This window comes from Platalea leucorodia (assembly GCF_965183815.1).
Source record: "Platalea leucorodia genome assembly, chromosome: 6".
NCBI lineage: Eukaryota > Metazoa > Chordata > Aves > Pelecaniformes > Threskiornithidae > Platalea > Platalea leucorodia.
The window spans coordinates 31720805-31792686 of NC_138828.1; the positions used below are offsets into that span (position 1 = coordinate 31720805).

A 71882-nucleotide genomic window follows, 5' to 3' on the forward strand; every position below is an offset into this window, starting at 1 on the left:
ATAAAACAAAGCACAAGTTGGCACTGAAGCTAAGTTTCTTGGTTTGAGGAAAGAAAGAAAAACATTTAGTCAATAAAGGAAAACTTATTTACCCGTAGGGAGAAAAAGAGAAGATTTCTGTTCAGTGAATACACAGAGGAATAATCTTTTGCTACAAAGATCGCTGGAAGTTTTTAAAACCTTAAATGATTTCTTTTTAAAGGAAAAAAAAAATGTTTCCATTGACAAGAGCTGTGAGAATCTCTCTTCTGCAGCTCAGATACTGCAAGCCAGAAGCTACAACTCAGCTTTGGCTGGAGTTTTTCTTTCAGTGACTTATTTGAGCTGCTCCTCTTCTACTCCTATTAGTCCTTACTGTTACTTAGCTGCTGCTATCCATATCAAATTTGATCTACCAAAAGTTAGCTGCCTTTGATGTTGATGTTAGTGAGTATCTCAGAGGGGCACAGTTCTCTTGATGCTTCAGGGAGGCAGTAAGTTGCCTCTCTGAGGTACAACTCGAGTTGCATGACATGGTGTGAGGCAAAGACACTTGCCCCTTTCTCTTTCTTTCCCTCCCAACCCCTTGCGTGAGGCTGGGGAGCCTTTTCCACACTTGTACCTGCGACGTGGGTGGCTACTGCAGGGCTGCAACACTTTGTGCCCTTTCTGCCTTCAGTGAGTTGCAGGTAACCACCACCCTCGTCATCTTCAGCAGCAGCAGTGCACTGAAGAATTCTTCAGAATTAACATTTCAGGTGGTGGTTTGGCAATGCAGTAAATAAAAGGTTTAGAGTCCCTCTTATCGCATCAGAAACAGCGCTAACTAACCTGGGATTAATTCACTCTCCATGTTCAGATTTCTCTTGGAGCTTGAAGGCTTTCTGCTGCAGTAGTTACTGTTTTTCTAGCCCATTCTAACTTTAGGTCCTATGTCGGCACAAAACTAGCATAGGAAGAGAGCACTGGCGCTAACTCCCTGCCATATGCTCCTGTCAACTTGACAAAAGTGTCATTGTGTGGCCCACCTCTACGCTGAGTCAAGTTTGTATTACTGTGTGATCCTTTCCAATGATGGTGAAAACAGTCTCGCTAAAGAGAACTTACATGCTTGCATCTCTCATGGGTGAAAATACCTAAGTTTGTCCAAATGAAGTGACAGAAATTCATTGTCCACCATCAGATTTCTATTGAGCAGAGCATGTGTCATAGCCTTAAGATGTAGAAATGTAATTTCTTTAACTAAAAAGAAGTTATTCCAGACATGATGCTGAGCTGCTACTGTTTTCCTCATCCCATGAATAAAACAGTACTGTTGTTGGAAGCACTGTGGCTTAGCTCCTGGGAGTTCCTGCATGTGAAGCCATTCCAAAACTTCCCCTTATAGCACGAAAGAGTCATGAGGAAAAGAAAAAAAATCTTAATTACTGCAATAAGTAGGGTTGACTGTTTAATGAATCAGGCTGTTTGCAAGGTCAGTTTTTCCGCCAAATTTTCCTGAGGATTGACAGAGAGGGAGATGAGCAAACATACTGCACCGCATTCTCATTGTGGTTGAAGTTTTGTGATTAATTGCCATCAGCTGCCTTGAATCATTAAGGCACAGAGCACAAGAGTATTACGAGATCATGTTTTGATAGCCTTTAACTCTGAAGCTCTGTTCGGGTTTCTTCCACAGAAGTTGAAGAAATATCTGTGAGAAGGAGGGATACCCAAGTTTCCCAGATCAGCGGCTCCTAAGGAGAAGAGAGCAATTCTGCGCTGGCTTATTAGACAGTCCAGGTAAGAGGCTCACTCTGGGGACTATATTCCCACCCCATAGCACAGCAAGTACTTATACAGAAGAATAAAAAAACCTTTCCATTGCTAATAGAGCAGACACAATCAAGGCTAGCTGCAACTTTTCAAATTTAAAAAAAAAAAAAAAAAAAGAAAGAAGCCAGCTTTCATTTAAAGAAAAAAACCACACCCCCTAGCCCTAACTCTGCGGAGCCCAGAGCCTCTCCCTCCTGGGGCACCTTGCTGGAGTTGCTTCCTCCCCCTGTACTGGTGGCTGCTTGCATCCTCTCTGTTGCAGGATAGCAGTTCTCTCAGGGAGGCACTCTCTCTGGCTTTAATGTGAAGCAGCTGTGATTTTCACCAAAGCCACTTTACACAACACAAAGAAGGGCCAGGTGAGGGCTCCTGTTGCTTGTTTTGCTCCTCCATTCCTGGCTGTGTTATCCCCCACTACCTGGGCTCCCTCACTACTCATAAGTGTTCCCTTCAAAAGTATCTCCAGCAACAGTATGGAAGTTGGTGATGTATAGCACATTCTAAAGAAAGATTTGCCTCTGTTTAAAAAAAACCTTCCTGACCTCGTGGCTGAAGAAGAACAAAATAATGTATTAACAAAAACACAGTTCACTGCCAAAGAAAAGGAGTTCCTGTAAGGACTGAAACAATAAATCTCCTCCGTACTGAACTCCCAGAGGGAGTATGTTGTGTTTCCTCCTGTTCTTTATCAAAGTCCCCAAAATAAGCAGGAATGGGCAGTGACTAGGCACAGTCTCTACACACCTTTTTCCATGGAGTAATTAAGGCCTGCCTCAGAGTGAGAGAGCACTCCCTGCCCAGCTGTGCAAGGGAGAGCTGACAGCAGCACCACCACCAAGCATGAAGCTCCTGGGGATTGCCTTCTTTCTCCAAGCTGTACTCTGTGTTTGCACTGTGGGAGGTAAGTTCTTTGACTTTTTTGGATAGACTTGTCACATTTCTGGGGTGTTTTGCGAGCAAAAGCTTAGCTGTCAGTAGCTGGATGCTTTTTTTTTTTTTTTTTTTTTAGTGCAGTGATTGAAAGACTGTGTGTTGGAGGAGAAGAAGGTACTAACTGGTAGTTGAGTTATATGTGTTCTGTGAAAAACTTTCCTGCCATTGTATTTTTGTGACAGCTCTCCTTCTAGGTGTCATGAAGCTCCTCAATCTGAGAGGAGTTAAAATCAGAGGTATATTTACAAAGGTTTTCTGTTCTGTTTTTCTTCTTTGATTTCAAAGAGTCTTTTGTAGAGCTGGCTTTAAGGGGGGAATTGAAATGTCTGTCAGATTTTGCAAATACTGCTCTTGCAAATCAAATCTATCCTGATGGATTTCCCTGGCACTATGCCAGCAATAAGTTTGGCCAAGGATATCTCTCAGAAATTATCTTAGTTTTGCCCCCAAAGATATAGGGGCTTACAGCATTTATCAAGTGTCAAATAATGAGGGATGCAAGCCTACGTGCAATATCAGTTACTGAGTGCAATATCTTCTAGAAGTCATTCTCAAATGCACAGATTTAATCAAGTTTTGTGGTGTTCATATGGTCACTGAACTGCTGTTTTCATTATTCTTTAGCTTGAAAGATCATGCTTTTACAGTGGAATTAACTAGTAAAACCTGAAAGGGTGAGAAAAACTGTAACAAGGGCCAGAGTCTATCATCACCTTTGTCAAAAGATACATTTGAAGTCAAATCTGCTTTTTATCTCTGCTTTCATTGCTGGCCTTCTGGTGTGAATACTCATTAAAAAAACTTACACAAATGCCTATAGATTGCCTGTAAGGGATATTATGAATCAGAAGTTAAAAAATTGATAATACTAGATTAACTGATCTAAAAAAAGTTAATCAACTTTTGCTCACATTGCGTGCTAAAATCTAGAAATGTCTTTTGTGGTGTAGCTTATGGTATTGCTTGGGCTCACTGCTGTTAGAAAAAAAAAAAAATAAAGGAGATTAAAAATCAGATTGTGCCACGGAAAGAACTGCTTTTAAAACTGTGTTAAGTAAGTACAAGCCCCAAAAGTCTGTGTTGAGGTATATTTATTCTCTGTCTGCTACTCCCAGCAAAAATAGCCTTCCTGTCATTGTTAAACCTTTAATTTCACAACTTCTGTAAAGCAAAGTGGAGTTGGATCAAAAGGACCATATTTAACACAACAGTCCATAAAGCTTATCAGAAAGCAACATGCAAAGGTAGGAGGAATTCTGTCAATTTTATACAATCCTTTCTTTAAAAAGGATTTTCCCTCCTCTGCGTGATATGAACAGGACAGAACTGATGACAATGAATAAGCAAATTTCATATAGGATATATTTGCTCTGAACAATTTTAGTTCTCTAAAAGTATTTTTTTTAAATGCTGTATTGCAAGGTAGACATGGTAGTGAAATTCTGTTGGTAAATTCACATTAGAAAATGAAGAATGTGTGTGGGGAAATTTGGAGTATGTCTCTATCTACCTTGTGAAAGTAGAAGAACATAATCTGGTCAAGCTTCCTTCAGGCAACCCCATGCATCACCTGTTAAGACAGAAGCAGTTGTATTGTCTGTTATATGAGACTAAACGGAAATCTTTGGATTTCCACTGTTTGTGATTGCTAAGGTGTCCTGCACATCTGGGCTGTAACGGCAGGGTCTTATAATCTGAAGAGAGGAATGGATGGTAAGGAGGCTGACACCAGTCTCCCTCATGCTCAGTCTTCCTTTTTTGAGCATTGGAGACAGCAGTAAGACATTTATCCAGTTGCTTAGAAACACTGTTGGTATTTTAAAATTATGCTCAGTAAAATTTAGAGAAAGTCAAATCACACCCTGGTGTTTTAATACTCCCTCCCCCAGGTTTTGGGGTAGTTTGTCTTCAGAGCTTACCAAGACAAGTAATGTGTGGGCTTGCAGCCTCTTCACATAATACGCACAATCTGCTTGTCTTTGTATCTTTTGTAAAACATGCAGAAGTGGACAAGGATCTTTCCATTGTGCTTAGTAAAGAACGTACCAAGTCTCCTGTGGGGCTTCCAAATTTCATGCCTTGTCTTCAGCCTGTATGCTGGCAGTGCTTTCTTGGTAATTTTCTAATTCATCCTGGGATCTTGCATCCTCAGAAGTCCCTAATGTTTTGGTGGGATCTACCCTCTGTCAGCTAATTACTAGAGGCTCAGTTATGTACAGATGTGGAAACCGATAGCCTCCTGACAACTTGTGCCTCCTCTCAAGGCTTTTCTCAACCCTTTGAGAGCTAAATGACGTGCTTAAAGCAGGAGTTCCTTCATGCTCATCTCAAGGCGTTCGGTCCTCCTGGCATATTGCCCTTTATTCTTAACTGCTCCAAAACATATCAAAAATAGAAATGTTTTCTTGGTTGGTTCATAGCATTTCCAGCTTTAAACAACAGACAGCACTGGAACAGGTCAAAGAATATATTGCCAAAGGATAGTAATCAAATATAAATGCTCTTGAGTCTTCATTAAGATGTAATTACTTTTAAAATGTGTAAAGGTGAAGTTTGTTCTCCTAAAATATGAGAGGAGAGGAATTGGCATGTGCTTATAACGTAAGTGCTTAGAGGTTACATCTTCCTGTGCCTTGGCCTTGTAATACAGCATGGCTATGGCTACATGGCATAGCAGATGTCCTCCACAAAGTGCTCGTAGCACACCACAGCTTCCTTCTCACTCAGGCACCCAGGGTTCTTTCCGGCAGAAATGACAGCAGAAAAGTGTGGGGTTGTGCTCCTCAGCATCAGTGTGGGTGTGTTCAGGTTATGCACTCAAATGTAGGAGCTGGAACTTACTGTCTTGCATTGTAGATGTACAGCAGGTGGGTTTATCAACGTCTGGTTAGTGACCCCTGTTGACAGCTAGCAGTACCTTTCTCCAAGAGTGCTCTTGTCAAAATTGATGGCACTACAAAAAAACAAGGGTGCTTTTCATTTTGGAAAGGTAGGAGCAAATCTTGGCATTGACAGCCTAGTCCAAAGGCCACTGAAGCAATTTGGAGCTGTTCCATTACATTGTGGATCAACCCTAAGTTACGTGCTTCCCAACCCCCTTCCCAGTTAAGGAGATGCTGTGGAGCCGGGGGTATCACCCCAACACTACAACACAGCAGATTAATCCTGGCTCCCAGGCTGATAGCTTGAGAAAAGTTCCACTGAAACAGGGCTCCTGTAGTGAGTACCTACATTTGCAGCCACCTGAACTCTGCTCTTGTCGATGTTAACTAGAGGAGATGGATAGCCTTTTCCATCTTCTGTGCTCTCAGCTCACAAGCCTTCAAGTCTTTTAAAAAATTCATTTTTAAAATTAAATACTAACTGAACCATTTTGAGCAGTTAAAGCTTCTGAGCATGGTCTTCCCTCATTCTAGGTTATTATTCATGGCTGTGCTCTGGGAGAGATTAGCAAGGCACAGACTGTCACAGTCGGATCGTTGTCTCATCTCTGAAAATTTGAGAAATGTGAATAGGCTTTAGATAACCAGCTGCTTTTTCACACCTTTAGCTTGCTTGACCCCAAACTTTGAACGTCTTGAGAGTTTTTCTGTTGTGAAAAAAAAAATGCGTTTTGGGTGTTTCCACCATTCCTAGCAGTTTGCAAGAATAGCTTTCTCAAAAATCAAATCGTAGTGCTGGCGCTTACCGTAGCCTCTAATTGAGTTTTGTTCCTGTACAGATTTTTTTCTTTTTTTTTTTTCTTGTGCCACATTGCTTTCATTCATTAGAGCTTTCTCATATTGGGCCAGTTTTGCCTAATGGATTTTAAAGGTGTATTTATTACTGGACATAAGAAAACTGCTTGTTCTAGCCCCAAACCGAAATGCAAGTTTAGTGCATTTACTGAGGATGAAAGCAGATGGCTTGATACCTGCTTGATAAGGAGATTATGATTTGCAGCCAAAATAAATAGAAACTGAATTTGAAGGGCAAGTTGCCCGCAGCATTTGGCTCCAAACCTGAGAATACATAATGCCATATGACATGCCCAACAAATGGTTGTCTCTTCTGAAAATTTACCTGCGTGGTTTCTCTTTTATTTAGCTGTCTCTTTTATCTGGATGAAAACCTAGAGTTCTTATTAATCTTTACTCCTTTATAAATTAGGAAAAAAATATCTGCTGAGGTTTATGTTTTGGTTTGGTTTTGTAGGTTTTTTCTAAATAGGAAAGGACCTTGAATTTGGTCTCCAATTGTTTATACATCTGAGTCCTATGTGAAAAAACTGCAAAAATACAAATTAAAAATAATCTTCAAGAAACTCTTAACCTAGGGAAGGGAGTATTTTTTAACTGGTACCATTAGTTAGCCAGGCTAACTTCACAGTCTAAAGATGAGTAAGGCCCCATAGTAAAATCACATGGGAAAGACATCCTTATTGCTTGTGTTCCTTATGAAGGGGGGCGAGGGGGATGTGTTTGTGTTTTTTGCTGAGACAACTCAAGGAAGACCCTTTAATGCTTTTATTTTGTAATTTTGTAAACAGAGAGACAATGTTGGATTTGTGTATGTAGCAGGTGTTATTTCCAAATACAAGTCAAGAATTAAAGACCTGGCTCCCTTAGAAGACAAACATTTACTTTTGCTTTCAGCTGATCTGATCTGAATTCTCTCAGTGCCAGGAGGCACACAAGGCGCGAACATCGTTCTTCCACTTCGATCCGTCTGCGGCTGCGTGCTCTGGAGTCCCAAGGGCCACAGCGCAGTCTTCTGTTGGTTTTTTCCTCAAGACATGACCGATCCAATTCCATCTCCTCCTCCTCACTTCATTACTGATTTTCTCCATCTCCGCCATTTTGGGTTTTTTTGAAAGTTGATGCTCGTCGTTTCTGTAACTTTTTTTTTTTTTTTTTTTTTCCCCGGGAGGAGGTAGTTGGCCTCCTGCCCAACCCCCATGACTTGGAGGGCCAGTGGTTTTTCTGTCAGGGTGGCCTTCCCTTAGGCTGCGTTGGTTCGCGGCACCTTCTTCAATTTTATCCGGTGCACCCTCCAGAGAGGGATCCCCTATCCACCACCCAGGGGACGCGCCTTCTTGCCGTGCAGCCCCAGCCGAAGGTTTGCTTTCAGCTAGCACTCTAAGTCCCAGATTTAAACAGAAGAGTCAAAACCCTGAGTCGCACCATGTCCTACCATGCAAGCCACCGTTATTGTCCCAGCACCTGAGCTATCAGGTAGCAGTACCTTGGCATTCATCTTGTGACAGTGGATCCCTGGATGCCCTAACAGCGGCACACTGTATCAACCAGACCTACCTGCAACAGGAAAAGTGGTTTAACACAACTTAATATGATGGTATCTCTATGCTGTGCCTTCTGAACCTACCTCCCCATGTGAGAAAGCTGTACTCTGATGATCACTTGCTGATATAATGGGTCTAAGGGAACAAAATTCAGCAGGAGTGATCTGCTGGGGTATTGTCCCCTTGCAGGAGAGGTAGAAAGGGGGTAGGAAGCCCTCTGATGCCACCCACACATGTACTAGAGGCTGATCTGGAGGGGTCCTAATTAGTTCCAAATCTTTTTTTTTCTTAGCAGCCAGGGTAGACAATGGCCCCTTTCAGGCCAGACTAACTAGCTAATGCTCCAGAGGTTACGTTTCAAACTAGTAACAGGGCAAGGATTTTGAGTGCTTCTATGTGGAAAGTGGACGCTTGCTTGACTGTGGTACAGGTGAAAATCCTAGCCTATTTATCAATAGAGTATTTTTACAACAATTTTTAATCTCATTTTTTCTAATGGCACTAACATGCTCCTGGGTGTTAGCTGCATGTTGTAGATAGCAACACATCTCAGGTTGCTGAAACCACGGAGCAAGCAACACATAGTTTTGCATCGTATTTATCTGCTCTAACCTTTCAGCCTTTTCTTATCACTCTAATGAAATTACGCATTTTGCTGGGATGGGAGCACTACACCAGCCTTGCTGTCTGAAGATTTCTACAAGCTATGTAAACATTCTAAAAAGCACATTCAGTTTGTCTTAATGTCATGATTTCTCAGTGTGGTACTTGATTTGACGAGTGTCAGTGTAATCAAAACTTTAGGGTTAGATCAATTAAATCCCTGATTATACTAATGAGATGTTTATGCTTCCTGCAGATTTCTTCTTTCATAATCTCTAGCAGCAGATTAATATCATATTTGGGCTTGGCAGGTTTGGCTATTCAGGCAACAACTGATCAGAATGGCAAAAGCTTTGGATTTTAGTTAGTCTGAGGAAAACAGTGCCAGGAGATTTACTTACCTTCCTGGCCAAGGATTCACATTATTTTCCTCTGTAAAATACCTTACTTATTTGTTGAGGCATGTTTTCATTGCATGATAATTACTTGAAGTGATCAGAGCCCCATATATTCCTTCATTTTTTACTAGTTTTCCCACTTCGTCACATGCTCAACATTGAGTCTAGGCTTTTACTTGAAATACAATGTTGATGATAACCTTCAAAATGTTAATGCATGTGGTGCTGTCTATCCCAGTGTAAGGGCAGTCTGAAATCATCTTTCTTTGACAGATGAATTACCTCTCCTTGTCTCAGCATGGGTTATATATCACAGAAATATAGATGATGTAAATATCGGTGTTTGCGAACTCATTCAAAGACTATGGAAGCAAAAATATCACCAAACATTGGCAGGTGAAATGGAAAAAAAGCTGAGGATTTCTCTGGCAAGAAATGAGAAATTAAAATGTTTTCACCCCCAAATTCCCCGTGTTACGTCCCGTAGAGAGGGGCGACTTTGGACATGATACATGGCTAATGCTTCCACTGCCATGCAAAGTCCCCCAAAGCCAAAATTTGGGGTTTTTTTTTGCCCAGGAATTACAGACTTTCTGAAATTCCTACCGAGTTGTCTAAACCTCATTTCCCCTTGACTCCTACAGATGGTCGTAAAGGACGAAGTCTGTGGCATGTCGAAGGAAATGTTTGGGGCCAGCATGCAATTCAATTGTAGTTACTCATTTCTGCACAAGACTGTTAAAATATCTTTCTGAAAACTACTGAATTCTTTGAATTATGGAGCTTTCTGGACATCCTATGGAATTTAACTCTGCTTTGCCACAAAACACATAGATCTTGGAAATTATAGCCAGCACCAAAAGCTGGCTGCCCAGAAAGGCTATTACAGTAGAGCAGCTTTAGGTTCTCTTTAGGAAGGTTTTTTCTTACAAGAGTAGCGTATTAATATATTTGCTGTGGTTCAGAAGGCAGCAAATGTATTCACCAAACTGTTAGGCTTCACTTGTAACAACTCGCTAGAGTAGTTTCCAGTGTGTAACAAGAGGAAGAACTTATTAAAGATCTATGCCAAATAACCCAATCCCCGAGATGTGCCAACGACAGCAAGGGAAGGACACAGCACAGGTATTAGAGGCAAAAAAATCTCCTGGTGCAGGACTGTTTTTTTGGTTCTCTGCACATTTTATCCTGTCCAGTTCAAATGGCTTCAGAGGAATCCATTATTTCCCTTTGGAAGCCATTCCCTGTGCTAATGGCGTCATGTGGCTAGTGCATCTCAATGCTGTTGAATTTAGGTGAACTAGCGCACAATTTATCTTATTGGCTTAGTGACACTTTCTTGTAATGCACTGTCTGCTTCCTCCCTAATTGCATTCACCTTGCATTTCCAAGAACTGGCAGAAAATACTGTTTTCAAGTGCAAAAACTGGAAAATGAGGATTGGTCATTTATGGAAGAAATGGCTAAGGGAGAAGAATAGCAGAAGGGTTTGAGTAGGAATGGAGCAACTCATTCACAATAGTTGTAATTGTCATGGGGAATAAAATTATGCTACTTGCCAATAAAAGTACAAGTGATGTCTATAGCTGTTCACCAACATGAGGTGATCGGCTCCCAGCTCACCGTGACTTCCCAGTGCACTGACTGGGACCCGGATTTTTGACAAGCCTGAGCATCCTGAATATGGTCTACTTTCTGCTCCCCTAGGAAGCTGGTTATCAGTGTGGTTGCTGGCGTGGCTATCGCAGCAGTCCCCACTGCTCTTTGATAGTGTAGGTCCTCAGTGCTGACCCCCTGCTTCAAGTGCTCTCTTAGTAACAACTTTGTTTTTTTAATTCCACCTTTGGAAAGTAAAGCACGTGAGAAAAGCATTTCAGTTTCGCATAGGAGCTTAGCAGCTGTATCAGATTGGTAGAAATTCAAAATGATGTGAGTATTCAATCATCTTTACAAGATACTCACAGACAAGGAGGTCTTCATCAGCTCTATGTGCCAGTTACATAAATCAGATATTTTCAAAGTATATCCTTCATCCGTGCATATAACATAACTCCACTGAGACTGTACTCCACTTTGGTCTTGCAAAGCCCATTTTGGGCTTTCCCTTTGGGATATTCTGTACCATTTAAACTTTTGTTCTAAGCAGTGTGGAAAAGATGAAGAGGGACTCACTCAATTGACCATGGAATTACATTAATTATAGAAGCAATTTACAGTGTTTCCACAGAAGTTTTCTGGTGGGAACAGGTTTTTGATGCTCCAGAGGCTTTCAGAGGTCTGTCAGGAACAGAGTGGCATGGGCGGGTGTGGCTGAAATGGGTGTCTGGGCTGATCCGGGATGTGCTAAAAATAAATACATCATAGCAGACACTGCAGTGACCCTTTCCTGAATTATACAATTAGTCATGTCGCTGGAGATGCATTTGGATCACAAACATAGAGCAGAAGAACTATGATTTTACTAATTACTGCAGCACGTTGCAAAGAGCTCCCGATTGACCTGGGCTCAGCTTCCCCTCTGGCTGTTTCATATCTGCCCTACCCAAACACACTCTTTCCTGGGAAACAAAAATAGGCTTGCAAATAGCATGGTAAGGAAAAAGCATTGTAAGCATTACCCAGAGAAGGACGTAGTTTTCTCTCTGCTTTCTGGGTGGGGGTGACTTACACCAACGCTCCTGTTCTTTCCTGTTGCAGGGGAAGGGGCTCTCCTTTCTTTCTTTTTCTTGTTCTAATCAGCAATGCACGATATGTAAAAAGCTCTTTCTATATAAAACTGCACCCATTAAAGACATTTTCAAATTGATTTAGCATGACTAACACAAGGGGGGCGGCGGTTTGTTTTTCATACTATAAAATAACTCCTACCTTTTTTCTTACACATGGACAGACAAATATATCACCATCAAAGGGTGACAATCTGGTGGTTTAAATAGCTTTAAAGGGTTTAATTAAAACCTATTAAATAGGTTTAACAGGTTTAAATAAAGAGAAGCACAGAGCTTGGAGCCCTTGTCCAAGGCAGGCTGGAGTGCTGATGAGCATGCTGAGCACATTTATTATTTTATGGAGTGCAAACAATGTGCTCATCCCTCTGTAGTACACAGTAATAAAGATATCCACCAAGCTTCATGCAGGAGCAGAAAGTGCGCACAGAAAGCTTGTGATTAAAAGACCTTGATAGGGAGTTCACATTTCTTCTGAGTCAATAAAAGAAACCGTGAAACGGGCTGGTAAGTGCCCAGATTTCTATGTCCGCACGTGCAGAGAGGCAAAGCGTGCTGTGCTTGGGTTGTTTCAGATACTCAATAAAACACGGGGGCACTCATCCAACCCTTCTCATTACTGTTTTCGTTGAGGTGGAGCCCTCAACAACCTACCACCATGTTAGCTGAGGCCAGTCCTTGGCAGCTGCTTTTTCAGTATTTCTCTGTGTGGTGGCTCCCTGCGCTCTTTGCTGGGTGCTTTGAGCAGGCTTTGTGGAAACAGCGCTGTTTGCTTGGGGAATTAGCAATTCCCCAGCAGCTCTCTGCTCGCGCTTGGTGTTGGGTCATGCTAGCCACACGCCTGGGTGAGCAGGAGGAGCACTGGGGCAGTGCTGGCACCAAAGCTGCGTTTCCTGCCTTTTCCCCATTCCCTGCCGGAGAAATTGCGGCAGCTCCCTCCCTTTCCTTCCTCTCCTCAGCGCTTGCTGCCGGGTGCCTCCAGCCCACCTGGTTTGCGTTTCCTCTGCAGAGCCCAAGTCCCATCTTGCCCCAGTTGCTGCTGTCCGTTCCCAGGCCATACAGGAGCAGCCCTGTCCCTGTCTCCGTTTCCAGCTACAGGGCTTTGGATTTATGCTCTCCCTTCCCTAACGTTTTCCTCTCTCTCCTATTTTCAGGTGCTTTTGCTTTCTGCAGGGAGGGTGCTATGCCCTTCTGGCCCAGGAGCTTCTCCTTCCTCCCTTGGTGTCTTCCCCCGTGCTCCTGCCCTTGTTTCTTCCCACTCTTTTACAGTCTCTGTCCTGTGACATCAGCCTGCAAACCAGGACCAGGAGCTACAGTGGAGAAGTAGAAAGTTGAACTTAAATGTAAAATCTCAACACGTAGGAATTGTATAGTGTGTTTTCGGTTTGCTGCTGAAGAGAGGCGTGACTGAAAGGACGGTAACAGCTTGGCAAACAGGAGGTGGTTTCCCACCTCCCTAGGCAGCGGGAGTCACAGGCTTCCAGCTGGTTGGCATCAGGCAGCAAAGAACACGGCCTCTCTCCCTGCCTTATGGTTTTTACCATTGCCTGTAGTATCTGACTACATCTCACAGGGGTTCACCTTAAACATGACTGGTGTGTCTTTGTTCACGTAGTCCTTCCAGTTGCTATTGTAAGATACTCACAACAGAGAAAATCCTGAGGAGGAAAACGACTTATATTGCAGAAGGCTGTGTTAAGAGCGTTTGCAGAAGTGCAAAAGCATTGTGAGACCAAGCTGGAGAAACACTTTGCAATTCTGACTCATGATGATATTGCAGTGGCAGTGATCCGGCATGGGACCGTTATTAGGGACTCAGCTTTCCTTTCACAAAGTGCTATCACAGCGCGAATAGTTGTGTGCAGATACCGTTACAAACACATCTGACTGTATGTGTGAGGCATGCCATGCCTTGTGTATTGCTTTAGCATACTGAAGAAATGTGAAGACATGAAGGTTGAGTTTGCTTCAAATTCATGAAGTTTGAAAATGGCTTTGTTTAATTTAACATCCTTTACTACACACTGTTATCAGCTCCAGCCATTCACTGGATTACATCAGAACCTTGATTCCCACTTAAAATCTAGCTGATATGACTACAGAGGAAAGATTTAAAGCTTGAATCCTTAAGGATTAAATGTACTAGAAAGAATATTACTTTTATCAAATTAATTCTTTTAGAACACAGTATCTGCAGGTTTTTTTTTTTTTTTTTACATTCTTGAATGTTTAATTCATAGATTTTGTATTTGTGGTCATAGAGATTTTGAATAGTAAGAAAGAAATGGGCGGTTTCGAACAATACCGTTAAAGTTGCACTTAAGCCTCTTCTAACAGTACATCCCAAATGGAATTTTTTGTGATCTGGAAGCATGTATGCTTCCTCTAGGATTTTTTGCAGTGCTTGCTGGTTTTCTAAATAATTTGCATAGTATGGATTAGTCATTTTTAGCCAACCAGCGACTAACCGGTGACCATAATTCAACACTGTAGTTTGATTTTTGGGATGTTTCATGTCATGATTTCAGTCTTAACAAAATACCCCAGATGAAATTGAAAGTACTACAGGGATGACTGTTCTTAAGATTTATTGAAACACTGTAGATAAACCCCTCTGCTCTTAGAAACATGCCTGTCTTGAACCTGCAGATTTCCTGGCAATGCATTTCTCTTGGTATTAGGTAGCTCTTAATTCTGCAATTAGAATGTGGGGAAAGAAAAGCTCTATCTAGTGGAAATAAACAGCAGCTATCTAAAATTAATCCCATTCCTTGGTCTGTCCTATGTTACAGCTTTCTGCAGTATTTTCAGAGGGTTGATTCTGCACTGAAAACATGCTCCAAACAAAGCAAAATATTGAGAAAGCTGAGATCGGTTGCAAATGCAAATGTTGCAGCTTGTATCCATATCATTATTCTGGAAGATCCAAATGATAAAAACCGCAGATGCAGTTGAGATCTTGACCTGCAAATCTCTGTTTCTTGCATAACTCCATTAATGCTAGAGTGTGGTGCCATTGTGTGTTGCAGTTTGTAGTCCTCTAGAAAATAAGAACATACTGTTATTCCCCTTTTATCGATTGGAAAATGGGATAGAGGGAGTGTCTACGTGGCAAAATACAGAGAAATACCCAAGCTGATCTGAAGGAGGCAGTTTAAGTTCCAGAAGCTCCATTTAAACTAACTAAACCGTAGTGTTCTACGTAGACATACCAGGGAGGGTGGAGTAATCTCTATTCCTCAGTCATAGCCATTTATCTTATTTGTGATGATATATCCAGGAGACCTGTAAACGGGCAAGCTCACACACTATTTATGGTAGCACAGTACTGCAGCGTGGATGCCACAGGCATGCAGGAAGTCGGGCAGATCCTTGGAGAGCTGGCCAGCACCGTATCGTTACAAACCAGCCATGAGCATCGGTGGCAGCTACTTTAAAGCTACTTTATATGGGTCCTGGCAGAATATTATCCTGAAGCTGTGCAGGAAACTGAGCCCGGGTTTCCCAGACACTGCTTATAGCACTCTGCCTTCTCCTGCTCAGCCGGAAGTGCAACCTGGGCCTCCACAAAACATTACCGAGGAGGAAAGCCCAAAAGCTTTCCACATGCTAAACCTCACCAGGTAGAAGGCGCATGTAGAAGGCCTGTTTCTACATCAGGAATTAAACCTTAAGTTTGATCCCTAAATTAATGTATTCAGGTGCGCTTGAGTTCTGTTTGGAGGGCGTAAGTAGGGTTTGAGCAGTGTCCAAAACTTGTTTTTGCTCTCCGCACATGGGAGCAATGTTTGTGCAATGACTGGTTGATGGGAGATGAACTACTTGTCTAGGCAAACCATATTTTTTTTTCTTTGGAAGATGTGGGGCCCTTTACACAAAAACGCATTATGAAAGGAGAAAGAAATTTATTTCAAAGTTTAGGGTAGAAAGTTATGAACCAGTAAAGAAAGATGGGTGCGGACTAAAAACAGAAATAAGAGAAGTGCGAGAACTACACCAGGCCTGGGGAAAGATCAGATGAGAGAATGAAGAGATGAAGCAGCAATAAATGAAAGAGAAAACATAATAGACAACAGAGCTCCAAGGTAAGAGTAAACAGGTTGTGTACATTGTCAGGCAGAAGCTATTTATTGGGAACTCTGAGAATATCAGTACCAGCTTTTCTCACAAGGACAGCTATAACTTTCTGCAGAAAGGACAAAATGTGAGATGAAGTGTACAGTCTTCCCACAGATACTGCTGAAGCAGCTGTTACAGGAGGCTCTATCATGGTTGTGGGGGCTGGCAGAATTATCATTTGCTTCCTGGAAAAAGATCACTATTTATTTCTGATAGTGTGAAAAGACAGAAAGCAAGAAAGCAACTTTGACTTCTCCATGACTTGTGTATAATTGCAAAGGCCCAGGGTCACACAAAAACCCGTAATATAATATAATATACAATAAAAAACCATAATATAACAATGCCACCTGTAGATCCTGCTTTATAGCCTTGAAGCAGGAGATTAACATGTACAGGTTTCCTCAGGACACCTCTTTGGTAATTGCTCCCAGCTACAGCCTTTTGGGTATTGGTCTGGTTTTTGAGTGGGAATATCTTACATCCTCATCAGGAAAATGGTTAAAACACTAGCTTCCAGCTGTTAGGCTATCAGCTTGACACAGGCACCTGAAAACCTGCAAAGTTTCTATTCCAAATTTCCCCTGTCCGTTACTTCTAGTTTCATCTTCAGTGGATGTAATGGGAAGTTTATTCCTTTGTTGCAGCCCCTCACCTACTTCAGTGCTGCTATCATGCCTCCTATTAATCTTCCTCTCTCTGAGCTAAACAAATGCAATTTTTGCAATCCTTCCTGAGAGGTCATATTTTTCTAGACTCTTGATGGTTTTTATGGTTCTCAATTAAGCCCTGCTCCAGGCACCCACAACCTTCTCAACACTTTTCTGAAACTCGACCAAGTACTTCAGCTGTGGCCTCACCAGTGTTCATCTGAATGGAGCGATTTTGATATGAACATATGCTCCTGTCTACCTAGTGCAGGGTCAAGTGAAAAATTGTCAAACAGGCCATTTCACACACTATCTCTGTAGTGATAGTGACTTTTCCATAAAAATAATTTCTTTTCAAAATAAGATATTGATGCCAAAACAGACAGCATTTAAATTCACAAATTCATGTAATGAATATAATCAATATATATTTTGAACAATCTATTAATCTTTAAAAATGTTGTTGTTTTGACTTTTTGGCATTTACTTTTGTATGAGCTGTTTCATGTGGTGTTTTAAACTTAGTGATTCGTGCCCTGTGGTGTCCTGTAGTGTATAAACAGAACTACTGATGTAATATCACACAGTCATTTCTGCTTTTTTTCTGTCTTGATTATAACAGTGACAGGTACCTAATTAACACAAGGTCAAAACCCGCTTATCTTAGTTTTCCCAGTGTAAAGGTAAAAATAATGAGTGAGAGAGAGGGAAGAAATGATGAGAGCTCCCAGCTCAGGCCTTGGAGAGTGAAGCCTGCATCAAAAGCTGCAGTTTGAGGACAATTGTGGCCGTTGGTCAGCCCTGGCTGAATTCAGGGACTCCTTTTGAATGTCAAAAAACAAAGTAAGTAAGTTCAGTGTTTCAGTTCGTTCATTTCAAAATCATGTCTGATGACCAGATACCAATGATTTCACTGTTGCTTTAATTTTAGAACAAACATACCATCTAATTCCAAGCCAGAAAGGACAATCAAGGGAAATTCTGTGAACCTGAAAGAAAAAAAAAACCCAACAGTTCCTCTTTTTTCATTTTGGTCTTGGGGCCATGTGTCAAATGTTTTTCAAGCTCTTCTTAATTCCTTCTTGTTTTTCCCTGCCACCCTTATTGTCTTACTGTTTATGAGCCCTCTTGCCCTTCCCCTCTCATCTTCTTCCTGTCCTATGATCTTTCTCCCAGTTCTTCTCGCCTAGTTATCTACTTTTAGACTTTTTTTTTTCTTTTTGGAAAGAAATCATCCCTTTGTTCAGCCCCGTGTCGCATCTGAGCACCTTTTAGCTCTGCGCGTGTTCTCCAGACACAAGGGTGCTACCATCACAGGTCACCTACGCTCTTTTGGCTGAGTTTATTGCAGGGAGCATGGCAAACGGGAGAGGTTTGTGTGTGGGAGCAGCTGGCGAGTAGATTTTGGCTACTCCCATGTCAGAGTACATCGAGGTGCTCTCATATCAAAGGGATCGCTGCATCTAAATTTGCTGAAAACCATACAATTGTAACTTAATTGGTTGTCCGTCATCTGAGGCTGCAGCCAACCTGACATGAGCCGGAAAATTAATCTTTCTGTCTCTCTGTCTAGCAACAGTCTCTAATTGGGCCAAAGTTCTTTTCTCAATCATTTTTGATCTCTTGCTTTTAGCCCCCATAGGATTCCCCTTAGTCACAACTTAACATTGCAAATAAGAGCATAATAAGCCACCAGTTCTATCACTTCTTTTAATCAACCAGTTCCCCCCAAAATCCTGGCTAGTTTTAAGCATTTTTGCATGTTGCTTTCAAGTTGTTTTTAAAGTGTACTTAATTATTCACTATCTTAAGACAACAATTAATTCATAAAACTCCACTTTATTCTACTCTGCTAATCAAATTTACCTTAGTTTATCTCTGGCCTGTGATAAAATCAGCAAATTGTGAATCATAACAAAACTGTGACTTAAAATCTCAATTTTTTTTAGTTTTGAGGAAATCTCAGCCTATCGTCATGGTTATTAAATGCAACACCTTTAAAGGATGAATAATCTAAGTATCACAGTGGGCTTTCGACAAAGTCATGCTGAGCAAGGGAAGAGTTAGGGGATGAGCTAGTTGGCCAGCTAGTGCATTTAGCTGGTGTTACAGCCATGGTAGCTACTGAGAGATGTTAAAACAAACCAGATGAAATGTAGGCCCTGTTGAAAAAACATTCTGTTTTAGTGCTGTGGCCTTGTGGCATGGGGAGTTACAGGAGATTTGTCAGCAGCTCCTAATGAGAATGAAGAGATGGAAAAATGTCCGTTGTTTAGGGAAACAAGATTGCTTTTTGGTCTATTTGGATAAAATTTGTTTGCAAAGTATTTCAAGTGTGGGTTATGAAGCATTATTCTGACTGGTAACTAAATGGCAGGAAAAACAGTATTTTAAATGCACTGGGCAAAGGGCTCTGCATAGCCTGACTGTATTCATGTGTCCTGGGGAGCAGGGCTGGGGCAGCAGCAGGCCCATAGGGAACAGATTTAATTTGATATGGGATATACCCATACCAAACTGGGCCAGCACATGCTGTGACGAGGCATTGCAAAGGCAGCCGCGTACCTAGAGGAGATGCCCAGGAGAGTGGGGCTCACTGGGAAGGGGCAACAACCCAGCTGAGGCCCACTAGAAATGTGCAGGTGCCAAGAGGGCCAATAACACCTTACGCTGCTTGAAGAGTAGTTGTAAGGGCTCATCTGACTAGGCCTTAATATGTGCCTGCAGAGCTCCTGCAATTGTACTCTGTATTATTTTATTTCCAGGTTAGATCTGTGACTCTGGCAGGCCTCGGGTGGTGCTCGTGAAATGTTAATCGGAGCGCAGCATGCTGAGCAAAGGGAACAAAGCTGACTGTTCTGCCCTGTAGCCAAAAAAAGAGAGAATGCCAGCAGATATTACCATGAATGGAGTCACACAAGAATAGTGACATGCTGTCCTGACTCAGTTTTGCGATGTCTATATTACAGCATGCTAATGCAGCCTGACAGGATGTCACGCTCCAAACCTGAAAGCACTGGGGGATTAGTCTGTGCCATTTTGCTCTCCCATTCAGTCACAGAGCTGATCCCTTCCTCCCCAAGTCTATCCATCCTTGTCTCACAGTGGTGTAAAATGGTTGTGAAATGCCACTGTTTCTGACTCAATGTAGTTTTTTCACCCCCTTCATCACCCTCTTCTTTTAGTTGGACACCCCAGAAATAATAATATGGACACCCCAGAAATAAGACTGAAAATCTTATTTGAAGCTGAAACTCTAGTTGAGTTATGCTGTTACTACTTCTCAGCACAGCCAGAAGATATAGAAATTGTTTTGCTTTTTGATTGGTGGGGGGTTTTTTTGGCTGGTTTGTTTGTTTTGTAATATTGGAGACTTCCACCGACTAACTTGACCTAGGATTTTTAAGAGTGGCATCATTTACTGCAGTAAACTCCCAACAGCTGAAGCACTGCGTTGAAGGCAGTGGGGAAAATCAGTCATTACTCAGTGCTTCCCAAGCCATCATGTTCTGTGAATTCTCCTCTTTCCCTCACATATCGGGATCAGGGTGATGCTGAAAACCCCTCCTGAAGTGCTTGTACTAGCCAGGGAGCTAGTACCATTTTGTTCCTCCAAGGCAGGAGAAAGGGTGCTTACTCCTGCAGCCAGTTATTTTAGTTAATCCTCCACCCTGAACATCCAGAGCAACTGTGGTTGTACTCAAGGAGAGGAGGAGCTAGCAAAAAACCTTTAATTGCTCCAGGTTTTTTTCCAAACTAGTCTTAGAGACACTAATACCTGTTGGAAAACAACCCACAGCCCAAGGGGGGAGGCTGTAGCAGATGTTCCCCGTCACACCAGTGAGGGCAAAGCTGAGAGATTTAGGATACAGCTTGAAAAGGTTGCTAGCAGAGCTGTATGATTTGGTTGCTTCTCCTAATAGGCTTCAGAACTTGATTTTCCAGGAAGGTCCTTCCTGCTTTCTGCCTTATATGCCTATGTAGTGCTAAATAGATCTGGAAGGTGGCTGAAGTAATATGATTCTTTCTGTGTTTATTTCAGAAGAAGATGGTATTCTGACCAGTACCATCAATGTGACCGTTTCTGCATCAACATCAAAATCTGGTAAGGGTTCAAATTCACTGTCATCTGGTATTTTGAATCTCCCATTGCCTTTTTAGCAATATAATAATAATACTAATAATAATAATGATAAAAGAATACGCAAAACAAGTGATGCACAATGCAATTGCCCACCACCCACTGACTGATGCCCATCCCATCCCCAAGCAGCAATCGCCGCCCCCCCAGCCAACTCCCCCAGTTTATATACTGGGCATGGTGTCACATGGTATGGAATAGCCCTTTGGCCAGTCTGGGTCAGCTGTGCTGGCTCTGCTCCCTCCCAGCTTCTTGTGCACCTGGCAGAGCATGGGAAGCTAAAAAAGTCCTTGACTAGTATAAACACTATTTGGCAACAACTAAAACATCAGTGTGTTATCAACATTATTCTCATACTAAATCCAAACCACAGCACTATACCAGCTACTAGGAAGAAAATTAACTCTATCCCAACAGAAACCGGGACAAGCTTTTCCAACTTCTGGGGAAAATTAGGTGAATTATTTCATGTAAGGTGATTGTAAAGCAATGTATTTCCCTGGGCCTCTTATAAAGTCTGTTGAGAAGAAAGGATTGAGGATCTTAGTAAGGAGAGGGTTAATTTGAACAGGCTGCATTTTTTGTTTCAGATGAAAAAGGCTGAAATTCTGTAAGTTCCTATGCTCTCAAGGAGTGGTTCAAGTGTGATCAGATATTAAAAAATTAGCTAAGACTTATAGTTCAAGAGGTCGTCAGATTGAAAAAATTTGGGAAACAGCATCAGTTAAGGGATCGGGCAGCAGGGAGTAGCTGATTTCATGGGTGTACGGTGAAGGAAGAAGACATGGACTTTAATAGTAAAGAATTACACAATATATGTCAATGTTGGGCCTCAGTCAATAGGAAAGAATACATGTGTATAAGGCTGTTATTTTCAAGAATGCTCTTGGTAACTTCTTGTAACTATTGACATCGAGATTCACTTTTGGGGGTAAGGGAGTGGCACCAGTGCCCTCAGTTTCAAAAGCTGCATTCTCTCTCTCTTTTGCTTGTTACTGTTTTTACTAGATCATACTTAAAGTCCGAAAACTATGAAGACTTAACACAGAAAATATCTGCTTCATATGGTAAAAGTCTGTGATTCTGGTTTACATCTTCAACTGACACATTCAGTTCTCTTTATTTTGTAGCTTTGTAGTTATGAAAAATCAATATTGACCATATTTCATTCATGTGAGCTAAATATCAGCTCCTCTATTAGTTTGAATATTGAAGACTGCTGCATTTAAAAAGTTATGAGAGAAGAAAACTTGGACACAGGATTATATTTTTTGATAACTAGAGATACTAATAAGTTTGTTTTGGAGCTAAAAGCACTGAGATAATGATGTATACACTTTAAGTGCTAGTAATGGAGGTGAATAAGATGCACCAGGTCAAGTATGCATATGTTATGTTTATTACAGCAGAAGAATTAGTCCCTTTCAAATTGTGTTGCAGTTCTTTTATGTTTCAAAAGCCCTGATGTTCATGTCTGTTTCAAAGACATTTAATAAAGGCCCAACACCTCACAGTGAATGAGCTCTTCAAACGTTTCACTGAAATTTCTCTTGCAGCTTTGTGTCACAGAAGGGAAAGCAGTATTGTTATTTATGCCTATGAGAAAAGCATCAGAAGCCCACTATGAGATTAAAGCACTTTGTGGGTGTGGAGCGAGCTCCCAAGTGTCCATTCTATGAGACACTGTTATTCTAGGTGAACAGCCAGCAAACTGAGAGTGGAGGAAGAGTGTGTAAGTTATATTTTTAAAGTTCTGGTGTGAACATGGCATTTAGAAATACTCAAGTCATATGAGGAAAAATGACATGTCATGTCATGATTTGTTCCTAGCCTATCATGTTTCCCATCCATGAAAAGTACTAGAAGAGGTAGTAGGACACATATTGGGTTTTTGTCAGGGATTGAAATGAGCCTCTGTAGCTGACAGTAGCACTTTCTGTTTGTATTAGATTACAGAATTGAAAACTGGGCTCTTAAAATGATTAGTTATGGTTTTTTTTAGCCCAGATCCCTGGGCAGCAATTTGGCCAGTCTGTTCCGTTGAGCATGTGCCAGGGGGACATAGGACCTGCAGTATGCCATCCATGCACAGCAAGACACGCTGATTTAAACCTTGCTATTGCCTTAGTGATGTTTGGGCAACTGTGCTCCCTCTTCCCATACCAGCAGCAGCTGGAAGTGATCCCTGCTGCCCGAGGGAGCCCTTTCCTCTCCCCTCAGCCTCCAAATCTCACCCCTCCGGAGAAGATAACTACCAGGAGCCACCTTACAAAGGGCACCAGGTTCACCCTGGGGAATATCACTTATTCATCTCATCCAAGACGTCCTGAGATTTGCTGCACACCTCAGAGAAAGGCCTGCTGGGTGCTCTTTTTTCCCCAGAAATCTGGGTGCAGAGGAGGAAGGTCTGGGAAAGCTAGCCAGAGAAGAAGACTCAACCCGGGCTCGAGGTGAACAGCAGAGAGAAGAGGAAAACATTGCAAAGACTATAGAGTCTCTTCCCCTTCAGTTCTTTACCTGTAATATATAAGCTGTGTTCCTGTGTGTCACTTGCACTTCTTTCTGGGGAGTTTACATCCCTCCTCCTATTAAACATGTATGCAGCAAAGTGCTAGTCAGCAGTCCAGTCCAGCAGCACAGTGAACCCATCCATTGATGCCAGGCTTCTTTCCCCTCACCTCTTCCCTTGGCAGCCACGCCAAGCACCTCTGTATAGCTCCCAAAGAGCATACACCTCTTCCTTAGGGGATGGCTGGAAGCTACAGCTGCTAACTTTCAGTGTAGACTGTCCACAGGCCAAACCTTCCCTCTGATACCAACCACGTGCACTTTGAATCCTCTTTAAAAATGTGTGAATAAGAAAGCTCTCTAAGGGCCAGACATTAGACAGAAATTCACTGCCTTTGTGAGAAAAGGCAGCTAGAGGTATGTGATGTTTACTTATGCATGATAAAATAAATCAATAAAGATGTCAATGCCTTTCTTGCAGTAACAGAAGCTGTGACCACATCAACCTCACAAGAAGCAACATTGAAAACGTCAGTGCTGACAACAACTGCAATCAGACCTACAAATGAATCCATCACAAGCAGTAAGTGGAAGTTTCTTTGATCTAATTGTTGATGCTGTTCTAGTGGTTGTTCAGGAAATTAAGCAGCCATGCCTCTTGGCTTGAGAATTTGTTTTACAGATACTGAACTCTGGTGAAATCTTGCAGGTGTGCGCAGGAGCTTCCTCCTGGTCAGGCTCAAAGCAGCTCCAAGCCAGGCCTTGTAACTGCATTATCACAAGCTTGTTCTCAGTGGGATGACCCACCTATAGGGCAGGGAGTGGCTTTCTCTGCAGCAAAGGGAGCCCTGTCCCTGTTGATCTTCAATCTGAATGAAATATTCTTTTGATAATGTAAAACTAGGCTGCAAGCAGGGCAATAGGTGTGTTTTGTGTGTGTGCATATGTGTGTATACAAAATTGAGGAAATAATTTGAATGTCATTCCTTCATTAGGCTCCGCGCCTTCTTCGCCTAGTACTACACAACAAATAACACAAGGTACAACAACACAACCACCAATAAAAACGACCACTGCAGCAGCAGATAATAGTGGCAGCACAACAAACAGTAAGTGATAATTTCATTGAGATATTTCTGAGTTATTGTATGCTACATTTCTGTAAAACAGTGTGGACCAATAAAAGGAGATCAGAAAGACTACTTCGGGTTATGGATTTGTCGGTTTGAGGAAGCAGAGCTATTCATCCTACCATATTACGTATCTTTAATGAATCTTGCCCTAGAATCTTACACAAAGAATTTTATACCTTTAATTTGTACTGGAGGTGATCTGAAGCCATTACATAGGATTTGAATCTCCCTGTAATTGGGAGAGGTGGTTTGGAAGAGTTTTAATTTTTTATTTTCTTCTGTGTTTTTTTTTTTTAATAAGTATTTCATCAAAAAGAAATGATTCTATGTGATCAGAGTGTTTTTTATTTGTATATAAGTTACAATGCTACAGTTAATTATGTTCTATATTATTATGAGTCACAGTACTGAAAGCAGCGAGGTGGTACTAACTACCCTGCATCAATATTAGGAAATACTTTTATTCCCCATAAATCTTCAGAGTAACATGTGTTGGCCCAGCGCATCAGATTGGATTCTAGAAAATTATTTTTTAAAAAAAAAATCCCATGTATCCAGCAAGTAGTTGGATTAATTTAAACAAGTATAATAACATCCAAAAGGAGCTCAGTAAACTTAAGATGAAATTCAGTCTCCCTTTTATGTCTATGAACTACACTGTAAATGTTTGCTCAAGTCTTTTGCTGAACTGGAGCTTTGAAATACTCAATTTTTTATACTTAATTGACGCAAAAAATTAGAAAGAAATACTCCAGATATTTAACACAGCAGTCAGTGGTACACCAATGTTCTCAGAGTTGATATTTAGAGCATACTGAACTGTGACAAATGATTAGAACTTGCCTTTTCTTCCCTTGGTTTCCTTGACTAAAAAGGGACTCCTATGAAACAGCCTGCGTGCTTTCTCTGTGTAAATTCTCCTTTAAAGCTACCCCTCACAGACCTGAGCCTGCTAAGCTGCCTGGAGAGCAATTACCCTTTCACTTAGTGGTTACAGCTTCTACTGATGCAGCTTTCCTGCTGTGCTTGGTGTGGGGAGTAGTCTGATTGTCAGCCCAAAGTCTTTTGTGTTTTGGCTTGGCTTTTAAGTGCCAGTATCAGTGAGTCACAGGATACAGTCTGGCCAATGCACAAGCTGCTGGAAGTGATACTGAAGGCCACAAAGAATCTTTTTAAGCTGCATTTGTGACCCTGTGGGCCTGTCAAAAGCCCACAACATGGTGCATCGCATCACGGATGCGATTCCCAGTCCTTTTCGGCTTGGTGGAGGTTCCTGGCTTGTGGGTACTGGAGCAGCACAGCCACCTGGAAGTAAACCTTGGTCACAGGTAGAGCTCCCAGCAGGAAAAGGAAAGCTAACAAGGAAAGGCATACCTGCCAGTGTAGCTTAGCTCTGGCCACTGCTCTACACTGATGCCCCGAAAAACTGGTGCTGGAGGTACGATGGGCTTGGGCGTGAAATTTTTGCCAATGTGCCTCCTTTCTGTTCCTTTTGTGTTCTCTTCTCACCAGCTAGAGTTTAGTCCCTAGTTGCTTGGGTTGTGATTTGTTTTTAAAAATCCTCATTTAAGCTAAAAAAAAGCCCTAAAAAGTTGTGATAAAAATGATTGATAAATGAACCTAAAATCAGGGCTTACCTGCCTCTCGCTCCCCTTTGTAAACAGGAAAATTAAAGAAGACATTGGGAACTGCCCTGCATTAAAAGACTTTATATTTTCTTTCAACACTAAGCAGTATTTGGAAAAAACTGTGTATGTGAAAACCAATTCTAGTGTTTTCTAAGACAAAATTCTGGTCTGCCTTTCAAGAAAGTCATAGCCTTGGCTTCAGCACAAAGAGGTGGGACAGGACACAAGGTAGTGGCTTTGGGACAGGGCACAGGGGCTGTGTGGATGTGTGGCCAGCCCTTGTAGAAAACCCACAGACCCGTCAAGCACCATCTGGCTGCTGGCGACAGCCATCTCTGTTTCCACCCCACACATTGGCACAGCAAGGTGCCATTGGCTTCACTGCACCCTCCCAGCCCCTGCCAGCATCCCCAGCAGCAGCGCAGGGCTGGCGGAGCCGCACTCCCTGAAGCAAGCACAGGTGTAGCAAGGCTTCTGCTCTCAAAATGGGCAGGAGATGAAAGTTGTCTACTCTCTATTTTTCTTTGTCACTAGCACTCACTTCTCCCCCTTTTTGGGATGGCTATATAAGACAGAGGCAGAAATTGGTGGTGCCTTTATGACACTTCAAAATTTACTTTTACTACGCCTGATTTTTAATAAAAATCAGGTGCCTCTTGTTTTGTAATGGAGGCCATTGCTTTCTCTGCTTCAATCCCTGCTAAAAGCTGCAGCGAATGATCGCATTCACACAGCAGAGATTTGACAGGGCTTCCTGTCTCCGCTGCAATTTCTGTGGCTGCTGTCACCTTTTATTATAAATTCAGGAAAAGCCCCCAGTGCTCCACATGCTGTGAAATCATGCAAACGACTTTGACTTTTTTTTTTTTTAAGTCTTCAGTATTCTTTTCCTCTGCAGCCCATAAGTACAATCTCTCCCTCTTTGCCCTCCTGCCCTGTTTATTATATTGGAAGCCAGCAATTAGACTTGTCTCCTTAACCTTCTTATTTATTAATATAAGGGGTCAGATCCAATAGCTCATATTTAGTCAAAAGAATGACCTCACTTGTGCAGTCCAGGCCCCAAAACAAGAATTTATATGGTGCCACACTACGGCAAGTTGTGTCTGCAATCAGGATTTCATATCCTGGGACACTTGGAGTTATCAAAGAGAATATGAAATGAAATGCAACAAAAGATTATGTTCTTCCTCCCTTGGATATGGAGCAAGCATCTTACGCAAGGTCAGTGCTCAAGGTATTAAATTACAAGTAAGAGTGGATTTTTGGCTGTTGTGTTTCTAATTTATCTCATGTCACTCTCCTGGATGATGATACATCATGGTGCAATGAAATATTAAATATTAAAAAGTGAGAGAAGGAAAGAGTGGAGGAGATACTTTTTCTCTTTGTATCAAACTACTGGTATTTAAGAAGGAAGCTTTACTTCAGTAAAACTACTGGAAGAGGGTTATGGCAACATGTATCACTCAATTGTCCTCAGGTCGTTACTGCATGCTATAGGTAAACAGTGAGTATAGTTGGCTGCTGAGACATGTTAGGCAGAGAGATGTTTTAAAACATGTATTTTGAAATACTTGGGGTTTTTTGCTTAGCAGAAAATGTAAAGCTGGCAGACAGCAGATGCAATCAGCTATGGGTGTAAACATTGAAACTGAGATCTGCTTGGTTACCTCCCTAGCCAATTCCCATTCCTCTGAACGGGTGTGAAGTTGCATTGGTTTTGTTACACTGGGATTTTTCAAAGCTTTCATGAATGCATTCATTAATGCAAATGGTCTCCCAGGCTATTGATTACAGGGGCGAGGCCTATATGTGTATTTATGCTAAAGATACGAGCTCAAGGGAGAAGGTTTAGTCTTCCATCTTACAAAGCCCTCATGCTGATGTTTTAACGTGGTTTGGGTGCAGTTCCTTCTGCCCTGTAAAGGTGTTTCCTTGATTCATTGATTGGCCAAGTAAGGTTTTAACACATGTACAGATGTCTATATTCTTTGCAGTGCATAAAATATATGCAAAGTATTTGCCGCTTACTTGAAGCATTTCATGATGTCAAAGCTAGTTAGGTAACAGCCTGCTGTAAAGAAAACTTAAAAGTACTGTTGGGAAATGCCAAAATATATGTGGATTATACGTAGGTTAAGTAGAAAATCATGCTAAGATCAAGTGAGGATATGTGTCAAATTTCAGCTGGTTAAAGAAAATGAAGGGTTTTCAGAGCACAAAGAGTGAGGAAATACCTGAGGCTCAGACAGCAGCTTTGCAGAGCAGCTTCAGGTCCCCTGTTGTTGATTTTGACAAATACGTGTTAACACACTGTCATTTATCTTATCAAAATATCAGCAGGGAGAGCTGCATCACCACCAGGGAGTTCTGCCGCTGCAGCAATCAGCCCCATTCGGACAGCTATTTTACAATCTTTACTGCTTTACCATTTTTATTCATAATCAACTGTCGGCAACAAACCCATTAACCGATGATGTGAGTGCTTTTGCAGCAGCAGCAGCCGCCCTCCTCTGCTGTGCTGCTTTTCTGCGAGCCCAGGCCTCCCCCTGCCAGGCAGGCAGAAATCTTTGCTGCAGCTGGCTGAGCCGACGCGTGATGAATTACTGCAGCGATGTGTCAGTGGGGACGGCAGAACTGAGTCACCGTGTGCCTGCGCAGAGTCCCCCGCCTGTGCCCGCGCGGAGCATGGGCACCGCAGTAAGGACTTGCGCTGTCTCCTCCTGTTGAGATCAAATTTAACCTTGCATAGATATGAGTTATGGGATTTACCAAAAAAGCAGATTTCTAGCAGGCGTGCTGTGCTGTCAGTGCTGCCGTCGCATACGTGAGCAGTGGCTGGATATGGATGCTTCTGTTCCCATACGCTTTTGGCACAGAAGCTATTCAATCTGCTAAATGTGTTGATGGTAGATCCTATGCTGTGTATTAGGCGTAAGGCTTGGATGCTGCTTAAAAGCCACTTCAAAGCCACAAGTCAGCAGAGAATTGGGTTGCTAGGATTTAATCTTACAGTAGTACAGTGGAATTAAGGGAACCTTCCCTGCCAGGTTGTGTTTTTCGTCTTGGAAGTGGTGAAAACTGGCACACAGACTATCGCAGCGTAGCATGTCTACTTCACCCCTTGACACTGGGAGCAGGGAGCCCGTTCTGCAGTCTGCCAAAATAAATGCAACAAGCTTTGCACCAAGCCCTAGGTAAAGGAGTGAGTCGTACCTGGTGCTACCCAAGTCGCAGGAAGAATCTCACCCAGGCTGAATTAAAAAAAAAAATATTAAAGGGAAACACTATCATCCCTCCCCTCCTGATCCCCCCGCCGAGGCATATCCAGTGCGCAGCCCGTGTTCCCGAGAACAATCTGTTCTCGCAGCTCCCAAACACAAGAGGAGCACCCGGGGCTGGACGGCTGCCAGGACTGATAGGACGCCTGGAACGTGTGATCCCTATGGGAAAACAGCTCTCCGTGGGGTTGCAAGGCAACTGGCTGCCTCCCTCCTCGTCTCTCCCACACACCTGATTGTTTTGCAGTGTTCACAAAGCGTATTTGTGTTCGAATGTCTCCGCACATGAAGGCTTACTGTTTTTCTGCCTTACTTTTCATTCTCCCATGCAAGCTTTTACTAACTTATGATAAGGGAGCCACAAGATGGTTGCTGTTACTGTTACAAGCCCATGCATCTTAAAGGGAGAGGGAGGTTCTTTGGTTTTTTTGCCTTTTTTTTAATTGATCTCAGATTAAAATTCAATATTTAAAATTTGAGTCTGAAGCAACCACAATAAGAACCAAAAGTGGAAAAAGTTTGCTTTTAAAGATTTGTTCAACTCTTCTATGATGAAAATGCAGGAATTATTAAAGTTCTCAGATCCTTGCATTATACCATAGTAAAAAATGAGGTAGAGGGGCTTTTTACACTCATCTCTACTGCAGATTAGCCTTGCATATTGAAGGGGTACAACGCTGAGGTTTTTGGAGGGAGCTGACAGTGAAATTATGCTTCTCATCACTAGAATCCCAGTGAAAGTTTTAGGCGTTTAAGCTTGTTTTGCATAATTTTCCGTACTGTTTCCTTCCGTGCCTCGACCTTCAAAAATACCATCCCCACCTGTCCAGTTCCTCTCAGTTCCCAAAGTTGTATGAATCCCCTGACTCCAGTGGCTTCAGCTCACTCTTTCTCAGCTCACTGATTTTGGAAGCTTACCTCTCCAAGGTATTGCACTTAATAAACAAGAGGGGAAGGGAAGGGCCAAGTTAAAGGTGTGTGGTGGTAGAGTAGGGACCTTTGAGTGTTGGGGTTTTTTTCCTGAGAAAAGGGTTCTTTGAGAGGCCAAACTGGTAATCAGAGTTTCTGAATAAAGCCTGTGATGAAGCATTCCTCAAGATTCACATTGCATGTGCATGATGTTGCACTTATTTGAGTAAAACATGTCTTCAAGTTGTTTTAGTTCCGGTGTTTGAAATTCATATGAAGAGGCACTGAAAATAGTTTACAGCTCAGTCACATCTCTGATTTATGTCAGAAAGGAAGTTTACTCTTGGGCACTCCTATGTTTTATTCAGTAGGCATTGTCTTGCCTGTTGTTATGCTGAGGTTTGAGCATAGACGTAGGAATTATCAGCTGTGCTGGAACAGCTTAAATTCTTTCTTGTTATTTGGTGACCTTCAGTTCCATGAGCTCAGGCGGTGCTCTGCACCATCGTCTTGGACTCACCTTAGGCTGCAAATCTTGTGACACAGGTGGCCTTGACCCTCTATTGACTGTGGGAGAGCAGAAATAAGACATTTTAATTTTTCATACATTAATTTTCAGGGATATATTATTTCCTAGGCCTTAACAGCACAGAATGAAATAATTAACTGTGTGCTTAATTACAGTCCCTAAAACTTTTTACAATATCACATTATGAGACAGTTGTGGCTGAGCTGGCTTTTTATTATTATTTATTTATTTTTAAATGAAAGTTAAAGATAGAGGGCAGTAAGTGAGCTTCTCTCTTCTGCTCATGTTGCTCTTGGTGCAAGACTATCTAGTTATTCTGGGCTCCCAAGTCAGAGCTCTAGGCTGTCTTCTGGCAGAGATGTGAGGCTGTTTCTGATGCTAGGATGTACTTTAAAGATGCCTCAACTATGCCGGTAGTAACAACTCCATAGTGACAGGTCATTGCTTGACAAGAAGTTACCAGAAGCTGTATTGCTTTCTGACCTTAAGTCTCTTCTATGATGGTGGGAGCGTTTGTCTGAGGGATGGTCCAGGATCTAAGACAATGCTTATACAGATGTATCTTACCTGAACATCTGTCTTATTTCCAGCTACACAAGCAAGTGGAACGCAATTGGCACAAACTGAGAGTTCGGATGCTTCATCTACTAAGGGATGGTCATCTTCTACAATCTCTCTACAAAACACCGCTTCTGCTCCTGGAAACTCAGGTAAGTCCTGAAAACATACAATCCATTTTCCAATACAAACAGTTTAAAAGGTGCAAATAGTTTTTAATCTCTTCTTCCTTTGTTGTGCATCGTCCTGGAATGAGGGCCACCTCCTTATTCAAACAGGGTACGCTGTGTCCATGTCATCTAGCTATGAAGTTATGATGAGTGATGGGTGAACTTCAAAACATTCAGTTAGGATACTCAATGTCATTACAGGAGGATATAAATTACAAAAGATAATAGCAATCTTTATATATGCTGTGTGTGGTCCTTGTGTAGCATTGACTGCCAGAGGAGGTCATCAAGATAAATTCTCTGGCTGCAAAGCAAAGGAGACAAAGGAGAAAATAGCTATAATTTTTACAATTGTTAATAAATCTGGAGGGCAAGTTAATGCATAGTACCAATTAAATGACATTGTTCAAAGTACAACATGGTCACATGCAAGGTCAAAAATATATTAATCCTTCCCAACTCCAGTCTAGTTTTATTGTTTTTCTGGGTGTGTTTTGATGTATTTATCCACTAAGCAACACTGTGGTGAATGTAGATGCCAGGTCATATGAGTGATCATTTATTATGCCTCTGGCTGGCTTAAATTTCCTAGATTTTGAAGAACCACTTATTCAGGTTTTCTTAAGGTCTCTTGAGCCTTCACTTCATTCAATACTTACTTTCAGCTACATGTGTGTAAATCCAATAAGGATACTGACTTCGTTTGCATATCCCAATTATTATTAATATTTAACATCCCCCAAGGGATACAAGAGTTTTTACAACCTCTGGATTGTGTTTGTGGGAGATAAGCATGCGCGTGTACTGTGATTTTTTTTTTTTTTTTCCTCATAGAGGACAGGATTGGATATAAAAGTGGAGTCATATCATATGCTCAGTACGGACTGAAATGCTTAGAAGGATGCAAAAAGATATTATAATAATAAGCATTTTAAGGAAGTTGAGATTTTTTCATTTTTAATCCAAGGCCACTGATTTAGAGAGGATTCATTGCAGTTATTTCAATAAGCCTATGCCCCATGATGCATATATTGTGAGCTGTAGTTACTTGATTATCCTGTTAGGTTTTGTGTCTTTTGGCAGACACATGCATGGTATGGAAAGCTTACCATTGGTACACTGCAATAAAGCAGTCAATTACAGTATTTTTAATTAAAGGTTCTCTCACACAGGTAAATTCTCCAGGTTAAAATGAAATTGTAATACATATCTGGCTATGGATCACATGTATTGAATTACCTATTACATTGTTTATACAATTACATTTTACATTTAAAATTTGCCCAGAAAATTTTACAACCTTCCTTGGGTCTGTTTGCAAAAGTCATCATCTTACTCAGCTTACTTTGCTGTAAAACCAATAAATCTTCTTGAGCGCGGGGACTACCCAAGATGCCAGGACTATAATTGCTTGGCTGAGAAGGAAAGGGCCCATCTATGCAGGGGGAGTCAGTCTAGGTACTTGGCATGGCCAATACTCCGAATTCCCATAAAACTGCCATTTCAAAATCACTTCCTCCCGCACCAGGATTTCCCCGCTTACGCCTGTCCTGTCTCCTCACAGCACCAGCTCCTCGCTTCTTTCTTGCAGCTTAAATGTGCAAGAAATCCCATTACTCACCCCAGTGAGGTAGGTAGCTTATCCCAAATGGGTGCACCTTTAGACCACCCTTGCTCCCGTATTCTCAGTATATGTCAAAGACTTTAAGAAAAAATGTTTTGGCTCCCTCTAAACAGATTTATTCTCCTATGTGCAGACACTCGGGGCCAAGGGAAGCCATATGCTGCACCCTAATAACTTCTAAAGCAATGCAAGTGTGAAGCCAGTTGTTTCATTCTGTGCTGTGATAGAAGAAATGCTGACTCTCTCACTGCCATTAGATTATTTCTTCCCAGCTCTTTGAAATTTCACATTCAGGGGCTTCTATAGAGGCTGGATATTTTTGTTCACCAGAGCAGAGGGTGGTATGCGCAATGGGGCTGGCGCTGCAGCCCATAGAGGATAGCAGAGCTTGCAAGCCGAAGGCACCCAAGCCACAGCTTCTGCGTGGGAGCTCAGGGGAAGGCAAATTAATGCGAAATTGATCCAAAACAGAACGTTTCTGTTTGGTATGCTCAACCAAAATAATTCAGCTGGCTAACCCAAATGCAAAAGAATATATTTAGTTTTGAGACCATTTTCCATTTTTAAAAAAATGCCATTTTGGTGAAAATTTCCTTTCTTGCTGCAGAAAAAGAAAACAGCACATTTTGAAGAGAAATTTCCAATCAGCCATATCAAAAGATCATGGTGTGGGAGGAGTGCCAGAGAGAGCTGGAGAGCAACTGAAATGAGTAGGGGAGCCTAGGAAAGAACTTGGAGAAACATCAGAGCACAGTATTGCTATATGAAAGAAGATTGAAACCACCAGCCATGGAGGAGGGGCTGCGTAGTGCTCACCCAGGCTAGAGAAGGCAATAGGGACTGTTTTTAGCAAAGAGCACAACCTGCATGCGTGCCATTGACACATACACTTCTTTAACTTTAACTTTGGCTGTCATGTATAATATACCTCCTACTCATTCTCCACCTCCACAGAGGATTGCTTGCTAATATTTAATTTTCTCCTTTTGTTTAATTAATGAAAAATTGGAGATTTAATGCATCAGTCAGAGTCTAAATACATCTAAGAAACTGCAAGTATTGTAGCTTTTTATTCTGTGACCTAAACAACCAAAAATCCATAAAGCAGTATCAGGTTAAGTTCACCCAGCAGGGTGGTAAGATCAAATGATCTATTATAATAAACTGTCAGATGAATCAACCTGCTGCATCTATTGATATCTTTATTGCACTCCTCCAATTATAAATCCTACTCACTTGATTCATAGGAGGCATCTCCCTAAGAAAAATTCTTACTCATAAGACAAGGAGGGTTTGACTCTTTCTGTACGCAAACTGTGTAGGAACTCTGGATAGTGATATTGGGTAAAAATTACCCACCATATTTTCAGCTTGTTCTCAAAGAGAGAGACACAAAGATCGAAGTGCCCGGGAGATGGAAAATATAGCAAAGCCTCGGTTAACACAATTACTGATCTATAGCATGGTCAGGGCAAGGAGGGTTTTTTAAAGTTCTTAATTTTACTTTGATTTATAGTGTGGTATCCCCTCTGAGTAATCAGCCAAATTTATTCATTTGTTTTGCCAGTGAACACAGTTTCATGTGGCTGCCCTCCAAAAACAGAAGCAGCAAACTGCAGGGTATCCTGGCTGCCTAGGTAGTGGTCGCTGATGAACGGAGTGGGGAGAGGTTACTTATTGGCCTCTTTCTCCATCTGTCAAGCTTCTAACCAGCGCTGAATTGACTCAGGCAGGTATTTTCAAGTCAAATCACCGTCATGTGCCAAATCTTTTATCGTTGTCCTCCTTACTGCACAACGAGGACTCAGCACAGCCAGTATTGCACACCTCACTTTTCATGATGAATCTGGAAATCTTCCCAGATTATTTATGCAGAGCATCTGCCCCCTAACTCGCAGCACCAAAGGATGTGGTAAGCTTTGAACGAGCAGCTAGAACAACTATGGTAACTATGTTAGCAAGTGAAATGCTGCCTTTCCTTCTGTCCTTCTCTTTCTGTACAACAGCAGCGTGCGACCCCACCACCAAAAAGGGCCCTGGATGGTTATTTAGAAAATGCAAACTGAAAGTACCTGCTGTACCACTCCGATAAGCACAGCTTTGTTTGTTGGCAGGGCTGAGCAATCTCTGAACAGAGGGTGAGCTGGCACCTTGCTTGCACACTGGAGATGGGGGAAGACAGAGAAGGGCACAAGATTTTTCCTATTTAATTTTTCATGCTCTAGCAGAATCTGGGTGAGATATCTTTGGGAAAGATGCTTGTAGTTTTATTGTGTGTAGATGTGTTTTTTTATTTTTTATTTTTTATTTTTTATTTTTTATTTTTTATTTTTTATTTTTTATTTTTTATTTTTTATTTTTTATTTTTTATTTTTTATTTTAAAAAAATAACAAAGGCTCAGGAGGCTCCTACAGTCCTTGGAGGAAGGGCAGGGGTCTGCTGTCATGTTTCCTACCTGGGATCATTTCTGCTGTCTGGGTTTATTGAAGCGGTGAGGTCTGGCTGGGACAGCAGTGTGGGTTTTGGTTGTGCCTGTGGGTACTGACCCACAGGTCACCCGACCCTTGCTGTTCACAGAGCCTACTGTCACCTGCATACAGCTTTGACAAACCTTAAGTATTTGGGGTGAACTTGGATATCAGTCTTCAGGCTTGACATGCTTTTTCTATTTATTTATTTGCTCTAATTTGAGCCAAGATGGTTCACTTCTTTTGTGAGGGTGAAGTTAACGTCAAATGTATAATTATGTTATGGTTTGGGGGAGGGTTCTTAGGAAAGCTCAACTCTCCTCAGGCTTGGGAGACAAGGCTTGAAGCTTCATAGAGAAGTGACCTATTTGTAAGACTTGACAAAGTCTTCTGCATTTTTCCAAGAACATGCACATACAGGGCTTTACCGTTTGCTTGTTCAACCATTGCTGTGCAATTAACATGGTATTTTTTCCATGGGATCCCACTCCTTATAGGCTGAAGGAAAGGCAGTATTCAGGTAACAAGCAAGCATATCATATTCAGATGTTTTCTTAATGCCAGGTATGTGTCTTGCTGCGTTCTGTACTGTGTGTCGTTCCAAACCTCCTTTGACAGGCGAGGTATTAACTTCCCAAAAGCTTTTCCTTGGCTCTTGTCGTTAATGTTGCCCAAACATGCTATAAACGTTGCCTAATGAATCATCACAGAGATCCTCTCTGAGCAAGGTGACACTGCTTTTTGCAGATGGATTGATGAGACGATAAAAACCTTAGGAAAAAAAGTTTCCTCTGGATCCTAGGAAGCCAGGGTGAGAAAACTGTATACCTTCACTGTACTTAGCATTACTAATATTTAGTGTGTTGAAGAAGAGCTCTTACTGCTGACTTTTAAGTACTTGGCTTTTCAACCTGAACGTGCTTTTCATGCATGTTTGTGATTAAAATGCAGTTAAATCTCTGTCACATATATCATTAGCAAAAGTGGCTATTTGCACCCCAGTGGCTCAAGTGATCCGTGTTTTTAATTGGGTGTAGAGAGGAGGAAAAGCAAGAGCAGCCATTCTGGCTTTCAAAGAGTACATTTACAGCAGTAGAGTAATGCGCTTCACTCATGTCACAGCTCCAGTGGTAAGAGCTGTCTGTGCAAAGCATCAGTCCACAGCACAGAAAGTGCACCGAGGGCATAAGAGTGGGTTTGTGTTCCCTGGGGACCCTCGTCAGAGGAGGAGTGCTGCAACCTCAGGCACTCAGGGGAGAGTCTCAATGCCTGCCTGGAGTTACGGCTGCCTGCACACCGCTCCCTCTGCAGTCTCCCAGCCTGGCACAGCTGGGACACGGAGGGCATGCTGGTGGGTCACGTCCTCCCAGGGAGCTCTTGGGACAGGGTCAGATTCACCGCGTTTCCCACAGATGCTGTGGCAGCAGTGTACCCTGAAGAGATCCAACGAGGGGGGTTTTATGGTGCCCTCCAGCCTAGAGGAAGGTGACTAAATGCTGTGATTTATACCTCAAAATAATGAGCAACTGCTGAGGATATAGTGCCTGAAGGATTTTTTTTCCATGGTACCTCGAGTAATCCAGTGTGAGAGGCCTCACCAGACGGGCAGAGTGCCAGTCACTCACCCCTGGCAGGAGACAGTCTGTCTTGTACAAACAGATAAATGTTTTACTGCCAGTTCACACAGGTGGATATTCTCAAAGATGCAGACGAGTTAGGTGCCTGGCTCCCTTTGACTTTGGAGTGATCGCAGAAGAGATTTAATGCAATGTAATAAAAATGACTGTGGGAGCGATGGTTGTCTGTGGCTAGCCTCCAAATGTGAACTATTCACAGCCACCTTAATTTCCAAGCATGCTACAGTCTAGACACACAAAAGCAGCAGCATACTAACAAAAAGCTAACGAAAAATTAGTGTTCTGCACCAAAAACTTGTGAAGTGCCTAGGGGAAGCTGACAGTAGTGGGCCAGTAAGCATTGTTCACAGCGCTCTGCAAGGTCCATTTCTTCTTCATTACCAATGCCTCTTACTCCTGCTGCTTGGCAGTCTGCTAGCCAAAAGCACCAAGATAATTAATGAAGATACATTTTTAAAGGGTTTTGTGACACTTGAAGACATGTCTCAATTAGGCATTTGAGGTTCTTTTAATAAAACACTTATTTGTCAGTTAAATGCCAGCTATTCACTCCCAGGCACTTATTTGGTTTTGGCAGGAGGAATTTTTTAGGAATGTATCAATTAATTCAGGATTTTCTTCTCTTAAGCAGAATAACAACCCAGTGTAGGTTGTGCTTTGGATTCTGCTCCCATCTATAAGGGATGTCTGCAGACTTTCACAGCTGAGACTTTCTGGGCTTGGGAACAGTGTCAGCATGTCAGTTCTGGGTCAGCATTTCTTGTGGGGTTACTGAGTGTGTTGCTAGAGTCTACCAGTTTGTGTGATGTGAAGATCCTGGACATCTAACCTTAAAAGTTACTAACAAACCTGTTCCTTCTGTTTTATTGCAGGCCTTCACATGAGCTCCCCAACAGGATCGACAAGTAAGAGCTCTGTGCATGCTGGCGAAAAGGGCTGGCGTGGGGTGGGAGGGGGCAGCCTGAGGAAAGGAAACGTTCAGGGAACAAGGAGGCTCTGGGGGAAGAATGAACCTGAAGCATAGTATAGAGAAGCAGAGGAGTGATGCTCAACTTGTAGCAATGATGAGTAACTTTGCTTTGATTTCAGCTGAATGCCATGTTGGACTAGCAGATACTGAAAAGAAAACAGGGTGAGAGCACACAAAAAATCAGGCCTGGCATATTGCGTGATGCAATGGAAAATTGATATAAATAGAGTGTTTACCAAGTAGCTTGTTCTTGTCAGTGGCTCTCATTCCCTGTCCTGTGGTTAGAAGCAGTAGGTCCCAGAGTAAGGCAAGAGTTTCCTGTGCTAGCGAACCTGTATTGTCCTATTTTCCTTTCTCTGGGCTTACCAGGAAACAGTCTCTTCTCTACTGGTCCCTGCTGCTCCTGCCAGCAAAAGTTTGTCCCTCCTGTTACCATGATGGATGTATTACTCCAATTGTTATTCTGATCCCAGATCATTCCATAGCTGGAAAATGTCTTCCAGATTCACTTTCCAGATCCAGAGAAAGTAGATGTGATGGGCTTGCTTGTGGGAAACTTCAATGAATAAAGTGGATAACTGAGTTAAAGGTTTTAATTCCTTAATCCATTTTATTCATTCAGTAGTGCTTCTTTTTAGCCACTGTATTTCTCATTGATGGTTTCAAGTAGTTAAAATGCTAACCTATGGATTTGTCTTTCCTGCATTACTCACCCCTTGGTCATTTAACAGAGAACTAGGAAAATAACCAGTGAATTTGAATCCTCAGTTTTTCTCCTGAGGAGATGCTGCACAAATGCAGGGATACGCATTCATGTTTTTCAGTGTAATTTGTTTCTGTTGGCATTTTCAGTCAGTATCCAGGATAACTCATTGCTGTGATAATTGCCCACTTGCCATGTATATAATGCGGTATATCAGGTAAGGTAGTGAAAAGGGCAGTAGTATTTCCCTGGGAAATCTAAAGCAATCACATGGAATTACGAATTCATAAGAATTATTTCAGTCACTTGATGATGGCTCACAGCTTCCATCCTTCCATCCTTACATTATCACCCTTCAGCAGACAGGCACCACGGAGAGAGAACTTCTGCTTTAAAGAAACATAGTGATTTTTCAGAGTTAAGGGTCTCAGACAATGATTGTTTCTTATACCTAGCATCAGAATGTCTCAGCTGTGGCTGTATTGTTTAAGCACCACACAAGCACATAGTAAGTGATCATTTTTCCCCAGGAGGTTTCAGTCTCTGGCCAGACAAATGAGGGGGGGTGGGAAAGCGAGAGAAAAAAAAAAAAAAAAAAAGGAAAGAAAACAGAGAAGCTAAACAATCTGCCCAAAATTCATACAGCTACACAACAGCAGAACAAAAATGAAAGCACAGCTCTCTCAAATCTTTCCCTTTGCGCTACCAGTCAATCCACATAAATTTTTAAGTAGGACCACATGGCTCCTAGTTACCTGGGAAATCCAGTATACTGGCATATCCAGCAAACTTGCGGAGAAACTGGCCGCTGGCTGTTGCCTGCTTTACTCCTCTTGCATCAGGAGACAACACACTCTTGCGTATCTGAACAGACCAGTATGTTGTGAGAATGGGAATATGGGCATAAGGAGAATAGTGGAGAAAAAACAATCACCAAAACATTTATCAATAGTGGGCCTGAGTTTTCAAAATCAGTGCAGTAAGGAACTCCTACAGGGTTGGGACAAACAAACCTTATTTGTTAGCAAACTAGAATTGTCAGCAAACTAGAATTACATGTACTGCCGACTGCCTCTACAAAAAAGTAAAAAATTCATCTGTAAAAAAGATGGACCTGTCATTCAGAGACTTAGCAGAACAAAATTGTATTCTAGCCCTCAAAATGGCCCTGGGAAATTGGTTTTAACTGGTATTAATGACCCAGCTAATTTTGTAGTTTCAAGTTGAGCCCTCTTCTGTACATCCCTACAGGTGTATGGGGTATGAATGGGTACCCGAGCAATAGATCAGAGCCTGCAACAGAGCCTCAGTGGCTGCTACCATGTTCTCGCTACTTATATACAGAGCTATACTCTCTACTGGGCCCCCTGCTTAACAGACCGCCTTTCCCAGGCACCTTTGTTTGAGAGCCATTTCTGATATTTAAATGAGCAATGGAAATGCTTGGCCTTGCATTGTGAATTCGATGCTAAGCATCCAACTATCCATTTGTCCAGCTGGTCGGCTTCTTCAGTAGCAGTAAGCACATGTCTGCTCAAGCCTCTGTCCAATACAGAATACAATCCTGTGTGCTGTATAATGTAATTAGGGAAGCACCGATGTTTGCTTTTTCTTTTTTCTCTCTCAAAGTTCGGTGATTGTTTTTCCACAGACTGTATGCAACAAGGTAATAAATATCTTGAGTTGTTGATACCTGACTCAAATTCAGATTAGCACCTCAAAGTAGAAATGCATTCCTTTAAACCCTGCCCTAAAAAATGCCCAGAGGCTCCCAACAGTCATTGCTGTCCCCAACTGTGGCAGAGAGAGCACACACATCCCTTTATAACACTCAACTCTCAAGAAAATCGCTAGCTACTAATATTGCACCTCTTTAGACATCTTCATCTATTATTAGCACTTTTTTTTAATTAGCAGTGAAAAATTTTGGTCTTTCTTCTTTTGGAGGCAGGTCTAATTTTCACTCTCTTGCTTGTTTATTTGCTTGTCAAGAGATCTCTTCTAATGTTGAACAGTACCTTAACCTCCTAAAAGTGAAAAAGTTTGTAGCTCATAACCCATAAGTGGACAAGCAGATGATCCCAGGGAAGACTGCACCCATGCAAAGTGTGTGTTTCTTCTAGGCCACACTAGATAAACTTTCCCACCCCTCTTGCCAAGCTATCCAGGTATTATTGAGAAGAACTATAGCTGTGGAGCACCAAATGGCTCCAGAACTGGGGACACAGAAGTTGTTTTGGGAGGGTAATTTTTCGGGGGGATTTGTTTGGGGAGTACTGGCAGTTACATGTTAACCTGAAAGGCAATATTTCTTTTGCAAATCTAGCTTTTGGCAGCCCTGAAAGCAGTCCTGGAAACAAGAAAGTGCCGGAGAGTGCTGTCCACTATTCTAGTGAGTGTTCCTGCTTTATTGACCAGCTTTTGAGTTTTCAGTTGATCAGTCTGGCTTTCGATGAGTGATTGCGGTAGCAGAGAAATTAAACTGGCAGTTTTATTTCTAGCCTTACTAGACATAGACCCTATTACAAAGCCAATTTAACCGCCTGTTATAAACCTCCTCTCAAAGAGAAACAGAGCTTAACAAGTTGACACCACTCTCAGTGGAGAGCAGCACATTTCTTCCCAAGGACTGAAGTCAAAATGATAAAACTGAAAAAAAATGTGAACAGTCATCCCCTGTGGGAGAAGACACAAGAAAACATATGAAAATGTTGTTCATATACCATTATGAGTATGTATTATATGAATATATTGTTATGAATGTATTATATTAATATATTGTTCATATTGTCATGGGAGAGAAGGACTAGGAGGGAGTCTTCTGCAAACCCTTCAAGCACTAGATATTTGCATGATGCATGTTACTTAATCTTTTATTTTAATATTATGCATCTCTAGAGCAAGAGTGTTGCTGCAGATCTGCTATTTCCTACCCAAAGTACTGGCTTAGCAAAATATATCTGATGTTTTTCCACTGTAATCTTGTCTCCGGGTTCTCCCTCTAGTCCCACAGATGCACGCACACATCTATATGAATATTAAATATTAATTGCATCAAGAGCCATCGAAGATGCTATTTCTAAATATCAGGCGGGCATGACGGCTGATGCTGAGGAAGGCTGCGGGAATGCAGCCACCGCCTCCCCTGACACAGGGCTTAGGCCAGCACGCAAGAGAGCGCCTGCTAAATTCAAATGTGGCCAATTGCTGCCAGAAAAAAGATAAATGGGGAGAAATTGGGCTTATATATTTCCCCAGGAAAGCTTGTCTTCATTACATAATTCTTTCCTTTTTGCTTCTTGGCTGGGAAACACCTGTCAGGAAATGGCAGATGGTGGGAAATAATAAAAGGAAAGAAATGTCCTCATTTAAAAAGGAGATCTTGCATTTTCTATCCCTGGTTGTAAGTGCTGTGAGGAATGTTACTGAATTATGTAACTCCTTGGTGTCTTTCTGGGCATACAATGTTAAAAGAGAAATAATCACTTCAGTTGCTGAATTTCAGATGAGTCTTGTTTTCAAAAAAGAGGGAAAAAAAAATTGCATATATCAAAAATTTATTCCTGAAATATGACTGTTTAGCAAAACCTTTGGGGGCCATCAACACTGGCGCCCAAACTGACACTATGTTCTTCCTCTTTTGCAGACATTATCTTGCCAATTGTCATCACCTTGATAGTCATTACCCTTTCTGCCTTCTCACTGGTGGCTTTGTACAGAATGTGCCAGAAGAAAACTCCAGGTATTTGATTTGCTTTCTCTGTGGGGGGAAAAAGATCAATGTGGTTTTTATTATTAAAAGGTTTCTGGGGTCTTTTTAGATTACCTTAACCATAGATGTTGCAGTAGTCTGATAGGAAAGCTTCTTGTATTTCAAAGTATTTTGCCTAAAGTGGGAAAGTAACACTTCATTTTCAAAATCAGTAGGAAGAACAGAGAGAGCAAAAATGTCTCTGATTTTTGGAGAATATATAATGCCATAAAGCTTTTTATTCATGGTTTTGCAGCTACAAAGAGCTAACAAACAGCTCTGCTAACACAATCAGTCAATCAGGTAGAAAAAGACAGTGAAAACTAAGTTTGGAGATATTGTTTAACCAAATCACTATATTTATTTTATCTCTATTTTAGATACAGACAAAGAAATATCAATGCTTTCTTTTAGGAAATATTTGATACATACATACACACACACATATATATGCATACATACAGAAGTAAAATTTTCCAGTTACAGTATAACACACATGGGCACAAAATCCCTGAGCAAACAGTATTTTCAGAAACAGTCATTTTGACAGATCAGCTAAAGCCAGTATTTGTTTTGCTGCTGTCCGTGAAATACTTAAGATAATGGGGGTTGTAATTCCATTAAATTCCATTTGCCAAACGTTTCAAAGAGTTGCCCAAGTGGGCCACAGGCAAGCGTAATTCTCCATTAAGTGAAAACCCAGATCTGAATCCAGACTGTGGTTTTTCTTTCCCTGTGAGCTGGCATGAGTTGGGAGACCTGTGCAGAGCTTCAACTGTGAAATCACCAGGCCTTGGAAATAAAAAATCACAACAGGGTGTTGAGGCTGTAGATCAAGGCAAACAGTGTGTCGCAACCAATTTAGCCAATGACATGGAAAACCAGACCCAGATAAACAGAGGAAGGTGTGATCCGTGCTTAGGAAATTACTGAATATTTGGAGGTGAAGAACATTTCCTCGCCAGCCTCCCCCGTGCACAAATGCCAGCAGGCACAGTACTAGCAAATTCACTTGGAAGCGAAAGTAGATCGATATCTGCAGTGCTTCCTGCAGGATTTGTCCAGGTCTATCCAGTGTGCTTCCCCCGTGGATGGAGAGCCCTGTGCCCAGTGCCATAGGGCTAGAATTGGCTCCGTGTCTCCAATGCAACCCCTCAACCCTATCCATCTGCCAGTACTTGCACATAAGAATAAAATATGTTTGGTATATGATTCATTTTGGGGAGAAACCCATTCCTCATCGGCAGGGATGACAGACTCTCTTCTCAGATGTTGTGCCAGGTTAAACCCCCCCAGAGCGTACAGTCTGGCAGCTTGTTCTCTCACTCCCCTCACCCTGTATCTTTTAGCTCACTTGTTATGTACTCGAGAACTGCTGCATGCTCGCCTCCTCTGTGCCAGCTAACCGGGGATTTGGGAGCTGCAGGGAAAAATGCGCTTCTGTTGTGCTCTTGTGCAAGTCACATACCATTCTCCCTAGTTTCCAGAAGTATCGATTCGAGCAACATCAGTTCACTTGCATAGATGACATGGTTATTTTTGGGGAAGATGAACTAGAGAAGTACCAATTACCATTCAAGCTGGTTGATTGTGTTAATGTACTTAATGCAATACTGCAAAATTACAACTAAACCTTCTGCTAGCAACTGCAATAGCTATGTCTAAATGTTTACTTAACTGAGCTCCAGCAGTCAAAATGATATTAACTTTGTTCCTTCTTCCAGAGAGACAAGAGAACGGCACTGAACAGTAGGTTGAATCCTGTCTTTTCATTGCTTTGAGATCTATCATGGGGCACTTGTGAATGCAGCAGATTCTGCATGAGATTTTCTTTGATCTTTCTCTGTTTAAACATAATAAGCGGTTGCCGCCCCAAAGAGAAATATCCTGTTGAAGGTGATGTGGTTGCAGTTATTGTACACCTGTGTGCATGATAAGCAGCTGTTCCAGCATGGATAGAAATGTGATGGCTCTCAACTGCTTTGCAGGGGATCCTTTTGAAATGGATGAGTGGCTTATGCTGTGCCACAGGGCCAGTTGGCCTGGTCTTTCTCTCTTTTTTTCAATTTTTGCCCCATTGATTGGTTTTTCCCCCCCCATCTTTTCCCATTTCCCTTCTTCCATTCATGTTTTCTCTCTTTTTAATGTTTTTTATTCTGGATTATTTTTGTCTTTCTTTTTCTTATGTTCCCCATTATTTGGTTTTCCTCTGTCCCATCTTCTCTCCACTAGTCCATTTGCAGAGGCTCTGTTAGAACAGTATTGACATAAGGAGTTTCAGGAGAGTGAAACCGAGAAAGATCCATTAGAAGATATATACTATAGGCCATTGAGTCTGGCTACGGCCTCTATGTTTTGCATGACCGAAAGCAACATTTGGGCTGCTGATTTACTTGCTAGCCCTGACTCCCTGGACATCTGAAGTGGTCCTTCTTGCAATTCAGTGTGGCTAAAAGCCACAGAGAAAAAAGATGACTCCCTCTTTTCCCCTAGGTGTACTTCTTCTGTGGAGCACTAGATTGAACCTGGAGTCATGTAACTTGATATATTACATATTTTAAGAGAAAGGTGTTTTCAAAGATATTGGTATATGTTGTTTTCCACCACCAAGACTTATGCATGATCCCATGCAAAGCCCGTCTCAAGCCTGCCAGTGTAGACTGGCATAGGTGCTGCCTCCTCCGGATCATAATCTTAGCATTTTGTTTGGCTGACTAACATGCATGCTGAGCTGCATGCTGACTGTCTGCTTAAATATTTTCTGACTTCAACAGGGCCCAATCAGATAAAGAAGGAGTCAAACTTCTTTCTGTGAAGACAACTTCTACTGAGACTGGTGAGTGTTTCCTCTGTGTGTATGTCTGTCTCTCTCAGCCCAGAGAGGAGCAGTTTGGGGATGTTGTTTCCAATAGTAAAACCATCTTCAGTTCCTGTCAAGTCAGAGTCACTGCAAAGAACTCCTCTACAGTGCAAATCCCCAGACTGGGAGCCTGTAGAGCTGCAGTGCAGCTGCACTGTGTGTGGTATCAGTATTTGGAAGTGAGAAGTAAGACTGTTTTAGGGAAAATCATTTTTTAACATCATTGATGGTAAGTGATCTACAGCTAGGCATGTTCAGGAGTAACCGTGATCACGGTATTTATCAGCTAGATCTGGCTATACAAGGAAGTTTGAGGACTGGTAATATCCCAGGGCCAAAAGGTTCGGGAGTCAGTGCTGTATATAAACAGGGCTCTGCTGGAGTTGGTGTTGGCACTGTTCAGTCAGCCCTGTACGCAGCTACCCTTTGCATTCAAAATCCTACTCTCTTTGCAAATTCCTCTGTCCTGTGCTTCACTGATCCAGTTTCTGGCAAAATATGTGTGTAATAAAACCTAAAGGAACAGAAGTTATAGATAACATGCACAAAAGAAAGCAAAATCTCATCAATATAACCTAAGCGATGGATGCAGTTATAGGTTCTGCAAGAAACAAAGTAGCACAAAATAAGACTGAGGCAGAACAGAATTCTGACTAATTTGATTCCCAGCTATTCAACAAAAAACAAAAAAAAAAGAAACCTCTCATGGTAGACCTGCTCATGGTAAAACTTCCCCCCTTCACCCATTGCAGTTCACTTCCTCAGCCATGTAGGTCCCACCTTTCCTCCTGCCTCATCTGCAGAAGTCCTCCAGGAAAAACAGCCTCTTACTTTATGCTTTTTTAGGTATAAAAACTTTTTTTTTTTTTTTTTTTTAAGATATCTGGCTATCTGTTTCCCATACTGGCATTTCAGAGGTTGCCCTACGGCTGCTCTCCCCTTTCCTCTAAATTCTCGAGAAGTCCTGTGAAACACAGCACTTGATCTGAACTATCCTCTACTTGCTGGCGAGGCACAGTTTGCACTTTCCAGCCATCTCTGCAATTCCCAGAAGATTTCGCGCAATCCAAAAGACCTACAGGGCAGCTCTGGCAGCCATTGCAACAAATGGGAGTCGTGCAAGGTTCCTGCAGCCTCGCAGGCACAGAGCAGCACACTAGCAGGCTAGAGGGGGAGGAGAAACATGCTCCATTGCAGGTTGCATATTCTGCCCCACTGCTCTGCTGAGCAAATGCAAACCACGCTTTGGCACTTAAGTGACTGCACTTCAGAGCTTTGTGATATGGGAATTTTTTGTTTGTTTTTTTTTTTTTTTTTTTTTTTAGTATGTGCCTTTGGGATTGGACTTCTAGCTTTATTTTAAGAGATATGGAGTTGTGTGTATGTTTACATTTAAAATCATAGTCTTTTTTTGAAAGTTGAATGAAGTCAGAAACTGGAATTTATAGATATTTTTTGATTGATTCTGCCCTCGTACTGGTTTCAACAATAAAGTAACTTCATTGGTAGCAGCAGAATTATTTGTGTTTTACAGCAGGGTAAATGAGAAAAGACTCAGGCTCACTGTTTTTTTCACAAGATGAGATCTGGTGTCTGTTAATCAGCTACTGGTTCACCAAGTATCTGAATTTCTTCCATCCAGAGGATGCTTGATACTCTTTTTTACTGAAGTATGATGTATGCATGCTATAATTGGAAGGTATGAGTCATAACCACTTTGAAGACAAGATTCTTGCCCTCTTCTCATTAATACAATTCATATTTAAACTAGCTACCATTTTCTCTTGAATTCTGACATCTTTATGTTTCAAAATTAAACATGCTTTTACAGAAATGGAAGTCCTGTTTTTCCTCAGGTTTTTAGAGACACTTTACTCTTAAATTAAAAGCACTCTGAAAGAAGGGCCTGTTTTCTTACAGAAATATTTGTCACTCATACAGGTATTTTTGAATATGTTAGGATGCCTGCCCATTTGAATAAGATTTACTTGCTTCACTAAAAGCTCAGGCATAAAGGCAAGTGTTTCTTACAGTACAGACAGAAACTTGAGAAATGTCTGACTCATGGTCCCTCTTACAACTACCAAAAAAAACTGCACTGTATAAAACTTCTTTACATGTGTTCTTCTTTTTCCTTTTTAGACACATAAAATCCAGCTCAATTAAAAGGTGAATTCATTGTCCAACTGTTTAGAAAGTGTGTGTTATAGCTGCCTCTGATTGTACATACCAACAAAACTACAAAAGGTTTTGACTAAAACTAGAAAGTTAAGAGCAGCCTTAACTTTACAGATAGACCTACATCATCCTCTCACTATCAATAGGCTGCTCACCCACCTAAGGTCAAGCATATGTATCACAAAGTTCTGTTTTGACATGTATTCAATTGAAGCTTAATTATAAGTATACTTCATGGGGTTTTTTAATTTTTACTTTTATTATTCCAAGCAGAAGATTTTGAGATTGTATAATCGTTTCAAAAATGTGTAAAAACCATATATACAAACCAAATAAGGATACCACCTACAAACTGCTCAAGCAGGCAACCTAGAAAAACCCTGTGTCAGTGTTGTGCATGATATATCTGGATCAAATGTTATGGTGAGTTTAGTCTTGCCTTATTTTATCTGTCTAAAAACTAATCCAGCTGCACATAGTTGAAAGAGATGTATGTGTCCAGAGGGCTATTTATCCCATCTGTCTTGGACATGTGTCTTGAATTGGAATCAGCTGACCTATGGAGGTCCATTGACTACTGAAGGATCCTATTTTAGGAACTTCTAAAATTAGGTTCTGACTACAAATTAAAAGAAAAAAGAAAGACTCCTTATTCAGAAGCATAGCTGAATTAGATTTAATCAAGAATATTATTTCAAATACCTACAATTAATGTGAAAGAATACAGGAAAAGAACAGTCTTCAATTAAGCCTAAAGTAATGTTTTTTATTTGAGCAAGATCATCAGGAACACTGGGTAAAACTGAGCTTTAATATTCTCATTTTTAAAACTCTTCTTAGAAAGATGGGGTTGCTGATGGCTTATGAGCTCTAAGGCACTACTGGTTGAGAACTGATGTAAAGTAAAAAACCAAACAGACAAAACTAAACGCTTTTAGTTTTTCGTGCACATTTGCCAGTGAACTGCAACACCTGATGCAAGATAGGTGCCTGTACAGGCTTCTTATGTGAAAACTCAGCTTGGATAAAAATGCTCACGATAGTGAATAGTCTCAAAAGTTTTACACTAATGTGCAAATACAGGATTTGCTACAGCCATTCCGTGTTGACTTTACAGGCAAATTTAGGGTCGCTCTTCCTAAGGATAATAAATGGTTTTCTACAATACAGAGCTCTAGAAAATCTACCTGCAAATATATTTCTTATTTGGGATTCAATATAGCCCACAAAACTGCATGTTTGGCTTGTCAGTGGTAGATGTGTTTCCCAAGAATGTAAGATGGAGGGTTTTACTTGATGACTAAGAGACCAATACCATCATCCATGATGTTAATGATAAATTATCTTGAAAACATACCTAAATTTTGCTGTAAGAGTTCTTGCATGTTTCACTGAAAACCAGCAAAGGTATCGATTGCCTTTTAAAACTCATGAAAAATGTTGAGGAATGGAAATTCCTTAGTAACAGAAAGGTTGAGGAATAGAAATTGGGGTAAGGCTCTCCAAACAGATGAATTATGCGTGACAGCAATATTGATACCTGAGTAATGACTTGACAGTTTTCTTTTATGGCTCTTGCCTGGAGTACCCTTTCTAGAGCAGGTAAAATGTATGAAGAACCTTTATAATAGCAGCACACCAGTTCAATATTCAATATAAAGTCTCACAGGAATGTGGCAGGTGACGTAATATTTCAGAGTTGTTAGGTATAGTGCTGGCACCTTAGCATAAGCTGATCCATTAGGGCATGTTTTCTAACCAGTGTGTGCTCTTTTGACCTGGTAGGGTAGGATACAACTTACTCAGCTTCTAGAGGTATTGTCTGTTCTGCGTTGAATTTGCTGGAAGGGTATTAAATGTGTCAAAGCTGATGTGGCTCAGATTTTGGTGAGGCACCTGGAGTGGAAGGCGGCTGGAGAAGGGTCCATGGTACGTGTCTGCATTAGGGCTTCCTGAGACACCCACTGTGGACACAAATGAAAATTCAAGTGTTGCTACTAAACAAAGTTGGGAAAATGTACCAGGCAAACATGGATATTTGAGGAGGCACCTGACCTGTCACATGTGAAACAGCCTTAACTTATTGTAATTGCATTGAAGAAAGGGATAAGTCAATCTCTAGAGGAGCTCTCAGGTGGCAGTGCAGTACAAAACAGTATGAACCAAGGATGCAGAGCAACCAGCATTCCCCATATGCTCTACATCTCTTCCAAAAGCTGTTATTGATTAACAGTAATAACAACCTTAGAGCTGTTATCTGCTTCTTCAACTAGATGTACCTCCTGCCTGTAGATTTTCATAACATTTATTGGGTGCGTCCCTTGCACAAGATGAACTACCTACCTTGAAGATATGTGGGATTTCATGGCATAGATTGATTGGAGCCCATAACTTCAGTCACTTTTGAGATGACCCTAGTTTGAGCCTGCAGCATTCCTCTGGACTTCCTGAATTTCCAACGCCTTGTCTGTAAAGGCTTTGAGGATTCTCAGCCTTCGATGTCAGAGGATAATGACTGTACTATACATAGTGACCGAGCACCAAAATCATCACAGAACAAAGAAAAAACCCTTGTTCTAATTCAGCACAAAAACTTGCCTCGGTCATTGGAACACACATGAAGTTCAGCACCTAAGGAGACAGTCCACTGTGGTGCTAGGGTTTGGACCTGGAAAATCCTGTGGTCTTCTGAGATAATGTGGTTGAATGACCATATCTTCATCACTGCTCTCCATGAAGCTCCAAATGCTGAGACTGTTTAATTATTCTGCCTGTGGCTGTGGTAGAATGGGACAAATCTGGAGCTGGGGTAGAGGATTATTCCTCCTTGGTTTCTATTATGCTGAGCACATCTGAGCATGGACCGTGGCATTTAAGGAGGTAAGAAATCTTTGGTTTTTACCTCATTAGGGGCCCATTCCAAGGAAACCTACCCCTGCCAGGGGGCATGGTTCCATAGCAGGCCATGGGTTTTCTCAACATGCGTTGGTAGTTTCATCTCTCTCTCATTTTGTCTAGGATCCAGGTGGATGCCCCTAGGAGCACGTGAAGAAGCCAAGTCTCTAGGTGAGGCACTCTGTCACTGAAAATTCCCTTCCCTCCTCCCCTCACTTGCAAGATAAGCAATGCAGGTCAGCGGAGAGCAGTCTGCTGGCATGCTGTGTGTCTAGAAGTGGTTAAGAGCAGGTTTTCCTACTAATGTGAGGATATGATATTGATTATATCTTCTTCCTATTATGAGCTGTACTTTCAGTGTCTTATTTTTTTCCCTGCAGGTAGAAAACCTAGAAGCTGCTCCATAGAAGAGGGTCTCCTCACAACAAAGAGATAGATCAAGTACCTACATCCCTTTCCTTCTCTTTCTCATTTTCTGATACTCTCTTTTTTTTTAACCTTGTATTGTATAATGGCCTGAAGTTGTGTTTTCTTTCTTCCTAGAAACTGAAGAATAAACTTTCTCAGCTTTTTGCAGCTCATGGCTGGATTCTGTTTGTGTTTACTCGCACCACAAAGATCTGACTGCACACACTTCCAGCTGAGACTTTTGGGCAGAACTGTAGTCAAAAACATTAAATAGCATATGCTTCCTTCTACATTTCTTATTCAGTTTGTGGGCTGTGCATGTTTGCAAGAGTTTTTAAAGCAGTGTCTTACAATCAGAGACCGCTGAGGATCAGGTGATATTTTAATCTGTGGAGCGCTTGCTAACTATCCAGCCTGCAGCTTTCCGAGATGTTCCTCTGTTGGGGGAGCCACCTCCCCACCCTTTGCTGGCCATTCAGCAGCAATTGCCTTCCTATCTTCACCGTGGTGAGTTGTACAGAACCTTCTGTCCTGAGGCGGTGGCAAGGAGCAGTTTGCAGGGGCGTGGGTGAAGTGCATGGCACGGGAGCGCTGCAGCACGGCATGTCGCAGGTGCTGGACCCACTGGCCCACACCAAACCCAGCCAGTGCATCCAGGCACTGGGTCCCACTCAATGCTGTTCTCCAGCATCTGTAATGCACCCCTCTTTCTTTTAGTTCAGCATGGTAAAAGTAGACATTTAGATTCCTGTGTCTGCAGAGGTAGTTTTATACTTTTATAAAAAATAGGTTTCTGCAATCATATTTTATGAAAAACTTGCTTTAATTCTTTGCTCCAAACCAGATTGCCACTTATGAGCAATTTCTCAGCAGTAGATATTACAGTGAAATAACAGTGCAACTCATTTTTTCTTACAGATAATGTAATCCGAGATGCAGTACAACCTACTTTTTATGTCAAAGTCTATTTTTTATATCCTTTTTCTTCCAGCTTTCCCAATAATGTCAAAGAGGGCTTTGCCCAGGTCAAAGACTTTCTGTACTCATAGTGATATGACCTGTTAACTCTCTTTTATATCATCATGTTCTGCAGTGTATGTGTATTCTGAATAATATATTCTGAATCAAATGGAGGGCAGGGAGGAAATTGCAGTGAGATTAATACAATAGTCTTCCACAAAGGTGAGACAAAGAAACGTTTGTTTCAAAGTTTCAAAATTTATTTATACAATCTGTAATTTTATCTGATTATGTGCTCATTACTTATTCACATATACTGGCATCAGGACGCAACATTAATAGTCACAAATGAGTATTTTTGTGAGAGTGAAAAATCAAATCAAATACTGCACAAGTGAAATTTTAATTAGGAGGAAAACCTTGCGTTTTCATTGAAGTACAGTTACTTTCCTGGTTAAACATTTAACTTTGCAGAGTCCTCAGTATCTGTGTACTCAGTCTACTTCCCATGCACTTAAAACAAATACGTTGAAGGATCAGGAGTTATGAATACAAAATTTTTCCTATTACATCTTCCTTATCCTCATCCTTTTGAAGCATGACTGCGCTTTAGAGGAGGACGTGTGCAGTGTGTATTGGATCAGGCCATTGCCTAGACTGCCGATTTACTTGGGTGAATCAGCGATCGGGGCTCCAGCAGAAGTGTTTGAGGGGTGCCACATGGGAGGCCGTGCATATGAAAGACCGGTGCTGTATTGCGGTAGTTGCTAAAGCACCTTCTCTTTTAATATTGAAGCTACGAAGCTGTGATCTGAGCCAGCTGTACCTGCTCAGATCCTGGATCTATGTGGCCTCAAATCCTGTCACTGAGGGTGGCTAGCATGAGATGTGAAGGGAAGGATAACAAATAGGGAAGGAGTCCAGTAATGTGTCCTCCGCCATAGCCTTCCAGCAGTCTGTGGCTTGGCCATGTCCTGAACCAGAGGTTGTATCTTAGGTGCTTCATAGTTCTCAGTGGTTTTTACTTCCATGAATTTGTCTTGTCCCCTGTGGCATCCTCAGCCTCCTGCAGCAATAAGTTAGACAGTTTAACTACAGACCTGTCTGTATTATATGACAATAATGTTTAGAGACTTCATGTTGCCTATATCTTTGTGTTTACAATCCAATTTCAGACAAAAATCAACAAACAGGTGCAACATTGGAGGATAAGAGGGAGAATAAAAGGTTTAATAGAAGGGTTTGCTTGTCAGCTAAAACCTCCATGTCAGTATCAATCTGATTTCATTTTCCAAATATTCTTCCTAAGGCCTCTTTCTCAAACTGTGCATCGTTTCTTTCAGTTTTTGGAGAAGCGCGTGATATATATGAGGTTGGCTTCTCGCTGCCCTCTGCCAATCTATATGAGCCCACAACTCCTCCTCCATCAGGAGAGGTGTCAGAAGGCAGGACCGCAGGTAAAGGGGGTCACAGTTAAGCAGCTGCGCAGTTGACAGTGCTTTGTTAACTGCACCAAATACTTTTTTCCAGTTCCATTCATCTCCACTTTCTGCAGTCCACTCATTTACTTACCAAAGTAGAAAAACGTGCAATGAACTTTCAACCCATTATCAGAAAATTATTGCCATAGTACCTATCAAATGGGATCAACCGATACTAGGTTACCTTTATGCAAGATGCTGTGTAACTATACTGTGAGAAGCTGGTGCTTCAAGTCTCTCTTGATACCTTCCATCTCCTAGTGTGCACCACTGGAGTTTGTGTCACCCTCCCCTAAATGGATAACCCAGAATCAACAAAAGTCTGTTTTTCACTGATATTGTTGTCCAGCAATTTTGCTCTTGTTGGTGTTAACCATACCCGTTGTCTCTCTCGACGACAGCCTTCAAACCATGCAGGTAATCCATCTAGACGGGTTGAGCACCGCCACTGCACTGCATATTTTCTCCATTGGCAAACAGTTTGGTGTGAAATAATTCCTTCAGTCAATTAAAATATCATCTGTTCTAACAAAATACTAAACACAAGTATTTGTTTTTCATTTCCCTTATGGGAAGCAAGGTCTTGTTTTTAGTGGATGATGGTTTGGGGGCAAGTTTCGTTTTTTTGCAGTCTTGGAATTTATTTCTGTCAGTTAAGGCTATTTTGAGATCAATAAAACTGTCTTCCCATTTGCAGCTAACCTGAATGTTCTTCTTAATTTGCTCTTTATGTTGCAGCTGGATATTTAGCACAACATCAAACTGCTGAGCCGTTAGACTCCAAAATTGTTCTAGACGCTTCTCTGTGCAGCCTTAAGGTGTACTGCAGCCCTGTACCTAAAACCATGTGTTACCCTTGTTTCTCTTATCAGAGAGCACCTGCGTGACCATTTCTTCTCCAGTATATAATCATTCTCTCTTCATCACTGAATTGCTAGTTGGCACTAACGATTATAGACCCTGTAATGCAAATAGCTTCAGACACATTTGCAACCATGGCGTAGCGACAACTTGGTTTTGTTTCAGAATTCTTGCAGGCTCCTGCCCTCTTGGGAACACAGTGGCAAAGCAACGCAGAGCATCCCTGCCTGCACTGAACCCTCATCGGACAATCACTGATATTATAGGGGAATGTTGACCCCAGCAATAGTTTGTGGCAGTTCACTATTTCCAGGGATTATGTGTGTAGCACCGGGAAATCTGGATAGGGCACGTGAGTGTCTGTGTGCTGCAGTCTCAGGGTCCGCAGTAAGGCAAATTCCCCACTCCTGTCCCAGCCACCACTGTCGGCAGGTACCACTCGAGCAGTCTGCCTCCTGCAGCCAGCGCTGCCTCACCCATTTCGTACGCTCATCCAAAGCCTATTGACATCAATGGGATGTTATCCAGGGAGCTACGCTGGCTCAGGAGCCTCTCCTTAGACGTGTTATTTTCCTGTGGTGCAAGGTATCAGTCTTCCACGTAAGTCTGCCTAAATTCTAGCATAGGCAGAGCAACCAGCTGAGAGTGGAGCTGATAACAAAATATTGATATTTATTACAACTCTTGAATATTATCTTCTCCACAGTAATATATTTCTCAACGAATTTCTCCTACACCTTCTTTTTTAAAGAATCTTGCCAATTTCTCCCTTTCATGCCCTATTAAATCTTCTATTTGTGTATATTAAACAAAAAAGGTAAAAACATGCAGAAGGAAGAAAAAAATTAAAAAGAAATGAGAGTTCTTGAAAATCTCATTCCTTTGTTAGTACAAAACTATACAGTATTTGAACTGGTTGACTTTATTTTAGCTTTTCAAAACAAGATTTTTATCTAACAAAAACTTTTCACCTACCAAAAATGTATAAATCTTGTTGAAATGTTTCAATTTTTTCTACCAGAAACTTGTGCTTTCCTTTCTCTAAAAAATTATATTATGAATTATTGAAGTCGTTGCTGAAGGCCTTTTTAGCTGAAATTTAACATCATCAGAACTTCTGAAGCTCTAACTTAGCAACACTTTATAATGTTTTTAAAATAATTTTATTCAAAATTGAACACTTGCGAAGCAAACACCATCCCAGCACGTTATTGTTGAACAATTTTCAGTGTTTCCTATTGAACCCCATTAGATACCAAGTTTTCTACTCATCGCCAAAAGGCTGCACTAAATGAAAGAGCCCTTTTTGCTGCCAAGGAAATCTGTCTGAAAACCATTGATGAGTCTTTTCTGTTTTCTTCAGGAGTGCAACTATTTAATTTGACTGCTAATTATTTAAATGCCTAATCAGTGAATTTGTTATAATCCTAATTTGTATTACAATTTTCAACCCCAGGCTATAGATCATATGGAAGATTTTTAATACATATTCACTTTTGCTAGAGTGTAGTACATCACTTTCTTGCCTCTCATGTATGTGTCAGGCATTAAAATGCCTCCCGCAGGTGAGCAGAGAGGCAGAAGGCAGTTTCCTGGAGGCATCTGGGTTTTCCCACCCTCATGCCTGTTTCCATGGGGCTCTGTCCAGTCCGGGGATGCTATTCCCTGTTCATCTCCATGTACGAATCTCTAACGCAAAGAAATCCCACAGCCGTTCCTGGGATGTGCGTTTGGAAATAGGACAGTTGTAAACACATCCTCATCTGGAGGCTTATTTGTCTGCCTATACTTGCTGGCAGCAGCGCCACTTCTCCAGGGAAGGAGGAGTGAGAACTGTCTGTAATCCCTGACTGAAGCTGTTAAATGTTCATTTTCCTGCTTTGCAGGAACCAAACTGCTGTCAGCGGTATCGGCAAAAATTAATTTTATATTTGTGTCTTTTTCTATTTGTAATTTTATGTTCTAATCATAGTTAAAAATTAATTAAAGTCTTAAGCCTTTTCTAAGCTCTTGAGAACTGCCTTGGAAATACTTTGTGGTAGTAACCCACCATTTGAGAGCAAATCATAGGGGAAATAAGCTGTAAAACACAGAGAGGGTAGTAAAAATCTATTGTGTGGACAGTTTTTGCTGGTTAAGTAAGTCTGACAAGGAGACTGTCTAGTTTGTACAGTGGTCGGCGATGTGTTCCCGCTAGACTCGTTTGTTCTTTTGTCTTTGCATGTTTAACTGATGCAAATATATTTTCTGTTTCTTAGGAGAGAACTCATCTCAGGGGAAGAATAAAACTCGGCAACTCTTCACACCTCAGCAATAAATACGTAAGTTTATTGCTTTTGTCTTACGTCTTGTAACATTAGTGTTTGTCAGTCTCGGTAATACTTCTTAGTCTCAGTATTGTGCCATGTAACTAAACAAAAGGGTTAAAAATGAAAAACAAAAAGAGCAATGACTTCAGTTGGCAGCAGCCTCAAGGAGCAATGGCTTAAGCTCAGCTTCAGCACACCATCACAAACAGCGTCCCAGGCAAACTGGGAGACTGAAGAAGCTGCCACCTCGCAGAAGTAGACCTTTACAGTCGTAGCATTTGGCTTTCACTGTTCAGTATTTCCTGGCTGTAATTCCCTAGGTGAATTTTCTTTCTATTTTTGTGAGAAGTAAGAGATTTTTAAAGGCAGTTACCTAGAAAAAATGGAACTTGGTACCCAGAAGTGTTCAGCTCCTTTGGTTTCATGGTCCATTCCACACCATGCAAAAGCAAGCACTTTCACTGAGGTGATTTATTACAGCTTGAAATCTTTGGTGGCGAACATGCAAAACTGGCAGGTGTTGGACAGTATTTTTATGTGTGTGAGGGCAGAGACCATCAGAGCACCTCTGAAATCCACTATATGTGATGTGGGCGCTGCGTTTTCCTTCATGTGCGAAGCTTTCTCAGGCACCACAACCTCCACTTCCCATGGAGTTGCTTCTCTCATTTGTGGGGAAATGGGGTCCTTTGCTGAGGGTGGGAGAAGGAAGTGGCTGTGGGAAAGGGGTAGGCTGTGGGAAGGGCCCTGTGTGGCCAGGGTAGTGCAGGGAGGTAGAGGAGAAGGATGGCCTGAGGAACTAGGTGTCACAGCATGTGTGGGATGGACTGGACAGAGGCAGCTATGTTGGGCCCAGACAAAGCCCAGCCTTCCACCGCCACTGTAGGATGAAGCCCCTCTAGAACGGGTCCCGTCGCCCTCCACTGAGAGAGATCTGGTTGACCAGAAATGTGGAGAGACCCTTTTGCAAAACATCTTTGATGGTTTTGGCCTATTCTCATTTCCCCCAGGATGTACAAACTGAGCTTTCCTGATGCCAACTGTAAGGACAAATAACCTTCTTTGTGCCTTGAATTAGAGCAGCAGAATGCAATTTTGCCTACATTACTGAAAACCCAGAGGTGGTTCTGTTTGTACGGATGCAGGACAATGTCCTGGACCATGGATTTACTCCTTGTTATCTGTCCCATGTTGGATTTACTCTATGTCATCCATTTCAGCTCACTCTTATGGTCCTGAACAACCTTACCTGGAATAATAATCTTGAGATACTGTTGTCGTTTCAGATGTGAAGCAGCCTGTTTTATCACGATATTCAGGAACATCCCACCAAAGTTGCAGTTCCACAGGAAATGTGGAGCAGCTGACGCTTTTTACCAGGCAGGACACTTGCGTTAATGACCAGCTCTTGACTTCTAAATCCCAAGTCTCTCCTGTCCCTTCTGGAATGACACGTGATTTTTTGATGGCTTAATAACTGGTATATCATATGTATTTATTATTTTCACATATAGTAAAAGCAGGAAAACTTTCAAGAAGGTTGAAGAGAATGTAAAGATCAGGTGACGTTTGCATAGTAGTTACTAAAAATGTTTTCTGCACATACAGGAAGGAATATGTTAGCATACTTTGTTGAACTTATGGTAGATAGGGTTCTTTTCATTGTATGTAGCAAAATACAAACAGGGCCTGACCCTTGAAACAGTACTGGGCAAATTGCCACTATGAAAATTAATTCAGTGATTTCCATGAGACTCCTCACTGTAGCACACACTTCGCTTGTCATAAATGTTTACAGGATGGGATGCCTGGGTGAAATGCTGAAGCGTGTGCTTTTTTTCTGTGAAGGGGGAAATATACCTTGCACTGAGGCTCTTTGAAGTTCTGTAAATTACTGAATATGATCCTTGCAGTGTAGCAGGCAACATAGTTTATTTTCACCTGTTCCTTGGCTAATTGCATTACGTGTGCTATAAATACGTCTCCTATATAGCCTGGGGTGCACAGTGGGGATCAGCAAGATAAGCAATTTTACAGATGAACCTTCTTCCCTCTGTTCTGAGTAATGCATGGGATTCCTGTGGGTTACTGAATAACTCTGGAAGTTTAAAGAGTGTTTCAAGTGCTAATTACAGACTCTCTTAATTTGTACAGAGCTAGCAATTCAAAAATATCAAGTAGTGCTTCTACCTGCATGTATCCTACTTTTCTAGAACTATAAATGTTTGAAAATTATAGTACTGTGAGCATCTGCTCAGTCTCAATCCACTGACTCTGGTAGTGTGCCAAGAACCTCCATTGTTTTATTGGCGAAAGGAAAGAAGACAACTGGTGGTGTAAGTGCAGGACCAAGAGCCAGGACGATGATCTAAGTTTTGATACCTATTGATACAATGCTTTTGAGGAACTTCTCTCTCCAATTTCCCTCTCTGAAATAATAAAACTTACCTAGCAGTATGGTAAGAGATTGAGCAGATTTGTTAGTTCATGTTTATACATGAAGCTGAAAAGCGTTCATTTCCCTGTGCTTGACCATTGCTCTTATTTCCACTTTGATGGGTTTAATAATCCTCTGTCTTAGTGGCACCAAGAGAAACTTTTGATGAAGCTCTGTAAAAGATGGGGAACCGACAAGTGTCCTCCATGCTGCAGCTGAACTTATGTAGTTCATTCAGGTATTCCTGGATCACTTGAGTTGCTCAGGAGCAGAGGAGTCTTGGATGCCTACTTTGGAAAGGTCATGCCATCTAAACATGCTAGTTGGCATCTGCAACTATTCAGATTCCTGATTGCTGGAGTTTCCTATGAAAAAAGCAATCATTGTGGATTTTCATGTTGATTTAAAAAAAAAAAAAAAAAATGTAGCATGTTGCATCATACTGAAAGGACAGTAGAAAAAAGCAGAAAAAGACTGTAAAATATATATATATGTTTGTGCAAAATTTGTTCAGAAACTACCATGGTGTGTCAAGAAAAAAAAATTTAACTGCCTATTAAAAGTTATTCTCTTTATTAAGTGGCTCTTATTTTTCTCTTTGCAGAAATGCAATTCATTACCCATACCTAATACACCCATTGTTCATTACTCCACATTCCTGTAGCACAGAGTGAGCTGAACTCTTCACGGTGAGCCTGGAGAGCAGACATTCGATATTCTGGGCATGGTGGTGGCAGGGGGAGCAGGAGACCTTGCAGAAGGCATGCTGGGGGTGGCAAGTGGAGTACAGAAAACTCCTCCTCGTTACAAGAGTTGACGGGGAGAGAACAGGGCTTGCTGCAAATCTTGGTACTGGAAAAGTGAAAAACACCAGAACGGGAAGATGTTTGGGCTTTTCATGATAAGGGGCATGGCAGACAACCAAGCTCTCATCAGAAGGCTGGGAAACACACCTCACAATGACTGGCTTGTGTGAGTGTGTGAAGCAAAAGAGGTGGGTTTAGTGGAGAGCAGAAATGAAGAACCTGTGATCCTCTTAACCCCTGAAGCGACAGAGCTTGTGGTAAAGGGAAATGTATGAACTTCTTCCATCCTCGTGAAGGATCAGGAGGGAACTGATGCTTATATGAAGGAGAGAAGACAGATTTGCTTGAAGGATATCTGTAAAGCACAGAAAGGATTTGGAAGAATATTTGGGGCTTTTTCTTCTGCAAAGTTGGAGATGCTGAAATTGGTTTTAATGGGAGGTGATGAACTGACTGCAGAGAACTCAGTTATTAAAGAAGAGAAGTTACACGCGGTGGCTCAGGTAGATGAAAAAGAAACAAAAAATCAATTCCAGTTGCCTGGCTCAACAGCTCTAATGTAATATGTGTCGGAAAGATGCACTCAAGTTTTTCTAGTCACTAGTGTGGCCAAAAAAAAAAAAAAACCAAAAGCAAAAGCTGGTCCTCCACATGCGAGGTTTGTCTATATGAGGATACCTAGGAAAGTGGATCTACATTGGTAAAATACTTTCCACTAAAATTTGACTAAATCTTCTGTGGACAGTCCCATCTAAATTGAGTTTTTTTCAGCTTCTGTGTCATAATTTGCTACAGAAGTGAATGACGTCCACTTCAGTATGGAATGAGCATTCCCACGCGAATGTGATTGAACTGGATCCGCTTTCAAATTAGTTCAGCTCCTGAGTTACTAGTTAAACAAGTTTTTAGGTCATGATCTGATCTACGTGTTACAAGACTAAAGAACATAACGGGCTGGCAAAGACTTTGTCTGGGATATTGTTAGTCACTGTCAGTAAAGCCTGCGGGGCTCAGGTTTGCGAGGAGAAAGATGTTTTCAGCACTGTTCATCTCAGGCTCAACTTGGGAAAGCGAGTCACTGTCTTCAAGGATAGAAAAGTTTCCCTGAGCCCTTCCCAGAGTCCTAACCCTGTTCAGTTAAAAGACTTGCAATATTTTGGGAGTGATCAAATTCATGCAGCACACTGGGATTTTGGACCCAGTCCCAAACAAGACAGGTGGGCACTAAAGAAAAAACCAACCAACCAACCAACCAAAGTTTGGTACAGTGTATTGACTATTGGCTTTCTACTCTAAGATGCTGTATCAAGCAACTTATTTGACTCACATAAGAGAAAAAATACTAGGAAAAAAAAAAGTCTGATCATTGTTTACAGGAAAAAGGTCCAAAAATGAGGAAACAGCATAGAAAAAAGAAAATAATCCTTTCTAAAAAGTAGGGGCTGAAGAGGTAGGCATTAGGTGCTTTTAAAAATTCCACAAGAAGCTTATTAGCCTTCTGAGTACTTCGATGTTTATTTTTGCATGTTTGGCTGAGGGTCTCATGAACTGCTCATGAATGGGTCAGTCTTTTGTTCATTTTTCTGCTTATTGTATCACAGGAATCATTCTGGCCCCCAACACCCCAGGGTCCGCGGGCAAGACTATTTACAGGCTGCTTATGGCACCACTCCGAAAGGTGCTTAAATAAAAAGTATTCCTCGGGAGCCCTCTGTTTGGTGTGGAAAAGCCGTACCACCCACCGGCGCCAGAGCACTCCCTGGGGCTCGCCCGCCGGAGCATCCCCCCGGCCCAGCTGCTGCGCTCCGGCATGCCGGGCACTTCCAGCGTGCTGTGCCCTATGGGCAAAGCGCTCTTCTCAGGAAGCTTTAAACATACATCTCAGGACCTCTCTAGCACCATTAATTATGGCTCCTCAATTTCTTCAAATTAGGACTCTATATTTAATAAAATAAATGAGCTTAAAGATTACTCTATTGATTCCCAATTGAGGCAGCTCTTCAGTTTATGGCCGAGGGCAATCTATAAAACAGAGGTTTAAATTAACCCTGGTGAATGCAGCTGATGTGAAATGCCAATACCCTCAAAATATTCAGCACAGACAGCTGAAGGATCTTCTCAGCTCCCTCACGTCTACGCTGCACGCTCCCCCGGGAGAAGGGCTGCAGCAGAGGCCCTTCCCCACCGAGATGTGCCAGAAGGGGCCAGGGCCAGAAATCTCTCTGCTACCACAGCGTCTTCGTTGCTGGAATTACCAGCTACGCCTGTTGATGTGCCTGTCGGTTTGCCTTCATCTTGAGGGCTGGACTAGATGACCTTTAAAGGTCCCTTCGCACCCAAACCATTCTATAATTCTATGATCTTATCCGCCTGCAGCTTTGCAGGCAGCCAGGAGGAAGACCCACGAGGAGCCTGCTGATGGCCTGCAAGGGACACCGAGCAGGTCCTGCTGGGGCGTGGGGACCCCGCATGGTGGGCAGCTCCGGGGCTGTTCTTCAGGGGGCTACAGGTAACTCTTTGTCCTGTGGCTGTCATGTTGTGGCTGCCGCGTTGTGGCTGCCGCGTTGCGCCGTATCTGTTCCCTGGAAGGATCTCCTGTGACTTAAGGGTGTTAAGCAGCTCCAGGCACTGCACCGAGTTTAGTCAGTGATTTGAGGTCAAAGCTACTGCGGTGCCTCAGCAGGGCAGCCCCGACGTGGGCTCGGATGCGCGTCAGGACTCACGGTTGGCAAAATTCATTTCTTTCATCAACAGCACGTGATCCAGCCTTTTCATCCACCCCTTTTGGTCCCCACGGGAAGACCTTCCAGAAGAGAAAAAAAAATATGCACTTTCTGCCCAACTTGTGCAAGTGTGGGGGCCTGTGTCGCACCCATCTCACTCCTTTGGTTTCTGCCTCTGCCCTGCCACTGCTGTTGTTCCCTGTGCTGTGGGACAGCCTGCAAACGGCCTGTTCCTTCAAAACCTGCCCTAGGGATTTGAACCGGCAGCATCTTTTGGGAAGCAAAAGGAGCAGCACTCAGGACCTCTGGCTGGCCAAGGGTGAAATGCAAGCCTGCCTCACACGGCAGGGTTTCTGCACCAGAGATGCCAGCTTTTGGGGCCACATCGTAGCACTCAAGGGAACAGCACTAAACAGTGCAATGACAGAACTCGCACCCACAAAAACCCCACTAAATAAAACCAGGATGGAAGACAGGGCTATGCGGGCAAGGAGCATTTTGCTGCTTTTCATCTCTGCTTTCTACAGTGCATTAATTTTTTCCAGATGTGGTGCTTTCTGATAGAAAAGCAACTGTGTTATTGTGCTCTTTATTATTATTAACAACTTTCAGCTTTCTCATTACATCAGTAGGACACTTCCCTGGTCAGGGTTGCTGTTCTTCTAATGAACGTGGCTCATTTGTCTCCCTCCCTCCCTCCCTCCCCACTCTACTTTTTGTCTGCTTGCTCTTTGGGTAGTAATTTGATGTGTTGAACTCTCACCACCTCCGCTGCCCCCAGGGCTGAAGTTCTGACGATGCTAAACAATTAAAATGCAATGCAATTACAGGCAGTACAGAACAGCAGAGAATAAGCCAGCAAAAATTCAGCTGTGCATAACGTTGCGGAGGCTGTGTGGCTATCAGTCTCCAACTCCAGGAGATAATTTGGGTTTTCTAAGAAGCAATAATTGAGCCTTTCGCATGTGCCACGGTTATGAACTAGTCAAAAGCCTGTTTACTGTGCGCCCAGGAGCACCAGATGGATTGGATAGTCCCCGCAGCTCTTCGGGGGCTGCCAGCTTTACACTTCAAGACTTTTCTAGCTCCTGTACTTGTAAGTTATTCTTTTGACAGCTTTTATGCATATGAGTGCCTTGTCTGAATTTAGCTGGCGAAGTGAGGGAGGAAGGGTGAGGAAGAGCATGCCAAACAAAACCCGCGTAGCTGGAGGGAGTTCAGAGCTAGAGCTGAACTCTGCTGCTCACATCCACCCCAAGAAAAACCCACGGGAGAGACAAAACCGTCTCCGACCTTCAGCCCTCAGATTACGATCAGTGCTGTTTGCTGCGGATCAGGATGCAGCTGCAGGTGCCCCATGCCACCCAGTCTGATCACACTCAGATACTTTCAGTCCTATTTTCATGAACCTCATGCATACCTTTCCAAAGAAGACTTAGTACCAGGGAGCTCAGCAAAGAGCTGCTACTATCAAAAAGGTAATTGGAGGGAGACTTTTCACCTGGGATTTAATGGCGTACCTCAGTGAAGCGTACACCTGATGCAAAGGGCAGAGAGGAGGCGATTGCAGGTACCTACAGCAGCTCGGCACAGAGAGTGCTGAGCGTCGGGGCTGCTTTTGGACTTGCAGGTCAAATCCCAAAGGTGAGCTACAGAAAACTCTAAATGCTCCTCCCTGCTTAGCCAGAGCCCCTGCTCACGGCAGGGGAGCAAAGAGGCAGGATCGGGAGGGAAAGCACCTCCCGGGTACAAACCCCGTGTGGCTGTCCAGGGCAGCTTGTCTGCCTCAGATTTGCCAGGCTTGCTTCCTGCACCCTTCCCAGGTCCCTCCCTTGCATCCCAAAATCCATGGGCATTCATTGCAGACATGGACAGCGGTGACTTAATCCTATTGCACTACAGTGATTTAATCTCTGCTCAGTGCTCTGCATAAGGAGCCTGACCTGGACCTAGATATAAAATAGGACCTGGAGATAAAATAGGACCTGGATATGAACCAGGCCAGGCTTTCGTGCCGATTAAGCCAGGTGGTTTACAAGCCATGGCAAGCTTTCATGCCCTTGTGCCATACTGTGCTTGGCCGAGGGGCTAGGAGAGACATCGGGGCACTCACTGAGGCACATGTGTCCTCCATCACCTTGATCATTTCCTTCAGGTGCTGCCACTGTGTGATCACCAGGGAAATTCGGCCCCATGCACCACCCACCCTCCCTCCCACGTAGGTTTCTTATTGCTTTGTACCCTCCTCCATGGCAGTAAGTGTTGCTGTTTGCAAAGGATGGAGGCTGTGGGGTGTCTTCCATCCTCAAAAACCTGGATGCACTCGGGCCCCCCTCAGTTGCCCAGGCTTGGCTGCTAGCTTAGGAGAGGGAAGGCTGAGCGCTGGGAGGAGAGGTTTCCTGGGGGCCTGGGCGGTATTTGGGTACAACTCAGTCCCTGGCACACGGCAACATGTAACTCACTGAGTAACTATGGCAGGTAAGGGGGAAAACTATTATTATCCTGTATCCATGTTTCTTCTCTTTTTGAGAGGTGCTGCTTTTGGCCGCTCCCTTGGGTGGTCTGCTTTTGTCCTCTTCCAAAAATCATGGTGTTACAGGGTGGAAGGTGCCTGCGCCTCTCTGGGCTGCACCCGCTGCCCTCGCACAGCCATGAAAGCGTCTGAGTACTGAGAAGAGCAATTTGTGACGGGCACCACCTGGCCCTCTCTGCACAACTACCACCAAGCTCTGTACCTAAAAAAGCCACAGTTAAAAGCTCCATTTTAAATTCAACATTAAAGTTTGGAGCCTGACTCTCTACTTGCTGTGCCCAGCCTCAAAACCTGTAAAAGATGCAATCTGGAATGATGCGTGCCCCCTTCAAATGGTTTCTCAAAGCTCATCGTTGTTTTTTAAACTTCTTTTAAAAATCATTTTAGCAGTTCTTTGCAACTTAGCTGTCCTGAAGCAGTAGCAGGAGCAGGAGCATGACACAGCCAAGGATTCTCTCTCCCCCGGGTGGAGCAACGTGGACGGAGCAGCTGAAGCGGGAGCCGGGCAGGGGTTCAGTGCTGCTTCCAGCAGTGTCTTGGGAGCAAAGGTAAGGGATGGCTTTTGATGAATGAATAGTGCAAATATGCTGTCTCTCTGGTCTGGGCTTTCAAAGTTTCAAAGAAACAATTTTCCTGTGCCTACAGGTCACCGATGGCATGAGCTGTTTGGGGATTGTGCCCTTGGCGGCATGTGTGCCATATACTGTTTGAAGGATGCGGGAACTTGCACTGAAGTCATCCCTGTGCCACTTGTACGCTGGAAAACACAGCCCTGCCTTTCTCCGGGCGGCTTTTCTCACCACTGGCCATCTCGACACAGCAGGACTGGGTCAGGTATGGTGACGCTTTGTTCATGTGCTCAGTTTTCCATTCCCACACAGGTCGTAAATTAAACTCAAAGTATAAGGAGGAGAAATCCTGACACCAAAAAAGTCAGCGGGGTTGCTGCATCCTTGGGGCAAGCGGGTGTGTATTTATGTACCCATGCATCCCCTGGTAGAATAAAATCAAAGCACGTGGCCCTGTATATTTTTTTGAACTACACCAGGTGATTTGATAATATTATAGCCCTCTCTGAGGGACAGGACAGATACCATTGCAAGGCAGAGGTCTGATTTGGAAAGAAGAGAGAAGGATCTTTGTTTTCTTGCACTTGCAAAAAACTTGTCTGAAAAACTGCAGCTTTCAGAGGCTTGCCATGGATTGCAGAATGAAGGTGACTTCTAGATCCAGAAACATTTGATTAAAAATATTCCAGACTTTTTTTTTTTTTCCCCCATGAAATGAGGGCACCTAACCAGCTGGCTTACTGTGCCGGTTTTAGGAACATGACCATGTTGTTGTTTAACCGCAGCCAGCAACTAAGCACCACGTAGCTGCTCATTCATTCCTCCCCGGTGGGATGGGGGAGAGAATCAGAAGAGTAAAAGGGAGAAAACTCATGGGTTGAGATAAAGACACTTTAATAGGCAAAGCAAAAGCCGTGTGTGCAAGCAAAGCAAAACAAGGAATTCATTCACTCCTTCCCATCGGCAGGCAGGTGTTCAGCCATCCCCAGGAAAGCAGGGCTCCATCACGCGTAACGGTTACTTGGGAAGACAAACGCCATCACTCCGAATGTCCTCCCTTCCTTCTTCCCCCAGCTTTATATGCTGAGCATGACGTTGTATGGTGTGGGATAGCCCTTGGGTCAGTTGGGGTCAGCTGTCCCAGCTGTGTCCCTTCCCAGCTTCTTGTGCACCCCCAGCTGCTCGCTGGTGGGGTGGGGTGAGCAGCAGAAAAGGCCTTGAACTTGTGTAAGCCCTGCTCAGCAGTAACTAAAACATCCCTGTGTTATCAACACTGTTTCCAGCACAAATCCAAAACATAGCCCCATACTAGCTACCATGAAGAAAATTAACTCTATCACAGCCAAAATCAGCACAGATCATTAGGATTCACCTTCAATGCAAAGGCAATGCACTAACTTTAGCTGAGCCTCAGTCATTAGGCACATATATTTTTTTATTTTCCATAGCTGGGTCTGACACATAAAATTAGTTATTTTGCCCATGTGTGTTGGAAGCAGCAGAAATTAGTGTAGAGTATAAACAGCATACCTGATGGAGCAAAATAAGGACAAGCTAATAGACATAATTACCGGAGGGAGTGTTCCAGGTATTCAAGGTGGTGTTCAGGGAAGAAGAAACCCGAACTATTATGGATAAAATAATTTCTAGGCTTTCAGAGATCCCTTTCAAATGGAGCACATTAATACTTAGTCTGTGTTTTCTAATTGAAAATGAGTAACATTATCCCCATGTCACCGAGAGGAAAAAATGAGAGCGAAAGCGCATGACGTTGCTGAGGCATGGCATGCGTCTGTGGTGGGGATGGGGACAGCAGCTCACCAAGGCTCGCCCAGGCCCTGCCCCTGCTTTGCTCTGCAGGTTAAATGCCCAGGAAAACACATTTCAGGCCTGAAGTCCTGCAAGTGAAACGGGAATCAACGGAAGTCACAACTGCTGGTCCTCTTTTTAAAGGATAATATTGGGATAATGTTAACTGCTCCCCTTTTATTTTTATTTTTTCCCCTCCAAATTGTTCGCCCCTGTGTGGCATTTGCAGCTCACCTGACGCTATTTGCCAGCAGCTGCTTTACCAGAAATATTTGGCAGACAAACTTGTCGCATCACCCTCCCAAACTGCCTTTCACCACCTCCAAGCATCACTGCCGCATTTGCTGGGGCAACAGCCAGTATGAGATGAGACCAACACCACGAAGCTCCTGTGCCATGTGCACTCATCTCCCATATTAATTAAAATTGGTTTATTTTTAATTAAGCTGACTTGCAATTTTCAGCACGCCATAATAAAGCGCCAGAGAAACAGTGAAACCTTCTGGTGCAAATCCTCCCTCTCCTTCCAGAGAGCTAATACAAAGAGGTCTCTGACAGCCTCTGCGCCTGTGCATGGAGAAAACGCGTCCCCGTTGGCATCCGATAACGATGGCCCAAAACCCCTGACAGGTGAGCCTACAGCACGTCAGGTCTGGGCTCTCGGTCAGGTTAATTTTATTAATTATGTAGGTTGCGTTAAGCAATGCTCTGAAGCGACACAAAATACCAGATACATAACTAAGAAAATTAACCTCAGTCACTTCATACAAATAAAAAGGTTACTGGGACACGAGATGATTCTGGGCTGGCTTAGCAGGAAAACCTGGAATTGCTTTCCCTATTAAAACCAGCCCGGAGCCAAAGAGGCACCGTGGGGAGAATATGGGTCTCACAGGGCAGGAGCCTGCCATGTGGGGACCCTGGTATTTATTTATTTGCTATACCTATATGGGTCAAGCTGCTGGTATTTTTGGTGCTGTGCAGGTTCTGGTGCAATTCTTGGTGGGGCATTGCCTTTGCTTCTGCAAACGGGCGGGGGGTTGTTAGAAACAGGAGAACCTTAAGCAAAGCCACCAAAGACTGCGATATATTCCTGTTGTTTATTCTAACCTACTGTTCTTTAATGTTGAGCCATGTCAGACAAACTAGGATGGCTGGTGATGGTCTGGGTTAAATGGATACTGTGCCTACCTGCCCCGTTCTGCCTCCTTTTCTCCTCAAAAGGAATATCTTATCGCTGTCTCGGTCCTGCCATGTTAGCAGCTCCTCTGCCCAGCCTCCGAATCACACCGCGCAGGATTTGGGTTCAGCAACCTCTGCTTTTACATGAGCAAGTCACAAAAACAGCCACCCTTCGTTTTCTAGCAGACAGTGGCGCCCTTGCTCTGCACCTCCACCTTCCTCGAAAAAAATCTCATACCAACCCGAAAAATACTACTGAAGCAGGATGGAGATGTTACCTTTTCAGGTTATTTATTCCGCAGATGTGGTGGAGGGGAGGGAGCGCTTTGAATTTGCTCTGAGTTAGTTCTGGATACGAGCACGAAGGCAAAAAGACTCGTCAAGAGGTCTCATTTTTTCCAGGGGGGCTGACCTGGGAGAAGGGAAGCAGCCCAAAGCATTAATGAAGTTCAGCCCTGGGGCAGAGACGGAGGGAGCAGACGCGTGATTGTGAGAGCTGAACTCCCTTAACTGAGAATTGCAACCAGGCATGCTGAGCTCTTTTGTACGCAAAGAAACCATTTCTGTTCCCTAACAGCCATTTATAAACCTACTGCTGTGCAGATAATCTTCCCAAAGACAAATGGGCTTGACTAAACCCTTACATCCATTTTACCATAGTCACCTCGTAAGGCAGATGCGAAACAAGCTAGGTAACAGCTATTCGTATTCACAATAACATGCCAACCTAAACCATAACGCTTTCAGCTTTCGCTCTTCTTCCTTAAGGCAGTTTGGTATCCTGTTTCCACCCCACTGTTTGTTGGTGGGGTTTTGAGGTTTTTTTTGTTATGTCATTTCACCTGGGAGATGCGCTGGGGAGTAGCTCTCAACCTGCATTTCACACCACAGCTGTCTCATGGATGTGATTTTTATTTTATTTTTTTTTTTAGCTGGAGTGTTTGCTGCGTTCTTGCTTGAAAAAAAAAAAAAAATTTTGGCTATCTTCTGAAAACAGGATGGTTACTGAGAAGAGAATATTTGCAATTTCTTTTCTTTTTTTCCCCCAGCTGTGTAGCCTGCTTGAGCAACCAGTGTGAACAGTTTCTTGCCCTCCCAGAGAGCATTTAGATGCTGCCAGAGCGGCAAGGTACAGGGGCTACCACCCTGGCTTGTCTCACGGCTGGGCCAAGAGGCACACAAACCTGTAGGAGCTTTTGGGAGCATCGTGCCGGAGCCACAGCAGGAGTTTGCTGGGTAAAACAGCTCTGAAGAGGCAGTAGCTTCCCCCCGGTTCTGGGACGTGTGGGTGTCTGCCCTGAGGTGATGCTCCTGAGGCGGGGGTCATTGGGATGGGACTGGGGACACGTCCCCCCTTGGCTGCCAGCCCCTGCCTGTCCAGGTGACTTCTGCTCACATCGGCTTTACGTTTGGTTTAACAGGTTTGGCAAAGGCCCATGTGTGTGACAGGCTGCTGACGGGGCAGGTGTAAAACAAGCAAACAAAATTGAAGCAGTGGTTTGGATTGAACTTCTGTGAGATTTGTTGGAAGAAGTAAATGTATAACGTACCAAATATGCAACCTATGGAATCCATAAACTGCAATAGTGGACTAAATAATTCCTATCCTAAAAATACCTATTCAAAAGTTGCTTTACAGAAGAATGCAGTGCTTTCTGTACAGGACAACTTGCAGCAAACTTTTCTCTGTTAATCCAAATAGACCAGAAATGTCAGTGTAACAATGCAACCACCTTTCATTTTTGTTTCTCCCCAAACAGAAAGAAATTTGGCATTCTGATTGCAAATGCCCTTTAGGTCAACCCTGGGCGCGCTGCATCCTGTGGCAGTGGGTAGGTAACGGCACCCAAAGTCCGTGCCGGTTTATTTTTCCCTGGGGTTTCCATCCCCAGAAACTGAAAATGCCCCTGATGAAATAGATTTTTTCAGGGAGAAATGCAAGACATGAAGCTCCTGTGCAAGGCTCCCGTGTGGGGAAGGATATTTCAGCAGCGACAGCCCCTGAGCTGTGAAGCGCCACGGCCAGCTGGCAGATGGAGGTGTTCGCAAGCAGTGAAACCAGAGCTTGGGAAATGTGGAGGTCTTGCTCAGCCCTGTAGGCAATTAGAGAAAAGACCTGTGCTTTCAGCGCGATGCTTTCTTCCAAAAATATGAAGAGGTAGATGCCATCGGCACTCGCTGGCAACGTACCGTGTACCTCCCTGTGACTGACGGGGACGCTTGCTGCCACCCCACGTCAGCATCCCGGGTCTAGGAGCTGCTGCTGGCTCCTCATTCCCTCTGGAGACAATTTGCTTTTTCAGTGGGAAAGTTAGACGGTGAAGGCGATGAAGGTGACAGTGATGGTAATGATCATGGTGATGGTGCACTCCCCAATGCATTGCTTAAGGTCTTCACTCCACTAATGTGTTTACTCTGTTTTGCAGCCTAAACGTTGAACACACCAGTTTATACCGCTGTATTCTTGCGATTGCCCTTAAGCTTACAGGCTTTTTAGAAGGGGAAGAGCTTCATTGGACCTGGCAGTGCTGGTCTCGAGGTAAGGATTTGGCTTGTGGAAGGGCTCATGCTTTCCAAACATGCAGATTTTAGTTTGGTAGCTAAAAAAAAAAAAACACACCACCAAAACCCCCCAAAAATGAAAATGAAAACCTTCCTTATCCCTCTTCCTGAATATTTATTAGTCTGTTGCTGAAAACTCTTATGAGACTGTTTTAACTTTAACCCTAATAAATAGCAATTAAAATTAAATCAAAGGATTTGATTTTATTTTTTCCTGACTGGTGAAAAACTAACAATTTAGATCCTTATTTTGAATCTCTGAAGTCTTGAAGTTTTCAGCTCTTTGGCTATTCCTGTACCCGTGTTTCACAACAGGGTTGGGAGGAGGTTTGCTCTGCTCCCGGGAACGGCACCTTTCCTTCCTCCCGAGGCTCTGCTCTGCTATGAAATAGGATCTGGATCGAGAGGTGACACAGCGAAAAAAGTGAAATTAAAATGAAATTAAAATTCGGTCTACCTTCTTGGCGGTCTGCCACCGGACCTGCGTTCAGAGGGATCAGCTGGGGCTCCTGAGAATGGCAGGGACCCCGTCTCAGCCCTGCGAGATGCGGGGATGCTCCTCCGCCCCTGGTCCCATGGGCCCTCTCGGGTGTGGGGAGGACGGTGGAAATTCATCCAGCGCTGCGGGCCGTGTAAGGATATTTTTGGCTCATGCTCTACATGAGGAGGATTGTTTCTTACAAATTTCTCTGTTATTACTACTGTTGCTTTTGGTTAATTGGCAAAGTATTGAGTGTTTAAGGATAGGTGGAGGTGACTGCCATTTTCCTCAGTCCTGTGTCTGGGAATTG

At 42.6% G+C, this 71882-nt stretch overlaps 1 protein-coding gene and 1 long non-coding RNA gene across 2 annotated transcripts; both read left to right on the forward strand.

Annotated features, from left to right (window-relative positions):
* Positions 1–2567: 2567 nt before the first annotated feature.
* Positions 2568–59482, forward strand: EMCN (endomucin). Its single transcript, XM_082316587.1, has 12 exons — positions 2568–2695; positions 20547–20609; positions 23635–23736; positions 24149–24262; positions 31227–31346; positions 37967–37999; positions 41094–41159; positions 42414–42509; positions 44243–44267; positions 45293–45354; positions 56420–56482; positions 57757–59482. The coding sequence occupies exons 1-11, from the start codon at positions 2635–2637 to the stop codon at positions 56476–56478; spliced, it is 801 nt and encodes a 266-aa protein (XP_082172713.1). The 5' UTR covers positions 2568–2634; the 3' UTR covers positions 56479–56482; positions 57757–59482.
* Positions 50393–51032, forward strand: LOC309592467. The gene is made up of 2 exons (XR_014228590.1): positions 50393–50622; positions 50832–51032. It is a non-coding gene; the product is annotated as an uncharacterized lncRNA (long non-coding RNA).
* Positions 59483–71882: the final 12400 nt, after the last annotated feature.

Bases quoted from the DNA above. Each gene is read 5' to 3' on its own strand.
- EMCN (XM_082316587.1), top strand. From the start codon at position 2,635: ATGAAGCTCCTGGGGATTGCCTTCTTTCTCCAAGCTGTACTCTGTGTT. The intron at 44,268-45,292 runs GTAGGTTGAATC...TGACTTCAACAG, and splicing joins CAAGAGAACGGCACTGAACA to GGCCCAATCAGATAAAGAAG. The intron at 45,355-56,419 runs GTGAGTGTTTCC...TCTGTTTCTTAG, and splicing joins GACAACTTCTACTGAGACTG to GAGAGAACTCATCTCAGGGG.